This window comes from Aegilops tauschii, chromosome 1 (genome assembly GCF_002575655.3).
Source record: "Aegilops tauschii subsp. strangulata cultivar AL8/78 chromosome 1, Aet v6.0, whole genome shotgun sequence".
Lineage (NCBI taxonomy): Eukaryota > Viridiplantae > Streptophyta > Magnoliopsida > Poales > Poaceae > Aegilops > Aegilops tauschii.
The window spans coordinates 147,559,147-147,631,235 of record NC_053035.3 but is presented as its reverse complement, the minus strand read 5'-3'; positions in this window follow the sequence as shown (position 1 = coordinate 147,631,235).

The window sequence follows — 72,089 nt, the reverse complement described above, 5'->3', positions numbered from 1 at the left end:
TAGAGTTAGTTCAGGGCTAGTTCAGGGTTAGAATCTAACTCTAACCTCTAACTGAGTTAGAGTTCTCCTCGTCTTGGTTCATCGCCATCATACTTTCCCCATTCCTGTGTTTTCAGTACACTGCGAATCAAAGGGGCCCTTACACTGGTTTAGGTCCGGTCGTTTTTTATAAACGTGTTATGTCCAAAATTTAATGAACGTGCTTCGGTTTCTACGAAAATAATCCGGTTTCATGTAGTAATTCATTTATTTATTCTTCTGTGGGGGGTTTGCATGTATTTCGCGAGGTCTGAAATGTAAAGTACCCCGTCATATGCTCCGAGTCGTGCATGCACTACGACCCAGATGCTCTATGTCCCACATGTCGGCGAAAGGGACCACGTGGAAATAGCCTAGGAGTACATATAGGAGGATAAATGCGTGAAAAATATGTACTGTGAAGTGTAGCTGCGGTTCGAAAAGGAGACCTAAAGTGATGACAGGTATAGGTCGCACGCACCCAACTAGTGGTACTAGATATACGCCTACTTTTTCCCTAAAAAAAGAGGTACGAGTGCTCAGTAATCCTATTATATCAACACGAGTCCCATCTTACAACAGCGTCCGTGCTACAGCTAGGTCTTCTCCCTCGTTTCTCTCTTCTAATTTTAAACTCAGCCGACGCCAGGTGGGCGGGGTGGGGATTTGCCGATGGTCGGTTTGCTCAACTGCGGCCCCACTTCACAGTGAAAATGTTACTACTAGAATAAAAATGACATATACTCCCTCCGTTCCTAAATATAAGCCTTTTTAGATATTTCAAATGCAATACAACATACGGATGTATGTAGACATATTTTAGAGTGTAGATTCACTCATTTTGCTCCGTATGTAGTCACTTGGTGGAATCTCTAGAAAGACTTATATTTGGGAACGAAGGGAGTACTATACTAATAAAACATTAAGGCCACGAGGCGATGCAGTGCTGGTTACAGGAGGCAAGAAGAAGAGATGCATCCATCAACGACGTCCACCTCCTCGACTCAGGGCGCCGGCCCACTGAACGGCGGCTAAGTAGCAGCGGCTTTCGTTGCCAGGTCGATGTGCTTATGAACAATGGCGTCCAAATATTCCAGCCGCTGGAAGAAGGCCAACGTCTTCCTGACCTCGCTGGCCTTGTAGTGGCCTATGTAGATGATTTCCTCGTAGACGTAGATGTGTAGGTCGACGGTTTCTTGCATGGCGAGGTGCTGTGCGGCGAGCGCGGCCTTGACGTGCACATTCTTCGTCGCGACCTCCGCCACCTACAGGGCCACCAGGGCTTGAAAGAGTTCGTCACCATGGAGGACGATGAGGGTGGCAGGCAATGAGGAGCCTAGGCGCGCGGGCTGGAGTAGTACGCCAAGGTCGTCCGCGCGCTTCTTGACAGCGGTGAACTTGCGGATGGATTGGACCATCATGTTGTCCATGCGAGAGGCGAAGCCGACGTCGGTGAGGGCTATGACGCTGGGGGTCGCCAGCACTGTCTGGAAATGCTGCGCGGTGCGGGGCCGCAAGCCGGCGTCTTGGATGATTTGGCACAGCCGACTGCCGCTCACGTCCATCGCCTCCATAGGTGCTTGTGGCTTCTGGTCACTTGGTCTTGGATTGGAGTGAGCAGTGTTGTGCAGAGACTAGGAGTAGATGGATTGGAGTGGTGGGGCGCCTTTATATGAGAGTCCAAACTCTGTTGCATTCACATCGTGCTGACTCTATTCTGCTTCTCCTATTAATTCCCTCTGCATGCTAATTGAGGATGCATCATTGACTGTTCAACATCTCGGGAACCTCTACCCTCTCCCGCCTTGGCATTCAAGCACCTATGGTGGCGACTACCGCTCGCGTCTATCGTGTGTCAGGCTGGACATAAGTAGTATCATGCACTTGGGACTCACAAACATGCTTATGTGGCAATCAATTAAAGAAGAGAGAGATGGTTATAGTAACATAGGTAGATACCGTAACATAATAAATGTTATGCTACTATGTGTCATGCATGGCAATAAATGAGACCACCTATGATACTAATATACTATGATACTCCTACTCCCCACTATGACTAGCCTCAGGAGACGTTCCCGTCGACGACGAGGTGCCTATGGTGACTTCGTAAATTTCAAGATGATATGCCGGCTCAGTCTTTCGGAGGTGCTCATAGGGGTAGGGTGTGCATGTGTGCGTTCATAGGGGTGAGTGTATGTGCGTGTATATGAGCGCTTGCGTCTGAACTGTGTTAAAAAAACGTAAATGCATGTAGAATAGAGACTAGTCAGTATGAGTATACTCAATATTGTGCACCACGACCAAGGCGGAGAGGAAAACGAGAGAACTATGTATTTATTTACGGTGTAGATTCACTCATTTTGCTCCATATGTACTACTCCTTTAGGGTGTAGTCCAGTCACTTGTTGAAATCTCTAGAAAGGCAAATACTCATTTCCGGTTTACAGGGCTATACTAGCAGGTAGTACTACAATAGTGGGCTCAAATAGCAATTTTGTCTCATGCAAGAGCCTGGCTATATGCGTGCTCCAAGGTTCACAACTACCATGTTCAGGATGCGCTTGGCTCTTCGCCTCTTCGAGAAGATGAACAATGCTGTTACTATTTACTACATCTACAGTATCGAATCCACTGTTGCATGTCCATCCACCGCGTGCGGGAGGGATAGCGTGTTGTGGTATAAGCAGAAGCCTGTTCTCGTCTGCGAGCCGGACCACCACGCGCATGGGCGAGGGAGAAGGCGTGTAGTAGTTAAATCAAGCTTCTCCTCGTTGTATGAGTTGACACGACACATCGTAGCACTGGCCCCACATGGTTGCCTCTAAACTTGGCTGAAAGACCAGGGTAAAATCACTGTTTTGACCTTTTCTGGATACTTTAGCACGATTTGACCCTGTTATAAAAAAAATATTCAAATCTGACCTTTTTCATAGCGCCTGCACCCGGGGCGCTATGCACCTGTATATAGCGCCCCTACTCATGGCGCTATGACCCCTACAGCTCAGACTGCTAACTATAGCGCCACCACACATGGCGCTATGTTTAATAACATAGCGCTCCTTGGCGCTATACCTGTAGGAAATTTTAGGCTTCATTGTGTGTACCATAGCGCCAGGTATAGTGGCGCTATACATCCAGGAGAGTTCGTACACCTCAAAAATTTTCCATTAAGTGTCTAGTTCATAGTGCCCCATTGGAAGGCACTATGCTTGCCAGAAAACATTGGCAGGTATTTGGTAAGTTTACAACAATGACAAAGAATAATTACAAGAATTTCACATTACAAAAAGTTCACAACAAGTCTACAATTACGAGAAGTTCAGAGCTAGCTAACTAAAGTGACAAGTTCATTTCAGATTACAGAAACTTCACAGCCAAAAAGACAACAAGTCTACAATTACGAGAAGTTCACAGCTAGAAGCTAACTAAAGTGACAAGTTCAATTAGTTCACAAGTTCACAAATACATCTACTTCTTCCCCCTCGCCCACTTCACATCCTTCTTCATCCCCGGCTCTTCCCTGGCCCTCTCCAACCTCCTCAGAACCTTCTTCGGCGCCAGCTCCTCCTAGTCCTCAAACTCGTACTCGGACTCGACAACAAAGGTGACACGTTCAGTCTCAGAACCACGAGCCTTCTTGAGAGAAGCTCCGGTTTGCAAGAAGCTTATACCAAAACTTGTTCCTATTCGACCAATTTTTTTAGCACGGCATGGTAGTATTATGACATGACACCATGCCAAGTTTCATGATTTTCAGGCGTGTTTTGGATTTACAAGAATTTTAAAACCAAGTTTCTCAATGTTCCCGGTCGAGTCACGATGCCTAGATGTTTGAATTTCATTCCCATTTCTTGCATGGGACCTAGAAATTCACCCGAGGATACACATGTGATTTTTGAACCAAATTTGGTGCACGGGAGCATGTGCTTGTAGTTAAAATTTGAATTATGCACATTAAATGACCAAAAACTCAATTAATGTATAAAAAGGCCAAATGAACCCGGAATAATTCCAAAATTTAATAGGGCACTCATGTAGTTCTATGTTGCCTCTGTAAATAAACTCAAGGGGGGCAGCGTATATCGTTTCGCACTCAAAGGTGACACGTTCCCTCTCAGAACCACGAGCCTTCTTGAGAGAAGCTCGGGTTTGCAAGAAGCTTATACCAAAATTTGTTCCAAATCGGCCCAATTTTTTACCACAGCATGTTAGTGCCATGACATGACACCATGCCAGGTTTCATGATTTCCAGGCGAGTTTTGGATTTACATGAATTTAAAAACCAAGTTTCTCGATGTTCTCGTCTGAGTCACGACGCCCAGATGTTTGAAATTCATTCCCATTTCTTGCATGGGACCTAGAAATTCACCCAAGGACACACATGTGATTTTTCAACCAACTTCGGTGCACCGGAGCATGTGCTTGCAGTTCAAATTTGGATTATGCACATTAAATGTCCAGAAACTCAATTAATATATAAAAAAGGCCAAACGAACACGGAATAATTCCAAAATTTAACACGACACTCATATAGATCTATGTTGCCTCTGTAAAGAAAATCAGGGGGGAGGCAGCGTATATCATTTCGCACACAAAGGTGACACGTTCCCTCTCGGAACCACGAGGCTTGTTGAGAGAATCTCTGGTATTGCAAGAAGCTTATACGAAAACTTGTCCCAATTCAGCCAAAATTTATACATATGAAAACTGGGTTTAGGTTATCCCGAACATCTCGCTACCTAGACTAATGTACTCTGATTTGAATTCAACATAAAATGGATACAAATATTTGAATTGGAGATCGTATGGTACATGTAGTTCATAGTGAAATATGATTACTGCTATATGCATGTTTTTTGTTATCAAGATAATATTTAAATGATTGTATAACTTGACAACAATCGTATTCAAATAAGGAAAATTGATTCTAATTTAGTCCATATGGTAGACGACAATATATGTGTTCATAGGGTGGAGTAAAATGTTCATATATGATGGAAGATCAAAATGTAGGACTATATCCATTATAAACCGCAAGGTCACCTAACGATATATTCGAATTCAACATAACGTGGATTCAAAAATTGAAATTCGAGATCCTGGCATTTGTAATCATATAAAAAGGGACATGGCTCTTTCTTTTGGTGGGAATTGATTTGTTTTTTGTTTTTGTTGAGGGAAGTGCGAATCGATTTGGTACTATACAGGGTAATCTTGTTCTCCCGATTTTTTTTACATTTTTCTTGTAGTTTTTTCAATGACATTTATAGCAATATAGTAAAAGGGGACACGACTCTCTTGTGTCTTGTTTTTTACTTCACAGAAAATCAATACCAAACGGAATCCAAATGTAGCGAAACTTTTTGGAGTTTTTTTGGACCAGAAGACACAAGTTGGGTCAAGGAAGTGCCAGAGGGGGGCTCCGAGGGGAGCACAACCCACCTCGGCATGCCTGGGGGCCCAGGCATGCCCAGGTGGGTTGTGCCCACCTCGGCCGCCTCCCGCACCGCCTCTTTGCTCCATAAATACCCCAATATTCCAGAAACCCTAGGGGAGACGATGAAAATCAATTCCAGCCGCCGCAAGTTCCAGAAACCACAGATCCAATCTAGACACCATCATGGAGGGGTTCATCATCCCCATTGGTGCCTCTTCGATGATGTGTGAGTAGTTCATTGTAGACCTACGGGTCTGTAGTTAGTAGCTAGATGACTTCCTCTCTCTCTCTCTCTCTCTCTCTCTCTTGATTCTCAATACAATGGTCTCTTGGAGATCTATTTGATGTAACTCTTTTTGCGGTGTGTTTGTTGGGATCCGATGAACTTTGAGTTTATGATCAGATCTATGTTTTTATCCATGAAAGTTATTTGAGTCTTTTGATCTCTTATATGCATGATTACTTATAGCCTTGTATTTCTTCTTCAAATCTATGGTTTAGTTAGGCCAACTAGATCGATTTTTCTTGCCATGGAAGAGGTGCTTTGTGATGGGTTCGATCTTACGGTGCTCAATCCCAGTGACAGAAGGGGAAATGACATGTATGTATCGTTGCTATTAAGGATAACAAGATGGGGTCTATTCCTACATGAATAGATCTGGTCTACATCATGTCATGGTTCTTATTGCATTACTCCATTTCTCCATGAACTTAATACACTAGATGCATGCTGGATAGCGGTCGATGTGTGGAGTAATAGTAGTAGATGTAGGTAGGAGTCGGTCTACTAATCTTGGACGTGATGCCTATGTAATGATCATTTCCTGGATATCGTCATGATTATTTGAAGTTCTATCAATTTCCCAACAGTAATTTGTTTACCCGGCGTATGCTATTTTTCTCTAGAGAAGCCACTAGTAAAGTCTACAGCCCCCGGGTCTCTTCATATCATATTTGCCTTCGAGATATATTTTTATTTGCTTTTATTTTCAGATCTATTAATCCCAAAAAGCCAAAAATACCTTGCTGCAATTTATTGTTATTTATTTTATCTCGCATTCCCGCGAGATCTATTTATCCAATCTACTACAATTTTACCTATCTTCTTACCCGTGAGGGATTGACAACCCCTCTTTTCTGTCGGGTTACAACTATTTGTTCTTTGTGTGCAGGTGATACGTCTCCAACATATCTATAATTTTTTTATTGTTCCATGCTATTATATTATCAATCTTGGATGTTTTAGATGCATTTATATGCTATATTATATGATTTTTGGGACTAACCTAATAACCTAGAGTCCCAAGCCAACCACAAGATTGGAGGGCGCGCCCTCCGTCCTTGTCGTTGACTCGTGGACCCCCCTGACTTGTTCTCGACACCAAAAATTCCTACAAATACAGAAACCCCTAGAAATAAACCTAGATCGGGAGTTCCGCAGCTGCAATCCTCTGTAGCCACAAAAAACCAATCGGGACCCTGTTTTGGCACCCTGCCGGAGGGGAAAGTCATCACCGGTGGCCATCTTCATCATCCCGGCGCTCTCCATGATGAGGAGGGAGTAGTTCACCCTCGGGCCTAAGGGTATGTACCAGTAGCTATGTGTTTGATCTCTCTCTCTCTCTCGTGTTCTTGATTTGGCACGATCTTGATGTACCGCAAGCTTTGCTATTATAGTTGGATCTTATGATGTTTATCCCCCCTCTACCTTCTTTTAATGGATTGAGTTTTCCCTGTTAAGTTATCTTATCGGATTGAGTCTTTAAGGATTTGAGAACACTTGATGTATGTCTTGCATGTGCTTATCTATGGTGACAATGGGATATTCACGTGATCTACTTGATGTATGTTTTGGTGATCAACTTGCGGGTTCTGTGACCTTGTGAACTTATGCATAGGGGTTGGCACACATTTTCGTCTTGACTCTCTGGTAGAAACTTTAGGGCACTCTTTGAAGTTCTTTGTCTTGGTTTGAATAGATGAATATGAGATTGTGTGATGCATATTGTACAATCAAACCCGTGGATACTTGTGGCGACATTGGAGTATCTAGGTGACATTAGGGTTTTGGTTGATGTCTCTCTTAAGGTGCTATTTTAGTACGAACTCTAGGGCTGTTTGTGACACTTATAGGAATAGCCCAATAGATCGATCAGAAAGAATAACTTTGAGGTGGTTTCGTACCCTACAATAATTTCTTCGTTTGTTCTCCGAGTGACTTTGGAGTAACTCTTTGTTGCAGTTGAGGGATTGTTATATGATCTAATTATGTTATGATTGTTGAGAGAACTTGCACTAGTGATATTATGAACCCTAGGCCTTATTTTCAAGCATTGCAATACCATTTTCGCTCACTTTTGTTACTAGTTACCTTGCTGTTTTTATATTTTCAGATTACAAAAACCTATATCTACTATCCATATTGCACTTATATCACCATCTCTTCGCCGAACTAGTGCACCTATACAATTTGCTATTGTATTAGGTGTGTTGGGGACACAAGAGACTCTTTGTTATTTGGTTACAGGTTTGTTTGAGAGAGACCATCTTCATCCTACGCCTCCCACGGATTGATAAACCTTAGGTCATCCACTTGAGAGAAAATTGCGACAGTCCTACAAAGCTCTACACTTGGAGGCCCAACAACTTCTACAAGAAGAAGGTTGCGTAGTACACATCAAGCACTTTCTGGCGCCGTTGCCGGGGAGGCTAGGTAAGCGGCACTAACACCCTGTCAACTAAGCACTTTTATGGCGCTGTTGTCGGGGAGGTTAGTGCTTGAAGGTATATCTTTAGATCTTGCAAGCGAATCTTTTAGTTTCTTGTTTGATCACTTTTTAAGTTTATAAAAGAAAATTACAAAAAATGGAATTGAGGTTGTCTGATATGCTTCATCTTTATCATGTCTTTCGTGAAAATAAGGATTCCGATAATTGTGCCAAAGTGCTAGAAGAAGAATGCATTAAAATGTTTGGCAATAAATCTTTGAATGATGAGCATGATTGCAATGTTGTTAGTATGAATTCTTTGAATATCCATGATGCTAATGATATGCAAGGCCACAAGCTTGGGGATGCTATGTTTGATGAAGATGATATTTTTTGTCCCCCAAGTTTTGATGAGAAAATTTATTTTGATGATAGCATGCCTCCTATTTATGATGATTATGTTGATGAAAGTGGGTTTGGAAGAGTGTCAACTCTAGGTAATGATCCCATTATTTTGGAGAGTGTTGAATCTTATAATATTTATGAAGGTGGATTTGGAGAGGTCATGACTTTATTTAATGATGATTCCACTATTTCGGAAGAGGTTCCAATTGATTATGAGAACAAAGTTGCTATCTTTGATGATTATTGTGATGACATGTATGCTATAAAGAATAATGATAACCATGAAACTTGTCATCATGATTTTAATTTTCAATTGGATTATGCCTCACATGATAGTTATTTTGTTGAGTGTGCTCCCACTAATATTGATGAAAATAAATTTGCTTACGTGGGGAGTAGTAAAATTTCTATGCTTGTGCATCATGAGAATAATGCTTTGTGTAATGGTTATATTGTTGAATTCATATATGATGCTACTGAAAATTATTATGAGGGAGGAACATATGCTTCTACATATTGCAATAATATCAAGTTTCCTCTCTATATGTTGAAAATCTTGAAGTTATGCTTGTTTTGCCTTCCTATGCTAGTTGATTCTTGTTCCCATAAATTGTTTCCTCACAAAATCCCTATGCATAGGAAGAGGGTTATACTTAAATGTGCTTGTCATATGCTTCATGATGCTCTCTTTGTGTTTCAATTCTTATCTTTTATGTGAGCATCATTGAAATCATCATGCCTAGCTAGAAAGGCATTAAAGAAAAACGCTTGTTGGGAGACAACCCGACATTTATACCTACTGTTTTGGTGTGTTCACATGATTAAGATATTGTAGTAATCATGTTTTATAGCTTTTGTTTCAATAAAGTGCCACGTAAAGCCTTTGGGATATTGTGGATGATAGTTGATTCAATTCAGTCCAAATAACAGAAACTTTTGCGCCCAGTCACAGAATTTTTAAAAATCACTGGAGCATCGAAAAACTCTGAATTTTCTACGGTATATTGATATACAAATTGCCTAGGGTTTCCTAATTCTTCAGAAATTTTGGAGTAACAGAAGTATGGTTGTTGTTCAGATCATTACAGACTGTTCTATTTTTGACATATTCTGTTTTCAATGCATAGTTTGCTTGGTTTCTAGTTTCTATGGCTTGTATTCGTCATTATAAATTGTAGAAATGATACGGTATAGTAGGCATCATGTGAGAAAAATTATGAATCTTGTCTTGATAGTACCAAAGTGAATGATTTGTTTTCTTATACTAGCGGAGCTTACGAATTTTCTGTTGAGTTTTGTGTTGTGAAGCTTTCAAGTTTTGGGTAAAGTTTTGATGTACTACGGAATAAGGAGTGGCAAGAGCCTAAGCTTGGGGATGCCCAAGGCACCCCAAGGTAATATTCAATGACAACAAAGAGCCTAAGCTTGGGGATGCCCCGGAAGGCATCCCCTCTTTCGTCTTCATTCATCGGTAACCTTACTTGGATCTATATTTTTACTCACCACATGATATGTGTTTTGCTTGGAGCGTCATTTTATGTTATTAGGATTTGCTTGCTGTTTGAATAAGGTACTTAAGATCTGCAATTTTATTTATGAGAGAGAGTCTTCATATAGTTACATAATTATTCGACTACTCATTGATCTTCACTTATATCTTTTGGAGTAGTTTGTCATTTGCTCTAGTGCTTCACTTATATCTTTTTAGAGCACGACGTTAGTTTTATTTTGAAGAAATTTTTGAACTCTCATACTTCACTTATATTATTTTGAGAGTCTCTCTAAACAACGTTGTAATTTTTCTTTGGTTATGAATTTAGTCCTAATATGACGGGCATCCAAGAGGGATATAATAAAAACTTTCATATAAAGTGCACTGAATACTATGAGAAGTTTGATTCCTTATGAATGTTTTGAGATATGAAGATGGCGATATTAGAGTCATTCTAGTGAGTAGTTGTGAATTTGAGAAATACTTGTGTTGAGGTTTGTGAGTCCCGTAGCATGCACGTATGGTGAACCGTTATGTAACGAAGTTGGAGCCTGAGATATTTTTTGATTTTCTTCCTTATGAGTGGTGGTCGGGGACGAGCGATGGTCTTTTCCTACCAATCTATCCCCCTAGGAGCATCCACATAGTACTTTGTTTTGATGACTAATAGATTTTTGCAATAAGTATGTGAGTTCTTTATGACTAATGTTGAGTCCATGGATTATACGCACTCTCACCTTTCCGCCATTGCTAGCCTCTCTAGTACCGCGCAACTTTCGCCGGTGCCATAAACCCACCACATACGTTCCTCAAAACATCCACCATACCTACCTATTATGGCATTTCCGTAGCCATTCCGAGATATATTGCCATGCAACTTTTCACCGTTCCGTTTAATATGACACGCTCCATCATTGCCATATTGCTATGCATGATCATGTAGTTGACATCGTATTTGTGGCAAAGCCACCATTCATAATTCTTTCATACATGTCGCTCTTGATTCATTGCACATCCTAGTACACCACCGGAGGCATTCATATATAGTCATATTTTGTTCTAAGTATCGAATTGTAAAGTAAGTAAAAGTGTGATGACCGTCATTAATAGAGTATTGTCCCATGTGAGGAAATAAAAAAATAAAAAAAGATGAAAGGGCAAAAAAAAGAGAAGGCCCAAAAAAACAAAAAAAAAGAGAGAAAAAGGGAGAAGGGGCAATGCTACTATCCTTTTACCACACTTGTGCTTCAAAGTAGCACCATGATCTTCATGATAGAGAATCTCCTATGTTGTCACTTTCATATACATGTGGGAATTTTTCATTATAGAACTTGGCTTGTATATTCCAACGATGGGCTTCCTCAAATTTCCCTAGGTCTTTGTGAGCAAGAGAGTTGGATACACACCCACTTAGTTTCTTTTTGGGCCTTCATACACTTATAGCTCTAGTGCATCCGTTGCATGGCAATCCCTACTCACTCACATTGATATCTATTGATGGGCATCTCCATAGCCTGTTGATATGCCTAGTTGATGTGAGACTATCTCCTTCTTTTTGTCTTCTCCAACCACCGTCTATTCCACCTATAGTGCTATGTCCATGGTTCACGCTCATGTATTGCGTTAAAGTTGAAAAATTTTGAGAACATCAAAAGTATGAAACAATTGCTTGGCTTGTCATCAGGGTTGTGCATGATTTTAATATTTTGTGTGATGAAGATGGAGCATAGCCAGACTATATGATTTTGTAGGGATAACTTTCTTTGGCCATGTTATTTTGAGAAGACATAACTGCCTTGTTAGTATGCTTGAAGTATTATTGTTTTTATGTCAATATTAAAATTTTGTTTCGAATCTTATGGATCGGAATATTCTTGCCACAATAAAGAAGATTACATTGACGAATATGTTAGGTAGCATTCCACATCAAAAATTCTGTTTTTATCATTTACCTACTCGACGACGAGCAGGAATTAAGCTTGGGGATGCTTGATACGTCTCCAACGTATCTATAATTTTTGATTGTTCCATGCTATTATATCAATCTTGGATGTTTTATATGCTATTTTATATGGTTTTTGGGACTAACCTATTAACCTAGATCCCAGTGCCAGTTTCTGTTTTTTCCTTCTTTTTGAGTTTCGCAGAAAAGGAATATCAAACGGAGTCCAATTGAGCTGAAAATTTATGGTGATCTTTATGGACCAGAAGAAGCCCCCGAAGCAAAAGAGTTTGGCCAGAAGAGTCCCAAGCCAACCACAAGGTTGGAGGGCGTGCCCTACCCCCCCCAGGCGCGCCCTCCGTCCTTGTGGTTGACTCGTGGACCCCCCTGACTTGTTCTTGATGCCCAAAATTCCAATAAATACAGAAACCCCTGAAATAAACCTAGATCGGGAGTTCCGCCGCCGCAAGCCTGTGTAGCCACCAAAAACCAATCAAGACCCTGTTCTGGCACCCTGCTGGAGGGGGAAATCATCACCAGTGCCCATCCATCCCGGCCCTCTCTATTACGAGGAGGGAGTAGTTCACCCTCGGGGTTGAGGGTATGTACTAGTAGCTATGTGTTCTTGATTTGGCACGATCTTGATGTACCGCGAGCTTTGCTATTATAGTTGGATCTTATGATGTTTCTCCCCCTCTACCTTCTTGTAATGGATTGAGTTTTCCCTTTGAAGTTATCTTATCGGATTGCGTCTTTAAGGATTTGAGAACACTTGATGTATGTCTTGCATGTGCTTAACTGTGGTGACAATGGGATATTCACATGATCTATTTGATATATGTTTTGGTGATCAACTTGCGGGTTCTGTGACCTTGTGAACTTATGCACAGGGGTTGGCACACGTTTTCGTCTTGACTCTCCGGTAGAAACTTTAGGGCACTGTTTGAAGTTCATTGTGTTTGTTTGAATAGATGAATCTAAGATTGTGTGATGCATATCATATAATCAAACCCGCAGATACTTGTGGTGACATTGGAGTATCTAGGTGACATTAGGGTTTTGGTTGATGTGTGTCTTAAGGTGTTATTTTAGTACGAACTCTAGGGCTGTTTGTGACACTTCTAGGAATAGCCCAATAGATTGATCAGAAAGAATAACTTTGATATGGTTTCGTACCCTTCGTTTGTTTTCCGCTATTAGTGACTTTGGAGTAACTCTTTGTTGCATGTTGAGGGATTGTTATATGATCTAATTATGTTATCATTGTTGGGAGAACTTGCACTAGTGAAATTATGAACCCTAGGCCTTATTTTCAAGCATTGCAATACCGTTTTCGCTCACTTTTGTTACTAGTTACATTGCTGTTTTTATATTTACAGATTACAAAAACCTATATCTACTATCCATATTGCACTTGTATCACCATCTCTTCGCCGAACTAGTGCATCTATACAATTTACCATTGTATTGGGTGTGTGTGACGCCCCCGATTTGACCGTACACTAATCATGCACGCAAATGTGTACAATCAAGATCAGGGACTCACGGGAAGATATCACAACACCACTCTACAACATAAATAAGTCATACAAGCATCATAATACAAGCCAGGGGCCTCGAGGGCTCGAATACAAGTGCTCGATCATAGACGAGTCAGCAGAAGCAACAATATCTGAGTACAGACATAAGTTAAACAAGTTTGCCTTAAGAAGGCTAGCACAAAAGTAGCAACCATCGAAAAGGCAAGGCCTCCTGCCTGGGGCCTCCTAACTACTCCTCGAAGCCGAACTCCACGTAGAATCATCCTCGAGGTCTCTAGCTCCTGGACTCCAGCATCTGGTTGCGGCAACCAGGTAGAAAGGAAAGGGGGGAAAGAGGAAGGAAAGCAACCGTGAGTACTCATCCAAAGTACTCGCAAGCAAGGAGCTACACTACATATGCATGGGTATATGTGTAAAGGGGCATATCAGTGGACTGAACTGCAGAATGCCAGAATAAGAGGGGGATAGCTAGTCCTGTCGAAGACTACGCTTCTGGCCATCTCCATCTTGCAGCATGTAGAAGAGAGTAGATTGAAGTCCCCCAAGTAGCGTCGCATAGCATAATCCTACCCGGCGATCCCCTCCTCGTCACCCTGTTAGAGAGCGATCACCGGGTTATATCTGGCACTTGGAAGGGTGTGTTTTATTAAGTATCCAGTTCTAGTTGTCATAAGGTCAAGGTACAACTCCGGGTCGTCCTTTTACCGAGGGACACGGCTATTCGAATAGATAAACTTCCCTGCAGGGGTGCACCACATAACCCAACACGCTCGATCCCATTTGGCCGGATACACTTTCCTGGGTCATGCCCGGCCTCGTAAGATCAACACGTCGCAGCCCCACCTAGGCTCAACAGAGAGGTCAACACGCCGGTCTAAATCCTATGCGCGCAGGGGTCTAGGCCCATCGCCCATTGCACACCTGCATGTTGCGTACGCGGCCGGAAGCAGACCTAGCCTAGCAGGCGTTCCAGTCCAATCCGGCGCGCGCCGCTCCATTGCTGACGTCAAGAAGAGCTTCAGCTGATACCACGACGCCGGGATACCCATAACTACTCCCGCGTAGATGGTTAGTGCGTATAGACCAAATGGCCAGACTCAGATCAAATACCCAGAACTCATTAAGCGTGTTATTCGAAGTAACCGCGGACGCCGACCAGGGCCAGGCCCACCTCTCTCCTGGGTGGTCTCAACCTGCCCTGTCGCTCCGCCACAAAGTAACAGTCGGGGGCCGTCAGGAACCCAGGCCCACCTCTACCGGGAAGGAGCCACCTGTCCTTTCAGCCCCCTCATCAAAATCACTTGCGGGTACTCAACGAGCCGACCCGACTTTAATCACCACATGTGTCATGTATATAAAGTATATAGTATATACCCGTGATCACCTCCGAAAGTGATCACGGCCCAGTAGTATAGCATGGCAGACGGACAAGAGTGTAGGGCCACTGATGGAACACTAGCATCCTATACTAAGCAGTAGGATAGCAGGTAAGGGTAACAACTGTAGCAACAATGACAGGCTATGCATCAGGATAGGATTAACGGAAAGCAGTAACATGCTACACTACTCTAATGCAAGCAGTATAGAGAAGAATAGGCGATATCTGGTGATCAAGGGGGGGGCTTGCCTGATTGCTCTGACAAGTAGGAGGGATTGTTAACTCCGTAGTCGAACTGGGCAGCAGCAGCGTCAGTCTCGTAGTCTACCGGAGAGAAGAGGGGGAAGAAACAGTAAATACAATGCAAACATAAGCATGACGATGCGTGACATGACAATGAGCGGTGCTAGGTGTGCCCTAACGCGGAAGTAGGTGGTACCGGCGAAGGGGGGAACATCCGGGAAAGTATTCCCGATGTTTCACGTTTTCGGACAGTCGGACCGGAGGGGGAAAGTTCCATGTTCGCTATGCTAGGAACGTGTGGCTGACAAACGGACTACGTATTCGGATTCGTCTCGTCGTCCTGAGCAACTTTCATGTACAAAGTTTTTCCATCCGGGCTACGGTTTATTTTATATTAAATTTTAAAGATTTAAATCATTTTTAGAATTTAATAAATTAATTTAATTCAAAATTTAATTAATGCATCAGCATGACGTCAGCAGTCAACGTTGACCGTTGACCTGGTCAACCTGACAGGTGGGTCCCACCTGTCAGGGGCTGTTAGCTAATTAACAGTAGTTAATTAGGTTAATTAATTATTAGGTTAATAAATCTCAATTAGTTAATATTAACAGGATTAATTAAGTTAATTAATTATCTTAATTAATTAATTAATTAATTTTATTATTTATTTATTTATTTTAAATCATTATTTATTTATTTATTTTATTTTTATTCCTTTTTTTCTGGGGGTGGGCCCCATATGTCATAGGCAAGGGGGCCATAGCGGGTGTGGGCTACGGGCACAGCTCGAACAGGCGAGGGGGATACGGGCGACGGGCGCCAGCCCGCCCGACAGGGCGCTGCGGCCAGTGGTTGAAGGGGGCCGGCGCAGGGCCCGGCGCCGGCAACAGTGGCTGGAGCAGGGCGTCGGGCGACCAGGACTCGCGTCGGCGCGGGCGAGCGCGAGGGGAGGTCGTGGGCGCGACGAGTGGAGGCGTCGCGGTTGGGCGAGGCAAGCGGCCAGGCAGAGTGGGGCACGCGCGGGCAGCATCGGCACTAGCAGCGGCGGCGCAGCAAGCAGGCTGCAGCACGGGGAGTGGGGTGGGGGCCGGCGTGAGGCAGTAAGCCAGCGCGCGGGCGTGGCCAGTGTGGGGCACACGAGGAAGCAGGAGGCACGGGCGCGTGGCGCGCGAACGCGCGCGCTTCGGCGCGGCCAGGAGCAGGGGTGCGGCGATGCGGTTGTGCACGGGCCGGCGGGAGAGCGTGCTCGGCCACAGGGGCTAACGGAGGAGAAGGGGGAGCTCACGGGGTGTTGTAGGGAACGGGGCAGTGGGGCTCGAGGAGGAGGTCGGAGACGTCGTTCCGGCGGGGAGGCAGACCATCATGGTAGCTCCGGGCGGCGGGGGGGTCCGGTGGGCGTCGGGGTCGACGCGGTTGTCGGGGGCGAGCGCCGTCCGGTGGGGAGGAGGATGGTGATATCGGCGCAGGAGGTTGGGAGCCGCGAGGAGGAGGCCGGGGGTGGCGGTGCTCGGCGCCGGCGGGCGGCGGCCTCTAGGGAGCGGCGGCTCGGCTGTCGGTCGCCCGCTCCACTGAGCGTGCGCGCGTGTGGCGGCGCGGGTGAGGGGAACGATGGGGGAATCAAGTGGAGTGGGGGGTAGGTGGAGTTAGGATTCGGGGGGGATAGGCCATATAGGCCGTGACTGGGCCAGCCGGTTGGTTAACTAGCTGGGCCGGTTGGCCCAGCGTGGGGGGGGGCTCTTACATTTTATTTTTGTTTTATTATTTTATTTATTTCACCTTTTCTGTTTTAGTTTTGTTTCCTATTACTTCTTTTTTTTGTTTTAGTAAAATATACACTTATCATCTCAATTAGTATCTCAACTTAGTCCATAGCCATAAAAAGTGTAGTCCTCCAATAAATTAGTTTGACCTTTTATTAATTAAAAAAAGGTATTAAAATAATTGGTTTTGCTGTTGTTTTAATCATCTTAAGGTATTTAAACATTTTATAAAGGTGTGGTTTCTCCACCATAATTACCTATGTAATATTTGATTCACTCCGAACATTTTAGTTTTAATATTTGAAAACTTTTATGTTTGCCTGATTTTGAATTTGAATTTTGAACCGGTTTTTTGAACTAACGAGAGATTAGTAACAGTAACCGAGGTGATGTGGCATCATTAGCGTGGGATTACTGTAGCCTAATTATCCGGGCGTTACAATTCTCCTCCACTACAAGAAATGTCGTCCCGAGATTTAGGAGGTAGAGTAAGGGGAAAAGTTCTGGTTACGGAATTCTAACGAATCTTCTCGGTCTTGGTTGCTCTTCTCGAAGAAGTTGATCCATTACGTTGATGTCTTCATTTTTCATGCTTAAGGTAATCATGATGAAGTTGGCATCCTTTCTTCGGGAACTCCATCGTACTTACGAAGGACAAGGGGTAACTTCAGAATAACAGACCTCTGAACGGTTGACTATCTGGTTGATAACATCGGGGAAGGTGGCAGAAAGTAACTCTCGAATGGAAATTTAGGACAATATCGAGAGCAAAGTAGGGAGGTATCGTGGGGAAGTTTTGAGCGGGCAGGCAATCGCTCGATGCCTGTAGGGTTCAGAGCAATGGGAATAAGTATTGTGTCTGATACCAAAATTGATGATCTCACGAAAGGTGGCACGTGAATTACATACGAAGCCAAACGTGAGAAATAACCTTGGGAACAGGGGGTGTACAAGAGAGTCAGGTTTCGATCCTGTGGAACTGTGGGTTATGGGCCCACCATGTGGTTTTTTTTGTAGGAGCAGTGACATCTTGCACGGTCATGATAGCAAGGCATGTGGAGAGTACCCTGTCAGTTATGTCGGCAACACGTTCGTACCAAGGGCGAGGGACGAAGAGAACTATTTTCCTGCTCGTTGAAACGAGGCGGACCAATAGGCAAGTTCTCATCCATCGGTGGCTACCAAAATGTCCCCAACAAAAGTAACATGGTCTACTGAGAGAGTGGTACAACGAGGTGCTCAACTAAGCAGGGAATTATCTCTGCTCAGCTAAGTCAGATTGCAAGAAAGGTTAAACAAAACAATGGAAAGGAAAATATGATTATCAGATTAAACAGAACAATGGAAAGGAAAATGTGTTTAAATACATATTTCAAGGGTATAACCTTCCCAAGGTCAAGCAGAGCATGATATCCATGACAGGACATAATGTAGAAAACCCTTTAGGTAAGGGGAGAGAAATTTCATGTCATTACCCATACAACGGTGTCTGGTTAATTGAGCAGGAAACAATTAGCTTTGGGCTTCAAATGTTTTTATTGAAGATCGGAGTACCATAGACATTCTTCGAGATAGCATTGACATGGTCAACAGGTGAAGATCAGACTTTGGAAACAAAAAGGATCCATCAGGAACAACTTATAGAATAAGTCTTACAATTCCCTCATGGAAGAATGGCTAACCTTGCTAAAAGGAAATGGTAACAATAGGTCCTCCGGCCAGGTGTGCTAGGCACGACATCGCCCTACCGGGTCATATAAAGACCAATGTATAACTCTTGGAAATATGTTCCAACCATCATATCTGACCGAGGTTCAGATCTGATTGGTGTCAGGATACCTCAGACTCAGGATGTCTGAGAAGAAAGGTGCAACACAAATTGATGGGATGACATTGTAAGATTCTCAGGAAATGAACTATGAAAACAAGTTCGGAAACAAGAGTTCATCATTAAACCAAGGATAGGATGAGGGGGTGGCTGATGGACTCAGCGACAATTCCTCGAGATTTCCAAAAAGAGGGATTTCCACACTTATGTGAACAAGGAGATAACATTTGTCAGATCAAATGATATAATGAGGTATGCTCGAGGAAAACATACACAATTAAACATTGGTTGAATGGTGCACCCGAAATATGGGCTTAGGTAGAATGATCTATGTTAGAACGGTGATTCGATAACCAATGGTCTAAGAATGAAATATCGACCATTAACTTCAAAGCAATAGGGTTGCTAGGAGTTTTGAAGTCGCACATCATAGTTCAATTGTCGGTTTTCCGGTTAGAAACAACACGGGGATCAGAAAACAAATGGAGATGGTGAGAAGTATTACTATATCAAGAATTCTCAAGAGGTGGAGAAATTCTCACAATATCCTTGACATAAAAGATGGTAATACTCCAAGGTAGAACATAACATAAGCTGGTTAGCAAGGAGCTCCATAACACGATCAAGTTTGTGATGAAAGGAATGTAAGGATGTTGTCGATGGTAACTGAAATTACCAAGGAACGAGGATGGCACATATCATCAAGAATTCCATTGATATCCTGGAAGGAGTCAAAATGTTGATGATGATCACGACATTTTGTTGTCGAGGGGATCCACGAAGAAGCAATTGATCAGCGACTGCATCAAGCAAAAGGACTGATGCAACAAAAGATTATTGGAGCCACAGATACTACACAAACTCGGGGTCAAGTTTGTTGTTCGAGGTGAAACGATATGACGAGGAAAATCGACGTAAGCTTAGCTCATCGTCGAAAGTGGTGCTCCGGGAATAAGGACCAGGTAGCACAGTTAAAATCATCAAGATAATGGTATAGCCAAACAGGCTAGGAATGGCGTGATTGGGTACAAACTCGTACTTAAAGAAGATTACTAAGAGTTGTTGAACCGTAGTGCGGACTTGGTTCAGTTATCGGTGTCTTTGCGCGATTAATAACCCAGAGCCCGTGGAAAATTGGAATCAGTGAGAATGTAGCACTTGATGAAGAAGTCATAAGAAGTTATGCAGTTCCATGATAATCTCGAGATACCAGGGGGTAATACTCGACGACAGATCAAGGTAGAGGTTGGACTAGGGTATTGATTTGCAGAAGACAAGTGCTCAAACTTGCACGAGAAACGGAATCAAGGAGAAACATGGTCGGAACCACGATTGCAAAGGATCAATTCACCGATACCAGATGATATTATACCAGGGAAATAGTTATTATTATAAGAAGCTTCCCTGATAGGATCTACATCGTGTCCATGGGCATGAACACAAAGGTTCAAGGTCGACTCCCACTTCTTCAATGCATAACCTTCCATTCGCCTCTCGTATTTTGATAATGACGTTAGTTGTCAAAAGTTTTTACCTGATGCAATACCAGATAAGTATGACCCGTGAAATCTTTCGGGTTCACACGGATTAGGGAAGGTGTAGGTTCAACCCATCAGGGCATCTTAGGAACATATACCACAAACTTCGGAGTAAATAATACAGGATCAAAAGTAGAGCATGGTTCACAAAGCAGAGGATACAATTTACCAAAGGCATCATGTATCTGAGGAAAAGCTCACAAGCTTATTTAATATGGAGGACATTGTCGGATAAAATCCGACAAAAGGGTCTGGTGGTCCACAAGGGATCTGATGTGAGCATCAGTACTCAACCAGAGGAAGAAAGAATGCAAGGAGATCAGATTATAGAAACAACTGACTAACTCAAAAGCTCAAATGCAAAGGAATTATGAATTCCAAGACAAGGGATCAAAAGCAATGCTCTGATTAGGGATGGATAAGTCGAGTAAACTTACGGGTACAATCGATGGCAAATTTGATTGGTCGAGATCCAGCTTACGTTTAAAATGACGTCTATGCTGGAAGGATGAATTCTAGGATCTGATTGAGGATTGCGAGCTTTCGCAACAAATTGAATCAACGGACTCAAAATGATAATGACAAGAGATGCCAATAAGATTTAGACTTATGGGATTAACCATAATGCAAGCAAGTAAGAATTTCAAGAGCAATAGGCTACTCAGGATTTCGGAAGTTCAAATAGTATTTTGAAGACTTTTGTGAAATACATGAATCAACTGGGGATGAGCAAATATCCGGTGAGTGCTAGAAATTATCCTTAATGGTATTCATGTGGCAAAGAACAGCAAGGCAGTAAGCTCAAAGGATTCTCGGAGCAGCAAAGAGAATTTCGGGGTATCTTGTAATAACAAGATCAACTGGGAAACATTGTATGAGTGGCGAGTATACGTGGCTATCCATAGGAGTTTATCGTTGAAAGGGAATTGCAAAAGCGATGAACACAAGTTCTCGGGTTATCAGCGGAGAGTATCTTCAGGGTCTTCACATGCAGCAGACGATCATCAGTAATAAGGGGCTCTCTGGGTGAAAGTGATAATGAGATCCTAATGTCAGATTTAGCAAAATTCAATTAACCCGAATAGAAGAGAGATCAGAGTCCCAGAGTATAGACAAGGAGTAAAAGATCCTAGTACCACCCAATGGCGACGTGGGCCCGTAAGACACACAGCCATGTTAGTAAAAGTTTTGCAATGACTAGACTCAACTTCGGCCAAGGAGTTGGAAACGGGACTCCTACAGGCAGTCGGCTCTGATACCAACTTGTGACGCCCCTGATTTGACCGTACACTAATCATGCACGCAAATGTGTACGATCAAGATCAGGGACTCACGGGAAGATATCACAACACAACTCTACAACATAAATAAGTCATACAAGCATCATAATACAAGCCAGGAGCCTCGAGGGCTCGAATACAAGTGCTCGATCATAGACGAGTCAGCGGAAGCAACAATATGTGAGTACAGACATAAGTTAAACAAGTTTGCCTTAAGAAGGCTAGCACAAAAGTAGCAACCATCGAAAAGGCAAGGCCTCCTGCCTGGGACCTCCTAACTACTCCTCGAAGCCGAACTCCACGTAGAATCATCCTCGGGGTCTCTAGCTCCTGGACTCCAGCATCTGGTTGCGGCAACCAGGTAGAAAGGAAAGGGGGAAAAGAGGAAGGAAAGCAACTGTGAGTACTCATCCAAAGTACTCGCAAGCAAGGAGCTACACTACATATGCATGGGTATATGTGTAAAGGGGCATATCAGTGGACTGAACTGCAGAATGCCAGAATAAGAGGGGGATAGCTAGTCCTGTCGAAGACTACGTTTCTGGCCATCTCCATCTTGCATCATGTAGAAGAGAGTAGATTGAAGTCCTCCAAGTAGCGTCGCATAGCATAATCCTACCCGGCGATCCCCTCCTCGTCACCCTGTTAGAGAGCGATCACCGGGTTATATCTGGCACTTGGAAGGGTGTGTTTTATTAAGTATCTAGTTCTAGTTGTCATAAGGTCAAGGTACAACTCCGGGTCGTCCTTTTACCGAGGGACACGGCTATTCGAATAGATAAACTTCCCTGCAGGGGTGCACCACATAACCCAACACGCTCGATCCCATTTGGCCGGACACACTTTCCTGGGTCATGCCCGGCCTCGTAAGATCAACACGTCGCAGCCCCACCTAGGTTCAACAGAGAGGTCAACACGCCGGTCTAAATCCTATGCGCGCAGGGGTCTAGGCCCATCGCCCATTGCACACCTGCACGTTGCGTACGCGGCCGGAAGCAGACCTAGCCTAGCAGGCGTTCCAGTCAAATCCGGCGCGCGCCGCTCCGTTGCTGACGTCAAGAAGAGCTTCGGCTGATACCACGGCGCGGGGATACCCATAACTACTCCCGCGTAGATGGTTAGTGCGTATAGACCAAATGGCCAGACTCAGATCAAATACCCAGAACTCGTTAAGCGTGTTATTTGAAGTAACCGCGGATGCCGACCAGGGCCAGGCCCACCTCTCTCCTGGGTGGTCTCAACCTGCCCTGTCGCTCCGCCACAAAGTAATAGTCGGGGGCCGTCAGGAACCCAGGCCCACCTCTACCGGGAAGGAGCCACCTGTCCTTTCAGCCCCCTCATCAAAATCACTTGCGGGTACTCAACGAGCTGACCCGACTTTAGTCACCACATGTGTCATGTATATAAAGTATATAGTATATACCGGTGATCACCTCCCAAAGTGATCACGACCTAGTAGCATAGCATGGCAGATGGACAAGAGTGTAGGGCCACTGATGGAACACTAGCATCCTATACTAAGCAGTAGGATAGCAGGTAAGGGTAACAACTGTAGCAACAATGACAGGCTATGCATCAGGATAGGATTAACGGAAAGTAGTAACATGCTACACTACTCTAATGCAAGCAGTATAGAGAAGAATAGGGGATATCTGGTGATCACGGGGGGGGGGGGGGGCTTGCCTGATTGCTCTGGCAAGTAGGAGGGATCGTCAACTCCGTAGTCGAACTTGGCAGCAGCAGCGTCAGTCTCGTAGTCTACCGGAGAGAAGAGGGGGAAGAAACAGTAAATACAATGCAAACATAAGCATGATGATGCGTGACATGACAATGAGCGGTGCTAGGTGTGCCCTAACGCGGCAGTAGGTGGTACCGGCGAAGGGGGGAACATCCGGGAAAGTATTCCCGATGTTTCGCGTTTTCGGACAGTCGGACCGGAGGGGGAAAGTTCCATGTTCGCTATGCTAGGAACGTGTGGCTGACAAACGGACTACGTATTCGGATTCGCCTCGTCGTTCTGAGCAACTTTCATGTACAAAGTTTTTTCATCCGAGCTACGGTTTATTTTATATTAAATTTTAAAGATTTAAATCATTTTTAGAATTTAATAAATTAATTTAATTCGAAATTTAATTAATGCATCAGCATGACGTCAGCAGTCAACGTTGACCGTTGACCTGGTCAACCTGACAGGTGGGTCCCACCTGTCAGGGGCTGTTAGCTAATTAACAGTAGTTAATTAGGTTAATTAATTATTAGGTTAATAAATCTTAATTAGTTAATATTAACAGGATTAATTAAGTTAATTAATTATCTTAATTAATTAATTAATTAATTATTTTAAATCATTATTTTTTTATTTTTTTATTTTTTTATTTTTATTCCTTTTTTTTCTGGGGGTGGGCCCCATATGTCATAGGCAAGGGGGCCATAGCGGGTGTGGGCTACTGGCACGACCCGAACGGGCGAGGGGGATACGGGCGACGGGCGCCAGCCTGCCCGACAGGGCGCTGCGGCCAGCGGGTGAAGGGGGCCGGCGCAGGGCCCGTCGCCGGCGACAGTGGCCGGAGCGGGGCGTCGGGCGACCAGGACTCGCGTCGGCGCGGGCGAGCGCGAGGGGAGGTCATGGGCGCGACGACTGGAGGCGTCGCGGTTGGGCGAGGCAAGCGGCCAGGCAGAGTGGGGCGCGCGCGGGCAGCATCGGCACTAACAGCGGCGGCGCAGCAAGCAGGCTGCAGCGCGGGGAGCGGGGTGGGGGCCGGCGTGAGGCAGTAAGCCAGTGCGCGGGCGTGGCCAGTGTGGGGCGCACGAGGAAGCAGGAGGCACGGGCGCGTGGCGCGCGAACGCACGCGCTTCGGCGCGGCCAGGAGCAGGGGTGCGGCGATGCGGTTGTGCACGGGCCGGCGGGAGAGCGTGCTCGGCCACAGGGGCTAACAGAGGAGAAGGGGGAGCTCACGGGGTGCTGTAGGGAACGGGGCAGTGGGGCTCGAGGAGGAGGTCGGAGATGTCGTTCCGGCGGGGAGGCAAACCATCATGGTAGCTCCGGGCGGCGGCGGGGTCCGGTGGGCGTCGGGGTCGACGCGGTTGTCGGGGCGAGCACCGTCCGGTGGGGAGGAGGATGGGGATGCGGCGCAGGAGGTTGGGAGCCGTGAGGAGGAGGCCGGGGGTGGCGGTGCTCGGCACCGGCGGGCGGCGGCCTCTAGGGAGCGGCGGCTCGGGTGTCGGTCGCCCGCTCCACTGAGCGTGCGCGCCTGTGGCGGCGCGGGTGAGCGGAATAATGGGGGAATCAAGTGGAGTGGGGGGGGTAGGTGGAGTTAGGGTTCGGGGGGGATAGGCCATATAGGCCGTGACTGGGCCAGCCGGTTGGTTAACCAGCTGGGCCGGTTGGCCCAGCGTGGGGGGGGGTCTTTCATTTTATTTTTGTTTTATTATTTTATTTATTTCACCTTTTCTGTTTTAGTTTTGTTTCCTATTACTTCTTTTTTTGTTTTAGTAAAATATACACTTATCATCTCAATTAGTATCTCAACTTAGTCCATAGCCACAAAAAGTGTAGTCCTCAAATAAATTAGTTTGACATTTTATTAATTAAAAAAAGGTATTTAAATAATTGTTTTTGCTGTTGTTTTAATCATCTTAAGGTCTTTAAACATTTTATAAAGGTGTGGTTTCTCCACCATAATTACCTATGTAATATTTGATTCACTCCGAACATTTTAGTTTTAATATTTGAAAACTTTTATGTTTGCCTGATTTTGAATTTGAATTTTGAACCGGTTTTTTGAACTAACGAGAGATTAGTAACAATAACCGAGGTGATGTGGCATCATTAGCGTGGGATTACTGTAGCCTAATTATCCGGGCGTTACAGTGTGTTGGGGACACAAGAGACTCTTTGTTATTTGGTTGCAGGGTTGTTTGAGAGAGACCATCTTCATCCTACGCATCCCACGGATTGATAAACCTTAGGTCATCCACTTGAGGGAAAATTGCTACTGTCATACAAACCTATGCACTTGGAAGCCCAACAACGTCTACAAGAAGAAGGTTGCATAGTGTTTTGTGGTTCTCCTACTGGTTTGATAACCTTGTTCTGATCACTGAGGGAAATACTTACCGTAGCCGTGCTTCATCATCCCTTCCTCTTTGGGCAAATACCGATGTAGTTCAAGTCGCATCAAAAGGAATTCCTGGCACTATTGTCGGGGAGACATCATCAACATCTACCAGGTTCCTAATCACAAATCTCATCTCCTTGTAATTTACATTATTTGCCATTTGCCTCTCATTTTTATCTACCCCACTTCACAAAAAATTGCCATTTTATTCGCCCTTTTTTTCGTTCGTCGTTTTCTCGTCAGATCTGTTTTTTGAGTGTAATCTTGTTGCGTAGTCATGATGCCTCAAGATAACACCAAGTTGTGTGATTTCTCCAATACCAACAATAGCGATTTTATTAGCACTCCGATTGCTCCACCCGCCACTAGTGCGGAGTCTTGTGATATTAACCCCGCTTTGTTGAATCTCGTTATAAAAGATCAATTTTCTGGTACTCCTAGTGAGGATGCCGCGTCCCATCTTAACACATTCGTGTAATTATGCGATATGCAAAAGAAAAAAGATGTGGACAATGATATTGTGAAGTTGAAATTATTCCTGTTTTCTTTGCGAGATCGTGCAAAAATTTGGTTTTCTTCTTTGCCTCGCAATAGTATCGATTCTTGGGATAAGTGCAAAGATGCTTTTATTACTAAGTATTTTCCTCCCGCAAAAATTATTTCCCTTAGGACACAAATCATGAATTTTAAGCAACTTGGGCATGAACATGTTGCGCAATCTTGGGAAAGAATAAAGTTGTTGTTAAGAAATTGTCCTACTCATGGTGTAAATCTTTGAATGATCATACAAAATTTTTATGCGGGATTGAACTTTGTTTCTAGAAATCTTTTAGATTCTGCCGCGGGTGTGTGACGCCCAGATAATTAGACTACAGTATTCCCACGTTACTGATGCCACGTCACCACGATTACTGTTGCTAATCTCGCGTTAGTTCAAAACGATTCAAATTCAAATTTGAGTTAATGGCAAACATCAAAAGTTTTCAAACGTTAAAACTGAAATGTTCGGTTTGCGGAATATAATCCATACATTATTTTGGTGAAGTAACCACACTTTTACAAAATGTTTAAATATTTTGAAATAAGTAAAACAGTAGCAGAAACAGATAATTAAATGCCTTTTTCAATTAATAAAATATTAAGCTAATTTATTAATTGCCCGAACTAATGGGGCAGTGACATATTTATAAGTCCTAATTTAGGTGCTAGTGGTAATTTTTATAAAACCTAAAATAAAAAGGAACTAAAAATAAAACAGAAAAGAAATACAAAACAAAAGGAAAAAGACAAAAGAAAAATAAAAACAAAACTAATCTACGGGGCCATGTGGCCCATTAGCCCAAGAAAACGGCCCAGCCCACCCCTGCCATCCCCTTCCCCTTGCTACAGGAGACGGAGGGGGCCGTGGAAGCCATCCACGGCGCCTTGGCCGCGGTGGCAGCCATCGGCGACCCCTGCCTCGCCTACAAGGCCCCATCGACGCCACTGAAACCCTAGCCCCTTCGCAGTCATTCCCCCCTCGCGCCCCTCGCTCTCTCTCCCGCGCCCACCCGAGCTCCTTGTCGCTGCCGCCCCGTCACCGCCGCGGCCATCGAGCTCCGCGCCCCCGGCGAACACGCCCACTGGCTCTGCTGCGTTCCTCCCCGTCGTCTCCGTCGACCACATCACCGAATCGAAGCCGGGGAGCACCTGCGACGGCGCCTGCGTCCTTTCCTTTCATCGTCGTTTGCCTCGGCCACCGCATCGATCTACTCGCTCCGACCGTCCCCGGCACCCTCGAGCCTTTCCCGGGCACCAAAGTGAGCTCCGCATCGATCCCCTTTTCATCTAGGCATTGCTCCCGTCCTCTGGCCGCCGTTCCACGAGCACCGTGCTCCGGCCGCCGCCATGGCCGAAGAGCTCCACGCTCCCGAGCTTCTCTGCTCATTTGCATCGCGGCAATGTGCTCCTGGTGACCCATAGATGTCGCCTGCATGTTTTGTTGGCTCGAACCCGTCGCGAGGCGAGGAATTCATCGAGCTCTTCTCTGACCGCCACCGCGCTCGATCTTGCGGCCGCACCCGTGCTGCACCCCGCCGTGCGAGCCTGTTGTGGCTTGTGCGCGTGCCCGTCCGCCCGCTGATGCTCGCGCACGCCTGCGCCGCGCCTTAGCTGCTGTCGCTGCTTGCTGCGGCTGCTCGCAGCTGCTGCCTGCTACGGCTTCTTCAGCTGCTTCTTCCCTCGCACGCGCGCCCGGAGCCGCTTGCTGCCGTCGCTGCTTACTGCTCCCTGGCCGCGTCCCTGCCTCGTTTGGCTTTGCGTCGTGGCCCTGCCGCTGTTTATTGCTGCTTCTACTTCTATGCTGCTCGCCACATGCTGCTCATTGCTATATGTTGATGTTGGCCATGGCCATGCCCGTGATGAGTTGCCAGCAACAAAGTTCACACATATGCACAATCAGCGAATGGCCGTGTGTGCTGTCAGTGCGTAGGGCTGGCCCCTTTAGCTTAGTAAGTAGGATTACTTTAGTGCTAGGTTAAGTTAATAGCAGATGACAAGTGGGTGCCATCTAAATAGATTAGATAATCTTTTTGGAATTTATTAAAACATTGACATGTGGGACCCCTGTACTGTTCACCTTAACCAGTCAATGTTGACCGGGTCAACTCTACACACCGCCCCCACTTGACATACACACTGGGTAGGAATTCCTTTGTGCACTTAGCATTTGTTTAGTTAAATTCGAAATTAATATTAATTCCAGTATATTAATAAAACTTTGAAAAATAATGGAAAATAATCCGTAGCTCGGATGAAAATACTTTGTACATGAAAGTTGCTCAGAACGACGAGACGAATCCGAATATGTAGCCCGTTTGTCCGCCACACATCCCTAGCACAGTGAACACACAACTTTCCCCGTCCGGTTCATTTGTCCGAAAACGCGAAACACCGGGGATACTTTCCCGGATGTTTCCCCCCTTCGTCGGTATCACCTCCTACCGCGTTAGGGCACACCTAGCACCGCGTATTGCCATCTTACGCTTTGTGATGCTTTGATTGCTTTGTTATTTATTGTGTTCCCCCTCCGTTATTTCTTTCCGTAGACCCCGAGACTGCCGGCGACCCCCAGTTCAACTACGGTGTTGACGACCGCTCCTTGCCAGAGCAACCAGGCAAGCCCCCCCTTTGATCACCAGATATCGCCTATTCCTTCTCTCTACTGCTTGCATTAGAGTAGTGTAGCATGTTATTGCTTTCGGTTAATCCTATTCCGCTGGATAGCCTGTCATTGTTGCTACAGTTGTTACCCTTACCTGTAATCCTAATGCTTAGTATAGGATGCTAGTGTTCCATCAGTGGCCCTACACTCTTGTCCGTCTGCCATGCTATACTACTGGGCCGTGATCACTTCGGGAGGTGATCACGGGCATATGCTATATACTTGATACTGTTGCATTACTTATGATACTGTTCGGAGATGGGGGCTGAAGGGGCAGGTGGCTCCATCCCGGTAGAAGTGGGCCTGGGTTCCAGACGGCCCCCGACTGTTACTTTGTGGCGAAGCGACAGGGCAGGTTGAGACCACATAGGAGATAGGTGGGCCTGGCCCTGGTCGACGTTCACGGATACTTCAATTAACACGCTTAACGAGATCTTGGTATTTGATCTGAGTCTGGCCACTGGCCCATACGCACTAACCAACTACGCGGGAACAGTTATGGGCACTCGACGTTGTGGTATCAGCCGAAGCCTTCGTGATGTCAGCGACTGAGCGGCGCGCCGAATTGGACTGGAACGCCTGCTAGGCTAGGTCTACTTCCGGCCGCCCTCGCAACATGCAGGTGTGCAATGGGCGATGGGCCCAGACCCCTGCGCCATAGGATTTAGACCAGCGTGCTGACCTCTCTGTTGTGCCTAGGTAGGGCTGCGACGTGTTGATCTTCCGAGGCCGGGCATAACCCAAGAAAGTGTGTCCGGGCAAATGGGATCAAGCGTGTTGGGTTATGTGGTGCACCCCTGCAGGGAAGTTTATCTATTCGAATAGCCGTGTCCCTCGGTAAAAGGACGACCCGGAGTTGTACATTGACCTTATGACAACTAGAACCGGATACTTAATAAAACACACCCTTCCAAGTGCCAGATATAACCTGGGGATCGCTCTCACACAGGGCGACGAGGGGAGGATCGCCAGGTAGGATTATGCTATGCGATGATACTTGGTGAACTTACCATCTACTCTCTTCTACATGTTGCAAGATGGAGGCTGCTAGAAGCGTAGTCTTCCACAGGACTGGCTATCCCCCTCTTATTCTCGCATTTTGCAGTACAGTCCACCGATATCGGCCCCTTTACACAGATACCCATGCATATGTAGTGTAGATCCTTGCTTGCGAGTACTTTGGATGAGTACTCACGGTTGCTTTTCTCCCTCTTTCCCCCCTTTCCATTTCTTCCTGGTTGTCGCAACCAGATGCTGGAGCCCAGGAGCTTGACGCCACCGTCGACGACGACTACTACTGCACCGCGGGTGCCTACTACTACGTGCAGGCCGCTGACGACGGCCAGGAGTAGTTTAGGAGGATCCCAGGCAGGAGGCATGCGCCTCTTTCGATCTGTATCCCAGATTTTGCTAGCCTTCTTAAGGCAAACTTGTTTAACTTATGTCTGTATTCAGATATTGTTGCTTCCGCTGACTCGTCTATGATCGAGCACTTGTATTCGAGCCCTCGAGGCCCCTGGCTTGTATTATGATGCTTGTATGACTTATTTTATTTTTAGAGTTGTGTTGGGATATCTTCCCGTGAGTCCCTGATCTTGATCGTACACGTTTGCGTGTATGATTAGTGTACGATTGAATCGGGGGCGTCACAAGTTGGTATCAGAGCCGACTGCCTGTAGGAATCCCCCTTTCCAACTCTTTGGCCGAAGTTGAGTCTAGTCATTGCTTAACTTTTACTAATATGGATGTGTGGCTTACGGGCCCACGTCGCCATTGGGTGGTATTAGGATCTTTTATTCCTCGTCTATACTCTGGGACTCTTATCTCTCTTCTACTCGGGTTAAATGGTTTAGTAACTCTAACTCTAGGTTCTCGTAACTACTTCCTCCCGGAAGAGCTACTCGATACAGATGATCGCTTGATGCACTAGAAGATTCCGAAGTTACTCTTCGATGTTCCCTCGATACTTTGTGCCATCGCTTTTGCAATTCCGTTCCATCGATAAACCCCAATGGATAATCAAGTACACTTGCCATTCATACAATCATTTGCCGTTGATCTTGTTATTACAAGATACCTCGAAATTCTCTCTAATGTTTCGAGAATACTTTGTGCGTACTGCCTTTCAGTTCTTGCCACATGAATACCCCTACGGATAATTTCTCGCACTTACCGAGTATCCACTCATCCCCTGTTGATTCATGTATGTCACCAATCCTCGAAATACCATTCGATCTTCCGAAAATCCTCAGCAGCCTATTGGTCTAGAAATTCTTCCTTGCTTGCATCATGGTTAATCCCAGAAGTCTAGTAATCATTATTGGCATCCCTTGTCATTATCATTTTGAGTCCATTGATTCAATAAGTTGCGAATGCTCACAATCCTCAATCATATCCTATAATTTATCCTTTCGGCTCAGACGTCAGTTTGAACATGAGCTAGTTCTGGACCAATTAAATTGCTGTCGATTGTACCCCTAAGTCTATTCAACTTATCCATCCTTAATCAGAGCGTTTGCTTCTGATCCCCCAATTTGGAAATCATAATTCCTTGTATTTAAGCTCTCGAATTATCAAGATATTTCTATAATCCGATGCCTTTGCATTATTTCTTCTTCTGGTTGAACATATATGCTCACATCAGATTCTTGGCGGTCCGCTAGATCGTTTGGTAGATTATTATCCTACTGTTCCCGCATAATCTCAAAACCTTGAGTTCTTCTCCTGATACATAATGCCTTTGGTAAATTGTATCATTTGCCTTGTCAACTATTCTCTACTTTTGAGCTTGTATTATTTACTCCTGAAGATATGTTTCTACGATGCCCTGATGGGTTGAACCTATGCCTTCCTTAATCTGTGTGAACCCAAAAGATTTCGTGGGTCATACTTATCTGGTATTGCACCAGGTAAAACTTTCAACAACTAATGACATTTTCAAAAAGTGAGAGGTGAATGGAAGGTTATACATTGAAGAAGTGGGAGTCGACCTTGAACTTGTGTTCATGCCCATGGACACGATGTAGATCCTATCATGGAAACTTCTTGTAATAATAACTATTTCCATGATATAGGTTCATCTAGTATCCATGTTTGGTCCTTTGCAACCGTGGTTCCGACCATGATTGTTCTCCTTTGATTCCATTTCTCAGACAAGATGAAGTACTTGTCTTCTGCAGATAATTTCACGTGTCCACCGTCTACTCTGCTCTACCGTCGAGTATTACACTCTGGTATCTTGAGAATATCACCGAACTACATAGCTTCTTGTGAGTTCTTCATCAACTATTATTTCTCGATGATTCCAATTTTCTCCGGGTATTGAGTTGTTTGTCACTCGAAACACCGATAACTGAATTGAGTCTGTTCTACGGTTCAACTACTCTTTGTAATCCTTCTTACCTGCAAGTTGTACTTGATGATGTCATTCCCAACCGATTGGCTACATCATCATCGTCATGTTAAAACTTAAACTGTGCTACCTGGTCCTTATTCCCGGAGCACAACCTTTGACGATGAGCCAAGCTTACGTCGATATTTCTCGTCATATCATTTCGCCTTGAACAACAAGCTTGATTTCGAGTTTGTGTCGTACCCATGGTTCCAATAACCTTTCGCTTCATCATTCCTTTAACTTGATGTCATCGCCTATCGATTACATCTTCTTGAAATCTCTCGACAAATGTGTCATGAACCTCATCCGCATTCTGAGCTCTTCCAGAATATCAGTTGAATTCTTGATGAGAAATACCATCCTTGCCCTCGATGATTTGTATTATCACCGACCACTTTATTGCCTTCCGTTCAACACAAACTTGTTCGTGTTTTGTGTTATACCTTGAGATCCTTGCTATCCAGCATTTGTTCGTCTTTACCTTGGAGTATTACCATCTTTTATGTCAAGAATGTCATGAGAATTTCACCACCTCTTAAGAATTCCTGATACAGGTGATACATTTTGCCATATCCGTTCATTCCTTGGTCCCCGTGTTATTTCTAACCGGAAAACCGACAATCGAACTATGATGTGCGACTTCAAAACTTCTAGCAACCCTATTGCTTCGACGTTAATGGTCGATATTTCATTCTTAGACCATTGGTTATCGAACCACCATTCTAACATTGATCATGCTACTTAAGCCCATATTTCGGGTGCACCTTTCAACCAATGTTTAACTGTGTATGTTTTCCTCGAGCATACATCATTATATCATTGATCTGACTAATGTTATCTCCTTGTTCACATAATTGTGGGAACCCATCTTTTGGAAGTCTCGATGAATTGTCGCTGAGTTCATCAGCTACCACCTTTTCCCTTCATTGGTTTAATGATGAGCTCTTATTTCGTAACTCGCTTCCGTAGTAAATTTCCTGAGAATCTTACAATGTCGTCTCGTCAATTTGTTTTGCACCTTTTCTTCTCAGGCATCCCGAGTCTGAGGTATCCTAACACCGATCAGATCTGAATCTCGGTCAGATATTATAGTTGGAACATTTTTCCAAGAGTTATAACAATGGTCTTTATGTGACCCGGTAAGGTGATGTCATGCCTAGCACATCTGACCGGAGGACCTATTGTTATAGTTTCCTTTTTAACAAGGTTAACCATTCTTCCATGAGGAAATTGAATGACTTGTTTAATAAGTTTTTCCTGATGGATCCTTTGTGTATCCAAGGTCTGACCTTTGCTTGAAGACCTTGTCAATGCTATCTCGAAGCATGTCTGTGTTACCCCGATCTTCAATAAGAACATTTGAAGCAAAATGCTATCTTTTCTTTATCAATGATCTAAAACACCATTGTATGGGTATGGCCATCAAATTCCTCTCCCCATACCTAAAGGGTTTTCTACAATTATATCCTGTCATGGATATCATGCTCTGCTTGTCCTTGGGAAGGATATACCCCTGAATAATGTGTTTAAATACATTTTCATTTCCACTGTTCTATTTAATCTGATAATCATATTTGTCCTTTCCATTGTTTGGTTTAACCTTTCTTGTGACCTATATGATATAAGAAGTAATATTCTCCACTTACGTAAACCCCTCGGTGTACAATTCTGTCAGCAAGACCCTGTTACTATTGTTGATGACATTCCGGTAGCCACCGATGGACGAGAACTTTGCCTATTGGTCCGCCTCATTCAACGAGCAGGAAAATGGTTCTCTTCGTCCCTCTCCCTTGGTACAGATGTTGTTGCTGGCACAACTGACAGGCTATACTCTGACATGCCTTGCTTACATGATCGTGCAAGATGTCACCGCCCTTCCTAATTTTAACCCACATAGTGGGCCCTTAACCCACAGTTCCACATGATCAAAACCTGACTCTTCTTTATATCCCTATCTCCAAAGTTATTCCTCACGCTTGACTTCGTATGTAATTCACGGGGTCACCTCCCTAGTAATCTATTCTGGTATCAGACACAATACTTATTCTTGTTGCTCTAGAACCCTTTCACCTTCTGATTAGGCATCAAACGATTGCCTATCCGTTTGAAACTTCTCATGGTACATTCTTACTTTGCTCCCGATATCTTCTTAAGTTACAATTCGAGAGATACTTATGCTTCTTCCCCTGAGTTAACCGTCTGATGCTCGATCTTGTTAGAATCCGTCCTTATAGGGTTTTCCCTTCTTACCCTTTCGTAAGTACGATGAAGAACCTGAAGAAAGGATGCCTACTTCATCATGATGACCAGAAGCAGAGAAATGAAGACATCAACGTAATGGATCGACCGCTTCGAAAAGAACAACCAAGATCGAGAAGACTCGTTAGAATTTCATAACCAATTTCTTTCTTTTAACTCTACCTCTTAAATCTCGGGACGAGATTTCTTGTAGTGGAGGAGAATTGTGACGCCCGGATAATTAGACTACAGTATTCCCACGTTAATGATGCCACGTCACCACGATTACTGTTGCTAATCTTGCATTAGTTCAAAACGATTCAAATTCAAATTTGAGTTAATAGCAAACATCAAAAGTTTTCAAACATTAAAACTCAAATGTTCGGTTTGCGGAATATAATCCATACATTATTTTGGTGAAGTAACCACACTTTTACAAAATGTTTAAATATTCTGAAATAAGTAAAACAGTAGCAGAAACAGATAATTAAATGCCTTTTTCAATTAATAAAATATTAAGCTAATTTATTAATTGCCTGAACTAATGGGGCAGTGACATATTTATAAGTACTAATTTAGGTGCTAGTGGTAATTTTTATAAAACCTAAAATAAAAAGGAACTAAAAATAAAACAGAAAAGAAATACAAAACAAAAGGAAAAAGACAAAAGAAAAATAAAAACAAAACTAATCTACTGGGCCATGTGGCCCATTAGCCCAAGAAAACAGCCCAGCCCACCCCTGCCATCCCCTTCCCGTCGCTACAGGAGACGGAGGGGGCCGTGGCAGCCATCCACGGCGCCTTGGCCGCGGTGGCGGCCATCGGCGACCCCTGCCCCGCCTACAAGGCCCCGTCGACGCCACTGAAACCCTAGCCCCCTCGCAGTCCTTCCCCCCTCGCGCCCCTCACTCTCTCTCCCGCGCCCACTCGAGCTCCTCGTCGCTGCCGCCCCGTCACCGCCGCGGCCACCGAGCTCCGCGCCCCCGGCGAACACGCCCACTGGCTCCGCTGCGTTCCTCCCCGTCGTCTCCGTCGACCACATCACCGGATCGAAGCTGGGGAGCACCTGCGACGGCGCCCGCGTCCTTTCCCTTCGTCGTCATTTGCCTCGGCCACCGTGTCGATCTACTCGCTCCGACCGTCCCCGGCACCCTCGAACCTTCCCCAGGCATCAAAGTGAGCTCCACATCGATCCCCTTTTCATCTAGGCGTTGCTCCCGTCCTCTGGCCGCCGTTCCACGAGCACCGTGCTTCGGCCGCCGCCATGGCCGAAGAGCTCCACGCTCCCGAGCTTCTCTGCTCATTTGCATCACGGCAATGAGCTCCTGGTGACCCGTAGATGTCGCCTGCATGTTTTGTTGGCTCGAACCCGTCGCGAGGCGAGGAATTCATCGAGCTCTTCTCTGACCGCCACCGCGCTCGACCTTGCGGCCGCGCCCGTGCTGCACCCCGCCGTGCGCGCCTGTTGTGGCTTGTGCGCGTGCCCGTCCGCCCGCTGATGCTCGCGCACGCCTGCGCCACGCCTTAGCTGCTGTCGCTGATTGCTGCGGCTGCTCGCAGCTGCTGCCTGCTACGGCTTCTTCAGCTGCTTCTTCCCTCGCACGCGCGCCCGGAGCCGCTTGCTGCCGTCGCTGCTTACTGCTCCCTGGCCGCGTCCCTGCCTCGTTTGGCTTTGCGTCGTGGCCCTGCCGCTATTTATTGCTGCTTCTACTTCTATGCTACTCGCCACATGCTGCTCGTTGCTATATGTTGATGTTGGCCATGGCCATGCCCGTGATGAGTTGCCAGCAACAAAGTTCACACATATGCACAATCAGCGAATGGCCGTGTGTGCTGTGAGTGCGTAGGGCTGGCCCCTTTAGCTTAGTAATTAGGATTACTTTAGTGCTAGGTTAAGTTAATAGCAGGTAACAAGTGGGTCCCATCTAAATAGATTAGATAATCTTTTTGGAATTTATTAAAACATTGACACGTGGGACCCCTGTACTGTTCACCTTAACCAGTCAATGTTGACTGGGTCAACTCTGCACACCGCCCCACTTGACATACACACCGGGTAGGAATTCCTTTGTGCACTTAGCATTTGTTTAGTTAAATTCGAAATTAATATTAATTCAAGTATGTTAATAAAACTTTGAAAAATAATAGAAAATAATCCGTAGCTCGGATGAAAATACTTTGTACATGAAAGTTGCTCAGAACGACGAGACGAATCCGAATATGTAGCCCGTTTGTCCGCCACACATCCCTAGCATAGCGAACACACAACTTTCCCCGTCCGGTTCATTTGTCCGAAAACGCGAAACACCGGGGATACTTTCCCGGATGTTTCCCCCTTCGTCGGTATCACCTCCTACCGCATTAGGGCACACCTAGCACCGCGTATTGCCATGTTATGCTTTGTGAGCTTTGATTGCTTTGTTATTTATTGTGTTCCCCCTCCGTTATTTCTTTCCGTAGACCCCGAGACTGCCGGCGACCCCCAGTTCGACTACGGTGTTGACGACCCCTCCTTGCCAGAGCAACCAGGCAAGCCTCCCCTTTGATCACCAGATATCGCCTATTCCTTCTCTCTACTGCATGCATTAGTGTAGTGTAGCATGTTACTGCTTTCGGTTAATCCTATTCTGCTGCATAGCCTGTCATTGTTGCTACAGTTGTTACCCTTACCTGTAATCCTAATGCTTAGTATAGGATGCTAGTGTTCCATCAGTGGCCCTACACTCTTGTCCGTCTGCCATGCTATACTACTGGGCCGTGATCACTTCGGGAGTTGATCACGGGCATATGCTATATACTTGATACTGTTAAATTACTTATGATATTGTTCGGATATGGGGGCAGAAGGGGCAGGTGGCTCCATCCGCGTAGAGGTGGGCCTGGGTTCCCGACGGCCCCCGACTGTTACTTTGTGGCGGAGCGACAGGGCAGGTGGGCCTGGCCCTGGTCCACGTTCGCGGATACTTCAATTAACACGCTTAACAAGATCACTGTATTTGATATTAGTTTGGCCACTGGCCTATACGCACTAACCAACTACGCGGGAAAAGTTATGGGCACTCACGTCGTGGTATCAGCCGAAGCCTTCGTGACGTCAGCGACTGAGCGGCGCGCGCCGGATTGGACTGGAACGCCTGCTAGGCTAGGTATGCTTCCGGCCGCCCTCGCAACATGCAGGTGTGCAATGGGCGATGGGCCCAGACCCCTGCGCCATAGGATTTAGACCGGCGTGCTGACCTCTCTGTTGTGCCTAGGTAGGGCTGCGACGTGTTGATCTTCCGAGGCCGGGCATGACCCAGGAAAGTGTGTCCGGCCAAATGGGATCGAGCGTGTCGGGTTATGTGGTGCACCCCTGCAGGGAAGTTTATCTATTCGAATAGCCGTGTCCCTCGGTAAAAGGACGACCCGGAGTTGTACCTTGACCTTATGACAACTAGAACCGGATACTTAATAAAACACACCCTTCCAAGTGTCAGATATAACCCGGTGATCGCTCTCACACAGGGCGACGAGGGGAGGATCGCCAGGTAGGATTATGCTATGCAATGCTACTTGGTGAACTTACCATCTACTCTCTTCTACATGCTGCAAGATGGAGGCTGCTAGAAGCGTAGTCTTCGACAGGACTAGCTATCCCCCTCTTATTCTCGCATTCTGCAGTATAGTCCACCGATATCGGCCCCTTTACACAGATACCCATGCATATGTAGTGTAGATCCTTGCTTGCGAGTACTTTGGATGAGTACTCACGGTTGCTTTCTCCCTCTTTCCCCCCTTTCCATTTCTTCCTGGTTGTCGCAACCAGATGCTGGAGTCCAGGAGCATGACGCCACCGTCGACGACGACTACTACTGCACCGCGGGTGCCTACTACTACGTGCAGGCCGCTGACGACGGCCAGGAGTAGTTTAGGAGGATCCTAGGCAGGAGGCCTGCGCCTCTTTCGATCTGTATCCCAGTTTGTGCTAGCCTTCTTAAGGCAAACTTGTTTAACTTATGTCTGTACTCAGATATTGTTGCTTCCACTGACTCGTCTATGATCAAGCACTTGTATTCAAGCCCTCGAGGCCCCTGGCTTGTATTATGATGCTTGTATGACTTATTTTATTTTTAGAGTTGTGTTGGGATATCTTCCCGTGAGTCCCTGATCTTGATCGTACACGTTTGCGTGTATGATTAGTGTACGATTGAATCGGGGGCGTCACAGGGTGGTACTTTTATGGAAATTACTTTGGGAGAAGCTACTAAATTGCTTGATAATATTATGGCTAATTATTCACAATGGCATACCGGAAGAGCTCCTACTAGTAAAAAGGTTAATTCGGTACAAAAAATAAATTCCTTGAGTGAAAATGTTGATGCTCTTATGAAGTTGGTTGCGAATAAAAATGATCCTATTGATCTTAATGATGTGCCTTTGTCTACTTTGATTGAGCTAAATAGTGATGCCATATATGTGAATTTTTTTTGCGAAACAATTTTAATAACAATGCTCATAGAGGTAATTTTAATCCTAGACCTTTTCTGGGAAATTCCTCTAATAAGTATGGTAATTCCTATGGTAATCCTTTTTATAATAATAATAGGAACACATCTGATCCTTAGAATAATATTAAAGAATTTATCAATGCTCAAAAGAATATTAATACTACGATAGAAGAAAAATTGAGTAAGATTGATGATATGTCTAGAAGCATTGATAGAATTTCTCTTGATGTAGAAAATCTCTAGATGAAAATTTTTGTGCCTAAGGTTGAGGAATCAATTAAAGCTTTCACTACAAAAAAAAGACACATCCGTGACATTTTGGGCCGAACAAATATTTTTCTTTCATGCTTATGACACTTCTATGACGATAATTGTGACAAAACCCGGTATCATCGTAGATGTGGTGGGCTCCTACTTCTATGACAAAAAATCATGACAGGAACTGGGCTTTTCGTCCTGGGCGGGCCGGAGACGCAGCTGCATGACATTCTTTGGGCCGTCCATGACGAAAAAAACCATGGTAGAAGCGAGGGCAAGGAAAATATCGGGGAGTTCCTGGCTACGGTGGGTGGTCGGGGCCGAGCGATGCGCGTTTCTCTCGTACACTTACGCGCGTGGGTGCGAGGCGTTGGGCTCTAAATGAACCCGAGCAAGGCGTTCGCCTACTAAACCCGAGCGATTGCACTGCAGGCTACGCGTTATTGAACTCGAGCGATCGATCGATCTGGCTGTTAACTAAACCCGATTGAGCGATTCGTTCGCTGCTACTGCTAATAGAAGCCGATCGAACCTACTGCCTCTTGATGAACACTGAGCGTTGTTGGGGGTTGGATGAACAGTTCCCGGTGGGGTTGGATGAACAGGACCCCGTGGTAGTAGAGACCCTTGTCGGCTTACGGGTTCCGGCAAACCCTTGAGAGGTTCGAACTCTGGGTTGCGCACGAAGAACACTCTCTCCCCAACTCGTTCGCTCAACGATCCCACGGCCTAACTCGACGAACCAAAAGAACAAGAGACCCAGGGGTTTATACTGGTTTGGGCCACCTTGCGGTGTAATTCCCTACTCCAGTTTGTGGTTGATTGCCTCAAGGGGTTGAGGATGAACTAGTACAGTGGATGAATAGCCTCAGGAGGTGAGGTGTTCTTGAGCTCGATGAGCTAGTTGGTGTGAGGATGGTATGAATGATCTGCCCTTGCTACGGTGGCGGCTAGGTCCTATTTATAATGCCCTTGGTCCTATTGCCAAATGCTAGGCGGGAAGGGATCCCACAACAGCCAAGTTTGAAGGGGGACAACTAGTACAAGCTATCCTGACAAAAGGTGGTCTTCGCCTGCCAAAGGCTCTGGTAGTGATGCTGCTGTGGGCTCTGTGATGACCTCCGTCCCGCCGTCCTGCTGGTCTTGCATTGGTCTTGTTGCACCGATATTGAAACCTTTGCTTGATGCCTCGAGACCCCGCGCCTGCGCTTGCCTCCTTAGCATCAAAGAGGAAACCAGTACACTGCCCCGCTGGCGCCCGCCTGGCCTTGGTCGTCATGGCTCGCGTCATGCGAGCCTTGCAAGGTGCGCCTTGCATAGATATCTCCGCTCCTCGGGAGCCAGCCTAGTGAGACTGCCCCCAAGGAGGTCTTGGTGTCGTCCGCCTCGCGAGGCTTGGCCCCTCGCAAGGGTCTTGAGTTCTTGCTGCTGAAGCTGGGTCGTACCGGGCCATTGATTGAGCCATGCCACGGGCCGCAGGCAGGCAAGTCTAGGCACCCCCGGTCCCAGAACGCCGACAGTAGACCCCGGGCCCAAGGCTCGCTCGAGCTTGGCTTCGAGGCGAAGCCAAAGGACAAGTGCGGAGCACCACAGGACCCAACCGCCTACGGCCTAGATTGACGCGTGGCGATTGATGGGATGTGGGCGCCTCCGCTTCCCCATGCTACCTCGGCAACCGTTCGATTTGACGAGACCTTGCTGCATACAGGAGAAAACCATCATTACATGCGATCGTGGTGGCCGGCGGTTGGTATCCTTCTTGTTGGGGAACGTAGTGATTTCAAAAAAAAATCCTACGCACACGCAAGATCATGGTGATGCATAGCAACGAGAGGGGAGAGTGTTGTCCATGTACCCTCGTAGACCGAAAGCGGAAGCGTTATGACAACGCGGTTGATGTAGTTGTACGTCTTCATGATCGACCGATCCTAGTACCGAACATACGACACCTCCGCAATCTGCACACGTTCAGCTCGGTAACGTCCCATGAACTCACGATCCAGTAGAGCTTCGAGGGAGAGCTTTGTCAGGATGACGACGTGATGACGGTGATGATGAAGCTACCGGCGCAGGGCTTCGCCTAAGCACTACGATGATATGACCGAGGTGGATTATGGTGGAGGGGGCACCGCACACGGCTAAGAGATCAATGATCAAATTGTGTGTCTATGGGGTGCCCCCTCCCCCGTATATAAAGGAGTGGAGGAGGAGGAGGGCCAGCCCTCCTATGGCGCGCCCCATGGGGAGTCCTACTCCCACCGGGGATAGGATTCCCCCCCCTTCCATGTAGTAGGAGTAGGAGAGAAGGAAGGAGGAGAGAGGGAGAAGGAAAGGGAGGGCGCCGCACCCCCCTTCCTAGTCCAATTCGGACTAGAGGGGGAGGGGGCGCGCGGCCTACACTGGCCGCCCCTCTCTCTCTCCACTAAGGCCCATAAGGCCCATTACACTCCCCGGGGGGGGGGGGGGTTCTGGTAACCCCCCGGTACTCCGTTATATGTCCGAACTCACTCGGAACACTTCCGATGTCCAAACATAGTCATCCAATATATCGATCTTTAAGTCTCGACCATTTAGAGTCTCCTCATCATGTCTAAGATCATATCCGGGACTCTGAACTACCTTAGGTACATCAAAACACATAAACTCATAATACCGATCATCACCGAACGTTAAGCGTGCGGACCCTACAGGTTCGAGAACTATGTAGAATGACCAAGACACGTCTCCAGTCAATAACCAATAGCGGAACCTGGATGCTCATATTGGTTCCTACATATTCTACGAAGATCTTTACCTGGAGGCTCATATTGGTTCCTACATGTTCAATCTCGTTACCGACAAGTCTCTTTACTTGTTTCGTAATGCATCATCCTGCAACTAACTTATTAGTTGCATTGCTTGCAAGGCTTATAGTGATGTGCATTACCGAGAGGGCCCAGAGATACCTTTCCGACAATCGGAGTGACAAATCCTAATCTCGATCTATGCCAACTCAACAAGTACCAGCGGAGACACCTGTAGAGCACCTTTATAATCACCCAGTTACGTTGTGACGTTTGGTAGCACACAAAGTGTTCCTCCGGTATTCGGGAGTTGCATAATCTTATAGTCATACGAACATGTATAATTCATGAAGAAAGTGGTAGCAACATACTAAACGATCAAGTGCTAAGCTAACGGAATGGGTCAAGTCAATCACATCATTCTCTAATGATGTGATCCCGTTAATCAAATGACAACTCATGTCAATGGCTAGGAAACTTAACCATCTTTGATTCAATGAGCTAGTCAAGTAGAGGCATACTAGTGACACTCTGTTTGTCTATGTATTCACACATGTACTAAGTTTCCGGTTAATACAATTATAGCATGAAAAATAAACATTTATCATGATATAAGGAAATATAAATAACAACTTTATTATTGCCTGTAGGGCATATTTCGTTCACTTCTGGCTATAAATGAGGGGAGAGGCAGAGCCCCCGTTGCTCATCTCCTTCCTCACGCCGCCTGCTTCTCCTTCTCCCTCCTCGCCTCATCGTCTTGCTGCAGTCCCATGGCGCCAATGAAGAGGTTCTCAGCCGCGGAGCAGGGGAAGGCCCGCCAGGAGGGCCCCGGCTCGCCATTGCGCAAGAGGGGGCGAGGCCGTCCCCGCAAGCATGCTACGACCCCTGCTATGGCTTCTCGGGGGCGAAGTCGTACTCCGTCGGGGACCGGCGTCGTCCTCGGGGGCCGCAGCGGTGTCTCCTCCCGTGGCAGGGGCCGCTCTAGGCGGAGCAGCCCTTGCGTCGAGGGGAGGCGTGCCGGGGTCGCCCGGCCTCCTCTGTCGTGCTTCCATTCGGCGGAGATGCTCCCGGAGTTCGTCGTGTGGTCGGAGAGCCCGGCAGGCACCTCGCTATAGCTCCTGCGCTCCTTTGCTTGCGAGTTGCCGCCCGGGGGTCTTGACGGCCTCTGGCCGCAAGCCGACGGTTGTTGCAGGAAGGCCTCGCGGGTCGCGGTGGAGGTCTCCGTTGCGGGCAACGTGGTCCTGGCTCGCGGCTGGCAGACGTTTGCCCATGCGCGCGTCCTGAGCGGGTGGTGCACCCTCCACTTCAAGTATGATGGCGCCGCGACCCTCTTTGTGAGGGTGTTTGGGGAAGATGGTCGCCGCGCAGGGTGCTTCCCCGAAGATAGCGGCGGCGACGGCCATGACGAAGTTGAGGGCGAACTCGCCCTTGGCGACGGCCGCGGCTTGCCCAGCGGCGGCAGCTTCTCCTCCAGCGAGAGCACCAGCAGCGGCGGCTACGACCAGGGCTCGCTTTGAGGATGGCGGCGGGTCATCTCGCTGCCACGTGGCAGTGAAGCGCGAGAGGGGCTCAGACTGAGCTGAGTCCAGGAGGCCCTCGGGGCCGGGCCTCGTGAGATGCCACGGTCGTGCGGGCCGCTTTTGTTTGAGTTTTCCTTTCTTCCTGCATTTTGAAAAAAGGTAGATGGCCCTGCTGGGGCGTGTAATGAATTGTGGTCTTTATGCTATTATGTTATGCTTATTGCTCCGATGTTGTTCGTGCTCCACGTAGATGTAAAAGGGGTAACTTAGCTTGATAAGCTTAGGGTTCGTTCCTGTCTCGTGAGGGCGCGCCTTCTGGCATCTAGTGAGGCCTCCTTGTTGCCGACTCGGGAGCTGCTGGCCTCAGGAGGAATCGCAAAGCTACAGAATTTGTTAGGACATCTATCGGGTGCCTTGTTCCTCCTCGCGCGAGCCCTCAGGCATGGGCTAATCATGGCTGAGTGCACCACGTCGCGGTACCCGTGGGGCATGGACTTAGGAGGGTGCACCAATCACGAGCTCATTCGAGGGCACCTCCCGAAGATCAACGGAGCCAAAGCTCTGGGGCGACAGGGCTTTGGCGAGGTGTGTCCATGGTTTATACTAGCCCAGTACGCGCACACACCTGCCCTGCCCCCGCGCAAGGCGCACAAGGGAGAGTGTCGGGCAACTGCTGTCCTCCCTGACACAAGACAAAGAAGCGAGCGAAGAAGTAAAAGAAAAGGGGAACTCAGCCAGGCAATCGAGAAACGCCAGAACTCCAAATTTCACCAAAAGGTTGCAATCAGCTACAGAAAGCAAATGAACAGCTGCGTCCAGCACCTAGTCTAGTTTTCTCACCAGCGCGGAGCTAAGTGCTGCCACTAGGACGTGGGAGGAAGCCCCGGAGGCCCTAGGGCGGCACTCTGGAGACTCCGGGGCGTGTACAGCCCCACTCATTATTATGTGAGAGTGTCACGAGCGGAGGCCTTCACAGCCACTCGGCCTTGCTTCATGGGTAGAACTTCCGGAGGTGCTAGATGTTCCAGGCATTCTGGATGGGGATCCCGTCCTGCGTCTCTAGGCGCGCGGTGCCTGGCCTGGAGACACGGGCAATCCTAAACGGGCCCTCCCACATGGGTGAGATCTTATGCAGCCCTTTCCTGGAGAGCACCCGCCTCAGGACGAGATCGCCCACCTCAAGCGTCCTGGAGCGGACGCTGCTGCAGTGGTACCGTCGCAGCGCCTGCTCGTACCTTGTCGCTCGGAGCAGGGCTTGGCGGCGGCGTTCCTCCCCCAGCACGAGGTCCATCCCCCGAGTGGCGTCCTGACATGCCTCGTCAAACGCCAAGACCCGCGCAGAGCGATGCTTGACCTCGTGAGGGAGAACCGCTTCGGCTCCATAGACGAGGAAGAACGGATTCTCACCCGTTGGCTTGGTGGCGGTGGTGTGGATGGACCACAACACGGTATGGAGCTCGTCGTGTCAGCCCCTGCCGCAAGCCTCGAGCTTCTTCTTGAAGGTCCTCATCTTGAGGCCTCCTACCTCTTGAGCACTGCGTTGGTTTTCCCTTGAAGAGGAAAGGGTGATGCTGCAAAGTAGCGTAAGTATTTCCCTCAGTTTTTGAGAACCAAGGTATCAATCCAGTAGGAGACCACGCTCAAGTCCCACGCACCTACACAAACAAATAAGAACCTTGCAACCAACGCGATAAAGGGGTTGTCAATCCCTTCATAGCCACTTGCAAAAGTGAGATCTGATAGAGATGATAAGACAATAATTTTGGTAATTTTTATGATAAAGAGTAAAAGTAAAGATTGCAAAATAAACAGCGACAGAAATAGCTTGTTGACGGGAGATTAATATAATGGAAAATAGACCCGGGGGCCATAGGTTTCACTAGTGGCTTCTCTCAAGATAGCATAAGTATTACGGTGGGTAAACGAATTACTGTCGAGCAATTGATAGAACTGAACATAGTTATGAGAATATCTAGGTATGATCATGTATATAGGCATCACGTCCGTGACAAGTAGACCGACTCCTGCCTGCATCTACTACTATTACTCCACACATCGACCGCTATCCAGCATGCACCTAGAGTATTAAGTTCATAAGAATGGAGTAACGCTTTAAGCAAGATGACATGATGTAGAGGGATAAACTCATGCAATATGATATAAACCCCATCTTTTTATCCTCGATGGAAACAATACAATACGTGTCGTTTCCCCTACTATCACTGGGATCGAGCACCGCAAGATTGAACCCAAAGCTAAGCACTTCTCCCATTGCAAGAAAGATCAATCTAGTAGGCCAAACCAAACTGATAATTCGAAGAGACTTGCAAAGATAACCAATCATACATAATAGAATTCAGAGGAGATTCAAATATTGTTCATAGATAATCTTGATCATAAACCAACAATTCATCGGATCCCAACAAACACACCGCAAAAAGAAGAGTTACATCGAATAGATCTCCAAGAGAATCGAGGAGAACATTGTATTGAGATCCAAAGAGAGAGAAGAAGCCATCTAGCTAATAACTATGGAACGAAGGTCTGAGGTAAACTACTCACACATCATCGGAGAGGCTATGGTGTTGATGTAGAAGCCCTCCGTGATCAATGCCTCCTCCAGCGGAGCGCCGGAAAAGGCCCCAAGATGGGATCTCACTGGTACAGAAGGTTGCGGCGGTGGAAATAGGGCTTTCGCTCCGTATATGATGTTTCCAGGGTATATGAGTATATATAGGCGAAAGAGTCGACCAGGAGAGCTACGAGGGGCCCACGAGGGTGGGGGCGCGCCTCCCTGCCTCGTGGCCTCCTCGTTGATTGCTTCACGTCCACTCCAAGTCCTCTGGATCACGTTTGTTCCGAAAATCACGTTCCGGAAGGTTTCATTCCATTTGGACTCCGTTTGATATCCTTTCCCTTCGAAACACTGAAATAGGCAAAAAACAGCAATTTGGGCTGGGCCTCCGGTTAATAGGTTAGTCCCAAAAATAATATAAAGTGTATAAAGCCCATTAAACATCCAAAACAGAGTATATAATAGCGTGGAACAATAAAAAATTATAGATACGTTGGAGACGTATCAAGGCCTCTCAAGACCTCCGCGTTGGCGTGCTTAGCTTGGCCGTTGCTTATGGGGTGTGCCACATAGGCGTAGCATATCTGCGTTCCAAGATTAGCACAATATGTTTTGAAGAGATTCCTAGTGTACTGTGAGCCGTTGGTAGTGATGATGTGATTAGGGACTCCGAACCGGCTTACAAGGCCCTTGATGACTTTGACTGTAGAGCCGGCTGGGATGGTGCGGACGGCTTCCACCTCCGCCCACTCGATGAACTTGTCGACGACATAGAGGTAGTGGTAGCCCCTAGGCGCTAGAGGGAATGGACCCAGGATATCCAGCCCCCAGACCGCATGGCCAAGAGAGTGGGATAGTCTGCAGGCCCTGACCGGGCTGGTGGCTTTGCTTGGCATCGAACTGGAAGGCCTCGGAGGATCTCACCAGCTCGGTTGCGTCGTTGAGTGTTGTGGGCCGGTAGAATCCGCTGCGGAACGCCTTGCCCACCAAGGTGCACAACGATGAATGATGCCCGCAGTCTCCGTCGTGTATGTCGGCTAGCAGCTCACACCCCTGCTCCCTGGAGATGCATCGCAAGGAAACATCATTTGGTCGTTTCCGGTATAGCTCACCGTCCCGGAGGCAATAGGCTGTAGCTTGGCGAGCCACGCGCTCCGCGTCCTCCTCCTTCTCCAGTAGGGTTCCTTGCAGTAGATACGCCTTGAATTCTTAAGTCCAGCACCCCTCCTAGGGTTCAAGCGCGAGGAGCAGGCACGCTCCTGAGGTCGAGCCGCAGGCGAGGGCTCCCGAGGTTGGTGGCGGGGGGAGATCCTCCTGAGGCAGCGTAGGCTCTGCAGCCGGAGGGGCCGCTGAAGGCTTGAAGAGTCGCTCCTCGAAGACGCTGGGCTCCTGGGGCTGACGCCTCAGCGCCCTTTTGGCAATGTCGTTGGCTTCCTTGTTTGTGCCGCGGGGCACAGGCTGCAGTTCCAGGCCCAAGAATTGCTTCTCCATTTTGCATACCTCCGCGAGGTATGCCTCCATGTGCTTGTCCTTCGGCTCGTACACCTTGTTGGAGAAGTTGACGAGGAGCTGAGTGTCTCCCTTCATGGTGAGGAGCTTCACTCCCAAGGCTGCCGCGGCCTTGAGGCCGGTGATCAATCCTTCGTATTCTGCAATGTTGTTGGAGACCTTCTCGCTCCTACTGGAAGCAGAGCTTCATGGCGTAGTAGAGCTTGTCCTGGGAGGGTGAGATGAGCATGGCCCCAACCCCTACGCCCTGGCGCGCGAAGGCGCCATCGAAGTAAATGACCCAGCCGTGTGGTGCTTCGCTCCCTGGCGAGAGAGGTCGGTCCTCGCCCACTTCGGGCCCTGGAGCATCAGTCCACTGCGCCATGAAGTCGGCGAGAGCGGCTCCCTTGATGACCCTGGTGGTGCTAAACTCCAGCTGGAATGCTTCTAGCTCGATGTTCCACTCGGCGACCATCCCCGCAGCATTGGGTCTCCGGAGTACCCTCTCTAGTGGGTAAGCTGAGACAACCTTGATGGGGTGGCCTTGGACGTAGTGGCGTAACTTGCGCGAGGCCACGAGGGGCGCAAGTAGAAGCTTCTACGACATGGGGTAGCGCGCCCGTGCATCTTGTAATACCGTGCTGATGAAGTACACCGGGTGTTCGACGAGGGTGGAAGTGTTGGTGGAGTCCGAGATCTCCGGAGGCTGGGGTGCCTCCTGAGGCTGGGGGACCTCTGGAGTTCGGTCGCCTATCGGGGCTACCGCAGCCTCAGGAGCGCCGTCTTGTGGAGCCCTGTCATTTGCTGGCGCTGCTGTGGCTTCAGGGGCGCCGTCTTGGTGCTGCATCATCCCGACCAAATGCGCAATGTCGGGTGGCAGGCTCTTGGCCTGGCGCTCCTCCCGGATGGCCACCAGCGCTGCGCTAGCAGAATGAGGCGTGGCGACCAGGTAAAGCACCAGGGGCTCGAGGGGACGAGGCGCCACCATCACTGGTGGGCTGGTTAAGTATCTCTTGAGGTCTTGAAATGCCATGTCAGCCTCCGGGGTCCACTCGAACGGGCCCTTCTTCTTCATCAGCTTGAAGAACGGGAGGGCGCGCTCCCCCAGCTTGGAAATGAAGCGCCCCAGCGAGGTCAGGCAGCCCGTGAGTTTTTGCATTTCCTTGAGAGTCCGTGGCAGGCTCATGTCTTCTATTTCTTTGACCTTCTCCGGTTTTGCCTCGACCCCCCTGCGCGACATGAGGAAACCCAGCAGCTTGCCGGAGGGGACGCCGAACACGCATTTCTCCGGGTTGAGCCGCAGGTTTACCTTGCACAGGCTGGCGAAAGTCTCCTCCAGATCCTCAATGAGGGTCCTTGCCTCCCGAGATTTCACCACAATGTCGTCGACGTAGGCCTCAGCGTTCCTCCCGAGCTGTTGGCCTAGAGCGATGCGCATCAGCTGCTGGAAGGTCGCCCCAGCGTTACGTAGCCCGAACGGCATGCAGGTGTAGCAGTACACCCCGCACGGGGTTAAGAAAGCCGTCTTCTCTACGTCCTCCTCCACCATCTTGATCTGGTGGTAACCTGAGAAAGCATCTAGGAAACATAACAGGTCGCACTCAGCGGTGAAGTCGACGATCTGATCAATGCGCGGAAGCGGGAACGGGTCCTAATGGCAGGTGATACGTCTCCAACGTATCTATAATTTTTGATTGTTCCATGCTATTATATTATCTGTTTTGGATGTTTATGGGCTTTATTAAACACTTTTATATTATTTTTGGGACTAACCTATTAACCTAGAGCCCAGTGCCAGTTTCTATTTTTCCCTTGTTTCAGTGTTTCACAGAAAAGGAATATCAAACATAGTCCAAACGGAATGAAACTTTCGGGAGAGTTATTTTTGGAACGAAAACAATCCAGGAGACTTGGAGTGCACGTCAGGGAATCAACAAGGAGAGCATGAGGCAGGGGGGCGCGCCTACCCCCCCGGGCGCGCCCTCCACCCTCGTGGGCCCCTCGTGGCTCCCCTGACCGAGTTCTTTCGCCTAAATATATCCATATACCCTAAAAACATCGGGGAGCAGAATAGATTGGGAGTTCCACCGCAGCAAGCCTTTGTAGCCACCAAAAACCAATCGGGACCCTGTTCCGGCACCCTGCCGGAGGGGGGGTCCCTCACCGGTGTCCGTCTTCATCATCTCGGTGCTCTCCGTGATGAGGAGGGAGTAGTTCACCCTCGGGGCTGACGGTATGTACCAGTAGCTATGTGTTTGATCTCTCTCTCTCGTGTTCTTGAGGTGATACGATCTTGATGTATCACGAGCTTTGCTATTATAGTTGGATCTTATGATGTTTCTCCCCCTCTACTCTCTTGTAATGGATTGAGTTTTCCCTTTGAAGTATCTTATCGGATTGAGTCTTTAAGGATTTGAGAACACTTGATGTATGTCTTGCATGTGCTTATCTGTGGTGACATTGGGATATTCACGTGATCCACTTGAAGTATGTTTTGGTGATCAACTTGCGGGTTCCGTGACCTTGGGAATCTATGCATAGGGGTTGGCACACATTTTCGTCTTGACTCTTCGGTAGAAACTTTGGGGCACTCTTTGAAGTTCTTTGTGTTAGTTGAATAGATGAATCTGAGATTGTGTGATGCATATCGTATAATCATACCCGCGGATACTTGAGGTGACATTGGAGTATCTAGGTGACATTAGGGTTTTGGTTGATTTCTGTCTTAAGGTGTTATTCTAGTACGAACTCTTGAATAAATCGATCCGAAAGAATAACTTTGAGGTGTTTTCGTACCCTACAATAATCTCTTCATTTGTTCTCCGCTATTAGTGACTTTGGAGTGACTCTTTGCTGCATGTTGAGGGATAGTAATATGATCCAATTACGTTATTATTGTTGAGAGAACTTGCACTAGTGAAAGTATGAACTCTAGGCCTTGTTTCCTAGTGTTGCAATACCGTTTACACTCACTTTTATCACTTGCTACCTTGCTATTTTTATATTTTCAGATTACAAAAACCTATATCTACCATCCATATTGCACTTGTATCACCATCTCTTCGCCGAACTAATGCACCTATTCAATTTACCATTGTATTGGGTGTGTTGGGGACACAAGAGACTCTTTGTTATTTGGTTGCAGGGTTGTTTGAGAGTGACCATCTTTATCCTACGCCTCCCACGGATTGATTAACCTTAGGTCATCGACTTGAGGGAAATTTGCTATTGTCCTACAAACCTCTACACTTGGAGGCCCAACAACGTCTACAAGAAGAAGGTTGCGTAGTAGACATCAGTCGGCCTTGTTGAGGTTGGTGAAGTCGACACACATGTGTTCCTTCCCTCCCTTCTTGGGCACGACGACGGGGTTCGCCAGCCACTCCGGGTACCGGACTTCTCGGATGAGACCCGCTGCCTGCAGCTTGCGGGTCTCCTGGACAATGAAGGACTGCTTCTCTGTGGACTGTCGTCGCGCCTTCTGCTTCACCGGGCGCACATTAGGGCACACCCTCAAGTGGTGCTCGATTACCCCCTTGGGACCCCACCAGCTGCTTGGGCTCCTAGGCGAATACCTCCTTCTTGGCGGCAGGAATTTCACCAGTGCCTCCTCTTGGTCAGGGGCGAGGTCGGTGCCTATGGTGAAGGTGGATCTTGAGGCCCCATCCTCATCGACCAACACTTGCTTCGTCTTGGCCTGATCTTGTGAGAACAACTGCTTCTTCTTCGTCGGTGCAGCCCCCTGGGCCCCAGACGCTGCTTCGTCAGTGGGGCGTGCTGCCGCTACGGCATTGAAGGTGAGCCTGAGGGCCGTCAGGGCCTCCTTGGTGTCTCCGGCCATGGTGAGGACACCGCTGCTCGCCGGCATCTTCATGATGTTATAAGCAGGATGGGTTGCCGCCATGAACTTGGCCAGGGCTGGGTATCCGAGGATGGCATTATACATGAGGCCGATGCGGGCAATGTCGAAGTCAATAAGCTCGGTGTTGTAGTTGTCACGGGTACCAAAGGTGACAGGGAGGCGGCTCTGCCGTAGGGGACTGGTGGAACCATCTCCAACTTCGGAGAAGGGCTTGGTGTGACGAAGCCCGCCGAGCGGCACATGGAGCAAGTTGAAAGCTTCCACAGAGAGCACGTTGAGGCCAGCTCTGCTGTCGATGAGGGTCTTGGTAACCGCCACATTGCAGATGGTGGGCATGCAGAGCATTGGGAGTGCGCCCGAGCCTGCGGTGGTTGCCGGATGGTCACCCCGAGTCGAAGGTGAGGTCGGCCATGGGTGCCACCCATCCCGGAGGGGCCCCCTACTACACACGGACGGTGCCCATCTGGAGGACGAACTGCTTGACATGGCAATCCAAGGGCGGCGCCTCCGAAACACAAAGAAGGGCCGCGACGGCGAGGGGCGCCAGTGCCGTGAAGCACGCGATGAAGAGACCGCGCAACTCCACCTAGGAGGCCACAGAGGACTCCGGCAGGTTGAGCAGCCAAGCGCGCGGCACGCCAGTGAGGGCCATGGGGAACTAGCTGGCCATTACCTGGTTGTCGCCTCCGGCCATCCGAACGGCCTCCTCATACGCCTGGAGGAAGGTCGCTTGATCCGCGGCGCCGAAGTAGCGAGGTGGCATCTCCTGCTTGAACTTGGGCGGCTACCACACCTGCCGCAAGGCGGGGGCAAAGGCCCGGAGCCCCACAACGCCCCCGCTCGGGCCCGTCTCTCCGGCCGGAGGAGCGGCGCTCGCCATGGGAGCCGAATGAGGCGAAGTGGGCCAAGAAGCAGAGCGGACAGAGAGGCGAGGCTTCGACGCACCCTTACCTGGTGCGCCAAATGTCGGATTACGGGTTCCGACAAACCCTTGAGAGGTTCGAACTCTGGGGTGCGCACGACGAACACTCTCTCCCCAACTCGCTCGCTCAAGGATTCCACGGCCCAGCTCGACGAACCCGAAGAACAAGAGACACAGGGGTTTATACTGGTTCGGGCCACATTGCGGTGTAATACCCTACTCCGGTTTGTGGTGGATTGCCTCGAGGGGCTGAGGATGAACTAGTACAGTGGATGGACGACCTCAGTAGGTGAGGTGTTCTTGAGCTCGAGGAGCTGGTGGGTGTGAGGATGGTCTGAATGATCTGCCCTTGCTATGGTCGCGGCTAGGTCCTATTTATAATGGCCTTGGTCCTCTTCCCAAATGTTAGGCGGGAAGGGTTCCCACAACGGCTAAGTTTGAATGGGGACAACTAATACAAGCTATCCTGACAAAAGGTGGTCTTCACCGGCCGAAGGGTCTGGTAGTGACGCTGCTATGGGCTCCACGATGACCTCCGTCATGCCGTCCTGCTGGTCTTGGTCTTGTTGCACCGATATGTAAACCTTTGCTTGATGCCTCGGGCCCCCGCGCTTGCCTCCTTAGCACCAAAGAGGAAACCAGTACATTGCACCCGTTGATATGTCTCCAACGTATCTACTTTTCCAAACACTTTTGCCCTTGTTTTGGACTCTCACTTGCATGATTTAAATGGAACTAACCCGGACTGACGCTGTTTTCAGCAGAATTGCCATGGTGTTATTTTTGTGCAGAAATAGAAGTTCTCGGAATGACCTGAAACTTCACGGAGAATATTTTTGGAATTAATAAAAAATACTAGCGAAAGAATCAACACCAGGGGGCCCACACCCTGTTCATGAGGGTGGAGGGCGCACCCTCTGCCTCGTGGGCCCCCTGAGGTTCCACCGACCTCAACTCAACTCTATATATTCACGTTTGGGGAGAAAAAAATCAGAGAGAAGGATTCATCACGTTTTACGATACGGAGCCGCCGCCAAGCCCTAATCTCTCCCGGGAGGGCTGATCTGGAGTCCGTTCAGGGCTCCGGAGAGGGGAATCCGTCGCCGTCGTCATCATCAACCATCCTCCATCACCAATTTCATGATGCTCACCGCCGTGCATGAGTAATTCCATCGTAGGCTTGCTGGACGGTATTGGGTTGGATGAGATTTATCATGTAATCGAGTTAGTTTTGTTAGTGTTTGATCCCTAGTATCCACTATGTTCTGAGATTGATGTTGCTATGACTTTGCTATGCTTAATGCTTGTCACTAGGGCCCGAGTGCCATGATTTCAAATCTGAACCTATTATGCTTTCATGAATATATGTGAGTTCTTGATCCTATCTTGCAAGTCAATTGTCACCTACTATGTGTTTTGATCCGGTAACCCCGAAGTGACAATAATCGGGGCCACTCCCGATGATTGCTGTAGTTTGAGGAGTTCATGTATTCACTAAGTGTTAATGCTTTGGTCCGGTACTCTATTAAAAGGAGGCCTTAATATGCGTTAGTTTCCAATAGGACCCCGCTGCCACGGGAAGGTAGGACAAAAGATGTCATGCAAGTTGTTTTCCATAAGCACGTGTGACTATATTCGGAATACATGCCTACATTACATTGATGAACTGAAGCTAGTTCTGTGTCACCCTAGGTTATAACTATTGCATGAGGAATCGCATCCGACATAATTATCCATCACTGATCCAATGCCTACGAGCTTTTCACATATTGATCTTTGCTTAGTTAATTTGCCATTGTCACTATTACAATTACTACAAAACTGCTACTGTTACTTTTACCTTCGTTACCGTTACTTCCATACTACTTTGCTACTAAATATTTTGCTGCAGATATTAAGTCTTACAGGTGTGATTGAATTGACAACTCAACTACTAATACTTGAGAATATTCTTTGGCTCCCCTTGTGTCGAATCAATAAATTTGGGTTGAATACTCTACCCTCGAAAACTGTTGCGATCCCATATACTTGTGGGTTATCAAGACTATTTTATGGCGCCGTTGTCGGGGAGCATAGATTTTTTCTTTGAGTCACTTGGGATTTATATCTGCTGATCACTATGAGGAACTTGAATGACGAAAAAATCAAGATTTTTCCCTCAACTACGAGGGGAGGTAAGGAACTGCCATCTAGATATGCACTTGATTCACCTTCTGTTATGAGTAAATTTGCGACACCTATACCTACTATTGATTCTGATAGGTCGCATGTTATTGATGATGCCACTTCTGCTATGCATGATACTTATGATGAAACTACTTCTATGCTTGATAATACTGTGCCATTAGGTGAATTTCTTGATGAACAACTTGCTAGGGTTAGAGAGAATGAAATTACTGAAACTGATAATATTGATGAAAGTGATGATGAAGATTCTCCCCCTAGATATGAATTGCCTGATGTGCCTGAGGGTTATGTTATGGATGAAGAAATTGCTAGAGACTTTTTTGCTTGCAAAGATAGATATGATCTTAAGAAACTGTTAGCTAAGCTGAATGAAAAATCTTTGAATGCTAGAATGAAATATGACCCTGCTTTTGCTACTTCACCCATCTGTATTTCTGATAAGGATTATGATTTCTCTATCGACCCTGAGTTAATTACTTTGGTTGAATCTGATCCTTTTTATGGCTATGAATCTGAAACTGTTGTGGCACATCTTACTAAATTAAATGATATAGGCACCCTATTCACTCATGAGGAAAAATTCGTTACTACTATATCCTTAAGTTATTTCCGTTCTCGTTAAAGGGTGATGCTAAAACATGGTTTAATTCCCTTGATCCTGGTTGTGTGCGTAGTCCCCAAGATATGATTTATTACTTCTCTGCTAAATATTTCCCCGCTCATAAGAAACAAGCTGCCTTAAAGGAAATATATAATTTTGTGCAAACTGAAGAAGAGAGTCTCCCACAAGCTTGGGGGAGGCTTCTCCGATTACTTAATGCTTTGCCTGATCATCCTCTCAAGAAAAATGAAATACTTGATATCTTTTATAATGGACTAACTGATGCATCCAGTGACCACCTGGATAGTTGTGCTGGTTGTGTTTTCAGGGAAAGAACTGTTGATCAAGATGAATTGCTAATGAATAATATGTTGAGTAATGATAATAATTGGACACTTCATGAACCAACTCCTAAACCAACTTCGAAGAAAAGGGGTATTCTATTTCTCAGTCCTGAAGATATGCAAGAGGCAAAGAAATCTATGAAAGAAAAGGGTATTAAAGCTGAAGATGTTAAGAATTTACCACCTATTGAAGAAATACATGGTCTTGATAACCCGACACAGGTAGTAAAGGTAAATTCTCTCTATAGATTTGATGAACGTGATATTCCTCGTTATAAGTCTGCTAGCCAATGCTTAGATGAGTTTGATAATTTTATTGTTAAACAAGAAAACTTCAATGCTTATGTTGGTAGACAATTGAAACATAATGCTTATATGATTGAACACTTGAGTGATTATATGTCTAGAGTTAAAGGTGAACTTACACTTATTAGTAGACATGCTTCTATGGTCACCACTCAAGTAGAACAAGTGCTTAAAGCTCAGAATGATTTGCTCAGTGAATTAAATAATAAGGAAAATGATAATGTTGTTAGAGTTGTGACTAGAGGGGGTAGAATGGCTTAGGAACCTTTGTATCCTGAGGGCCACCCTAAGAGAATTGAGCAAGATTCTCAAGGAACTAATGTTGATGCACCTAGTCCTTCTAAGAAGAAGAAAAAGAAAAATGATAGAACTTTGCATGCTTCTAGTGAACCTGTTCTTGCCACAGCTGAGAATCCCAATGATATTTCTATTTCTGATGCTGAAACACAATCTGGTAACGAACATGAACCTAGTGATAACATTAATGATGATGTTCATGTTGATGCTCAACCTAGCAATAACAATGATGTAGAGATTGAACCTGTTGTTGATCTTGATAACCTACAACCAAAGAATCAACGATATGATAAGTGAGACTTTGTTGCTAGGATGCACGGTAAAGAAAGAGAACCATGGGTTTAGAAACCCATGCCTTTTCCTCCAAAACCATCCAAGAAAAAGGATGATGAGGATTTTGAGCGCTTTGCTGAAATGATTAGACCTATCTTTTTGCGTATGCGTTTGACTGATATGCTTAAAATGAATCCTTATGCTAAGTATATGAAAGATAATGTTACAAATAAAAGAAAGATACCGTAAGCTGAAATTTCCACCAGGCTTGTTAATTATACTTTTAAAGGTGGAATACCTAAGAAACTAGGAGATCCAGGAGTACCAACTATAACATGCTCCATTAAAAGAAATTATGTTAAAACTGCTTTATGTGATCTTGGAGCCGGTGTTAGTGTTATGCCTCTCTCTTTATATCGTAGACTTGATTTGAAAAAGTTGACACCTACTGAAATATCTTTGCAAATGGCTGATAAATCAACTGCTATACCTGTCGGTATTTGTGAGGATGTGCCTGTTGTGGTTGCAAACGTTACTATTTTAACGGACTTTGTTATTGTTGCTATTCCCGAGGATGATAGTATGTCTATTATTCTTGGTAGACCCTTTTTGAATACTGCAGGGGATGTTATTGATTGCAACAAAGGCAATGTCACTTTTCATGTTAATGGTAATGAGCATACGGTACATTTTCTGAGGAAACAACCTCAAGTCCACAGTATCAATTCTATGAGACAAATTCCAACGATTATTATTGGAGGTTTTGAATTTCCTCTTCCTACTGTCAACAAGAAATATGATATTCTTATTGTTGGGGATGTGCATATCCCCGTTGAGGTAACCTAGTGGTATTCGAAAATTCTCCGGTTTCATGCGATTCGGAACGAGTTTGTTAACAAGACTTGATCAACCTTGTTAGTGGATTCCTTTTGATGAGCAATAGATGGATGAAGTTAGAAAGCACAACTCTCTGTACCCTCCTTTTACTTTCTGATATTTAGATTAAATAAAGCCAAAATAGGAGTTTCTGTCTGTTTTCTGAATTATCCTTGCAATAAAAAATACCCCGAAAATAAAAGTTCTCCAAATGTCCCGAAAATGAAATATGATTTTTTGTAGAATATTTAAGAATATATCGCACTGAGAACACACCAGGGGGAGCCACCACCTGGCCACGGGGGCACAGGGCACGCCCACCCCCCTTGGGCGCGCCCCCTACCTCGTGGGCCCCATGTGGACCCCCTCCACTTATTTCAGCACCCACACACTTCTTCTTCCTCCAGAAAAAAATCCTCCCCTAACTCAAACCTGTGTTCTAGCTCATCTTGCTGCAATTTTCGATCTCCTTGCTCAAAGCTCCACTCACAAAACTTCTTTGGGGGATTGTTCTTCGGTATGTGACTCCTCCAATGGTCCAATTAGTTTTTGTTCTAGTACTTTATTTATTGCAAATTTTTGCTGCTTAGGTGACCCTGTTCTTGAGCTTGCATGCTAAATTTATGTGGTCCCAAGTAGTTCTAATGCATGATATAGCCTCTAGGCACTTGTGGGAGTAGTTGCTATTAATCTTGTTGAATTTGTTCACTTTTATTTTGAGTCACTAAAAATTTCAGAAATTTTTCAGAGGGAGAAAATGTTGAAGAGATTGTTGAGAGGCTCTTCGAGCCGAAGCTCGAAGGATAAGCAAAGTGAAGAGAATAAGAAGCCCAAATATAATCTTCCTCGCACTGCGGAGGTTCGGCCGTGCGAATGGCCTTGTGATGAGTTCTTGCGAGCCGCCGGAATCTATGATGATTTTTATTACCTGGCTGAGAATGCAGGCCTCACCGACTTCCTCCACGACTAGCTCGAATAGTATCTCGTACTCACTAATATTTTTGCGCAAAATTTTCATTTCCATGCTAGGAGATCACTACCTTCGATAGATTTTTATTTATATGATGACTTTAAGGAGATGTTACTCTATGATTTTTCTGTGGCTTGCAAGTTGCCTTTCGAGGGCAGTGTCGAGGAACCACATCCTAGTGATGTGGCAGAATTTATTGATGAAATTGCTGTAGGGGAAAAGAGAAAAGTGTCAGATGCAAGAACTACTAGTATACATTTTCCTGTTCTATATTACTATGCAATATTTGCTAGTAGATGTTTAATTGGTCGCGGGAACAGTGGGGGCCTCAATGCTCCTGACCTCGCCATTTTGCGCCATGCTTTACTCCATGACAGAACTTTCAGTTTAGGCGCTATGGTTGCTAAACGGTTGAGTCTAAACCGTACAAAGGGCCCCATTTTTGGAGGTATCTTTGCTTCGCGTCTTGCTAAATATTTTGAGATACCTATTAGACACTATGAGAAAGAAGAAAAGGTGCTGCCCCCTATTTTCTTAGACTATAATAGTATGGTAGCACATGATTTTATTTGCGATGATAAGGAGAAGGCACTCATTTATAACCTTGTATTCAGTGAAAATACTTGTCAGATTATTACCCTGCATGCACCTTCTTTTTTTGACATTCATTCAGGCACATACATCATCCTGCCCGATGACATTATGCATATCGGGAGCGAACACGATCCCCAGAGCCAGAGCCAGAGCCATCTCCTGATCCATATCAGGAGTCTATTTATCAGTGGGATCCGCAAGAGCTCGCTAACCAGTGGCACCCCGAGGATCCTCCTCAGTACACTCGAGAGGACCACATTAATCCATGGGCATAGACCAACTTAGGCCAAAAGCCTAAGCTTGGGGGAGTACGTATTTCTCACCGACATTACATTCATGTTCACACACTCATTCTAGTTGTCGGTGCTGATACTTTTTCATTGTATTATCCTTGCCAGTTTATTTTCTAAGCCTTCTTCTTGTGTGTTTGAAAAACCTTAAGAAAAACCAAAAAAATTAGTTGTAGCTTTTAGCTAATTTACTTTCCATGCCTGTAGTAGTAGTAATTAAAAGAAAACCCAAAAAGATTTCTCGTTCTTCTTTTGTTTGTTGGGAGCTTTCCCGTGTAAATAGTTTTATTTCCTTTCTTTTCTTTGGGGGTCGAGAGGAGAAGACCATGATGAAAATGTTGAGCGGCTCTTATATGCATTATTGTTGATTTAACAAAGAGCCCATATTACCTTGTCTTCTCCTATGTATTAATTGCTTGCAGATTCCAGGTTAGTCCAATGCACGTGCACTATTATTATTATCCACACCGTTTGGTCGCGCGAGAGAAAGGCAATAATGACGATATATGATGGACTAATTGAGATGAGAAAAGCTGGTATGAACTCGGCCTATCTTGTTTTTGTAAATATGATTAGTTCACCGTTCCTGATTCAGCCTATTATGAATGAAACATGTTTGCAATGACAATTAGAGATTATAGTTGCTCGTGCCATGCTTAATTAGCTAGGAGTTTATAATGGTTTACCTTGCGTGCCAACATGCTATTAAAATGGTTATGATGTGGTATGATAGGGTGGTATCCTCCTTTGAACGATTCGAGTGGCTTGACTTGGCACATGTTCACGCATGTAGTTGAAACAAAATCAACATAGCCTCCAGGATATTTATGTTCATGGTAAATTATATCCTACTCATGCTTGCACTCAGTGTTGATTAATTTTAATGCATGTTCATGACTGTTGTCGCTCTCTAGTTGGTCGCTTCCCAATCTCTTTCTAGCCTTCACTTGTACTAAGCGGGAATACTGCTTGTGCATCCACTTCCATAAACCCCAAAGTTATCCTTCCTATATGCGGTATCTTCCTGTCGTTCCAAGTAAACTTGTATGTGCCAAACTCTAAACCTTCAAATGAAATTCTGTTTTGTATGCTCGAATAGCTCATGTATCAACTAGGGCTGTCCATATCTTCCATGCTAGGTGGGTTATTCTCACGAGGAGTGGACTCCGCTCCTCATTCAGAAGAAAATGGCCGGTCACCGGGATGCCCAGTCCCATGCTCAAATCAAAATAGTTACAAACAAAACTCCCCCAGGACTGTTGTTAGTTGGAGGCACCCATTGTTTCCGGCAAGCCATGGATTGATGCTTGTTGGTAGTGGGGGAGTATAAACTTACCATTCTGTTTGGGAACCGCCTATAATGTGTGTAGCATGGAAGATATCGAGATCTCTTGGTTGTTATGTTGACAATGAAAGTATGCCACTCAAAATATTATTTATCTCTATTTCAAAACTCGAGCTCTGGCACCTCTACAAACCCTTGCTCCCCTCTGCGAAGGGCTTATCTATTTAGTTTTATATTGAGTCATCACCCTCTTATTAAAAAGCACCAGTTGGAGAGCACCGCTGTCATTTGCATGCATTACTATTAATTTACATTGAGTATGACTATGACTGGATCTCTTTTACCATGAATTACAATGTCTAGTCAGTCCTTGATCTTCAGAGGTGCTCTGCATTTATGTTTTGCGTTCTTAGAAAGGGCTAGCGACATACCATCTTGTTATATCATATTATGATTGTTTTGAGGTAGTGTTGTCATCCGAGATTTACTACTATTGCTCACTAGTTAATTATGCCATTTATATGAGTAAACATGAGACCTAAGTGTTATTGTGAATATGGTTAGTTCATAATCTTTGCTGAAAACTTGAATGCAGGCTTTACATATTTACAACAACAAGAGCAAACAGAGCTTGTAAAAGTTTTTCTTTATCACTTTCAGTTTGTCACCTGAATTGCTTGAGGACAAGCAAAGGTTTAAGCTTCGAGGAGTTGATACGTCTCCAACGTATCTACTTTTCCAAACACTTTTACCCTTGTTTTGGACTCTAACTTGCATGATTTGAATGGAACTAACCTGGACTGACGCTGTTTTCAGCAGAATTGCCATGGTGTTATTTTTGTGCAGAAATAAAATTTCTCAGAATGACCTAAAACTTCACGGAGAATATTTTTGGAATTAATAAAAAATACTAGCCAAAGAATCAACACCAGGGGGCCCACACCCTGTCCACGAGGGTGGAGGGCGCGCCCCCTGCCTCATGGGCCCCCTGAGGCTCCACCGACCTCAATTCCAACTATATATTCACGTTCGGGGACAAAAAAATCAAAGAGAAGGATTCATCGCGTTTTACGATATGGAGCCGCCGCCAAGCCCTAATCTCTCTCGGGAGGGCTGATCTGGAGTCCGTTCGGGGCTCCGGAGAGGGGAATCCGTCGCCGTCGTCATCATCAACCTTCCTCCATCACCAATTTCATGATGCTCACCGCCATGCGTGAGTAATTCCATTGTAGGCTTGATGGACGGTGATGGGTTGGATGAGATTTATCATGTAATCGAGTTAGTTTTGTCAGGGTTTGATCCCTAGTATCCACTATGTTCTGAGATTGATGTTGCTATGACTTTGCTATGCTTAATGCTTGTCACTAGGGCCCGAGTGCCATGATTTCAGATCTGAACCTATTATGTTTTCATGAATATATGTGAGTTATTGATCCTATCTTGCAAGTCAATAGTCACCTACTATGTTTTATTATCCGGTAACCCCGAAGGGACAGTAATCGGGACCACTCCCGGTGATGACCGTAGTTTGAGGAGTTCATGTATTCACTAAGTGTTAATGCTTTGTTCCGGTACTCTACTAAAAGGAGGCCTTAATATCCCTTAGTTTCCAATAGGACCCCGCTGCCACGGGAGGGTAGGACAAAAGATGTCCATCAAGTTCTTTTCTATAAGCACGTATGACTATATTTGGAATACATGCCTACATCACATTGATGAACTAGAGCTAGTTCGGTGTCACCCTATGTTATAACTGTTGCATGAGGAATCGCATCTGACATAATTATCCATCACTGATCCAATGCCTACGAGCTTTTCACATATTGATCTTTGCTTAGTTACTTTGTCGTTGCCACTGTTACAATTACTACAAAACTGCTTCTGTTACTTTTACCACAATTACCGTTACTTCCATACTACTTTACTTCTAAATATTTTACTGCAGATATTAAGTCTTATAGGTGTGGTTGAATTGACAACTCAACTGCTAATACTTGAGAATATTCTTTGGCTCCCGTTGTGTCGAATCAATAAATTTGGGTTGAATACTCTACCCTCGAAAACTTTTGCGATCCCCTATACTTGTGGGTTATCACCCGCTGGCGCCCGCCTGGCCTTGGTCGTCCTGGCTCATGTCATGCAAGCGTCGCGAGGTGCGCCTTGCATAGATATCTCCGCTCCTTGGGAGCAAGCCTAGTGACATTGCCCCCAAGGAGTTCTTGGTGTCGTCCGCTTCGCGAGGCTTGGCCCCTCGCGAGGGTCTTGAGTTCTTGCTGCTGAAGCTGGGCCATACCGGGCCGTTGATGGAGCCACGCCACGGGCCGCAGGCAGGCAAGTTTGGGCACCCCGGTCCCAGAACACCGACAACCGTTGTCGATGGATGAACATGACCCCGATCAAGCCGGTTGGGGGTTGATGAACAGGACCCCGTGGAGGGCTGGATGAACAGCAGCCGGTGGAGGGCTGGTTGAAAACAGTAGCCGGTGGAGGGCTAGATGAACAGTAGCCCATGGAGGGGTGATTGAACAGGACCCCGTGGAGAGGGCGGGTTGAACAGTAGCCGGTGGAGGCTGGATGAACAGGAGTCCGTGGATGAAACAGTAGCTGGTGGAGGCAGGAGGGAGACACCATGGATGAACAGTCGCAGGTGGAGGCTGGAGGAGGTCGACGGTGGATGAACAGTAGCCCATGGAGGCTCTAGCGAGGCAGTAGACGGTGGATGAATAGTTGCCCATGGAGTCCTGTTTTTCGGTATGCCACACCCCTCCCGATGAACAGGACCCCCGTTTCGACCATAGGAGGTCGAAGAGAAGTCCGTTTCCTCCGTTTTGCGGTACGCCACACCCCTCCTGATCAACATGACCCCATTTCGACCGAGATCAAATAGAAGTCTGTTTCCTCTGTTTTGCGGTACGCCACACCCCTCCTGATCAACATGATCCTGTTTCGACCGTAGGCGGTCGAACACAAGGCCGTTTCCTCTGTTCTACGGTACGCCAGGCCTCGTTTCGGCTGTTCCGTCCAAGTCGGTTGGCTCCCGATGAACACGATGCATTCTGTTGCCTCCCGATGAACATGATGACGCAGTTTCTCTGTTCCGACCCAGCCGGTTGGCTGCCGATGAACAGGACGCCGTCGCTGCCTCTTCATGTACATGAGCTCTGGCCGTACGTATGTGCGAGTAGGCGTTCGAGACCCCACCCGTATGTACGTACGTGGCTGTATTTTCTTTCTTGCACCCTGGCTGTACGTATGTGTACACAATATTGACGGGACCGTGTGACATGCTACGTGCGCGCCTCTACTATGACACGTGCCCCTTCCTTACTCGGCCACGGTTCATCGCTGTAGCCTGCAGACAGACCGACCGACCAGTATGTACATACATGTTCGCGAGCAGAATGACAACGCTACGTATGCTTCGACCAGGTGGGTCCTGACTGTCAGGGAGGATAAGGAGGCACTTCCTTGCGTGCGAAGATGTAGCTGGTGGGTCCCAGCAGTCAGGGGGAAACGTTTTTTCATGAAATATGGTGGCCCGTCCAGTGGGTCCCTGCTGTCAGGTGGAGGAATCATTATTTTATGCGTAATAAGGTTGCACTTCCTTGCTGCGGCCGTGGACCTAGCTGTCAGCCTCTCCACGTACAGCTCTTCTGATGGAAGTCGTTCCTTGACCACATTGACCACGCCGCGCCGAGAGCACCAAGGCGGTGGACGACGGCGAGGCCTAGGAACGGGACGACACGGAGCCGGGGAAGACGCGGCAGTGGATGCCCACGCGGAGAGGAGTACGAGGGTTGACTGGTTCGGCTGCGGTGTGAGGCTGTCGTCGCCGCAGAATAATAGGGGTTGTGGGTGAGTAGAGGGATGGCCTGGCCAGAGGATGGAGTAGGGTGGGGCGGTCAGGCCTGCGCGGCAGCACAGCCGGCCACGGGAGGCAGGAGTAGGCAGACCGGCGCTGGTTTGGGCGGTTGGAGCAAGAAGACCAGAGGTTGAAGAAGCACTACAGCCGTTGGATGGACATCGTACGGTCACTGGAGCTAGAATCATTCATATTGACTAAGTTAACAAAGCCCTCCGTCCATGTTAGTAGGCCCACAAGTCAGCCTCCCGCTATGGTGGGTCCCAGCTATAGCAGGGGGAGTATTCATTTTTTTGTGCGTAAATAAGGAGGCACTTTCTTGCGTGTGAAGATATAGCTGGTGGGTTCGAGCTGTCAGCGGGAGGAACGTTTGTTTCGCGAAATACAGAGGCCCTTCTGGTGAGTCCCAGCTGTCAGGTGGAGGAATCATTATTTTGCGCGTAATAAGGAGGCACTAGCTTGTGTGAGTCCCTACTGTAAGCCTCTCCACTTACATCGCTCTTCTGATGGCTGTTGTTTGTTGACCATGTTGACCACGCCGAGCCGAGAGCACAAACGCGATGGACGAGGGCGAGGCCCAGGAAGGGAACAACCCGGAGCCGGCGAAGCCACTACAGCAGATGCCCACCCTAAGGGGAGTACAAGTGCTGACTGGTCGGCTGCGGGGTGAGGCTGACGTCACCGAAAAATAACAGGATGTGCGGGTGGGTAGAGGGATGGCCTGGCAGCAGCATAACCGGGCACAGGAGGAGGGAGCAGGTAGTCTCGCCGGTGCTGGTTTGGGCAGCTGGAGCAGGAAGATCAGAGATTGAAGAAGCACGGCGGCCGTTGGATGGACATCCAACAGTCACTCCTCTGTGTTGACTAAGTTGACAAAGCCTTGCATATGCATCAAATTTTTTTTAGGACAGCATCATCGTCAACCTAGTAGGCCCAGAAGTCAGCCTCCAAATCTGTGGAAAACAACATACAACCCACTAGCCATTATTTTCACTAATTTACAACCCATTTGCTAATTCTTAAGGATATTTTGAAGCACATGTTCTTTTTATTAGCATTACAGACCATATTCTGGGCACGTCTAAAAAATACAACGAAATTCCGCATATTTCGGTGGGGTTCGAACTCTTTTAATCACAAAAATTCGAGTCAAGTTAAAAATAATTTTTTAAAAATTATATCAAAATAAAATTGAAAAAATTCTCTGCAAAAAATGAATGAAATTTAAAAAGCAAGATGCCCGTGTGTTGCATGGAACATCAAGATGCATTCGTATGAGTAGTTTATCTTGTGGGAGAAAAGGATGAACGAGGGAAGGCCATATCTGCAAATGTGGAGAGGAGTGCGGGTAAATTGTCATAGTTTCCTTCCTATCCGTTAGATATAGATCGGACAGCCTATATTGCAGGATGGCAAGCACACCATCATCACCAACTCTGCTTTTTATAAGAGTAGAGAAATCCAAAAAAAACGATATTTGAATGTAATTGCCGGTTGGCTTTGGTTTAAAAATTTACAACCCATTTATTACAATTTATAGCCCATTTTTGGGGAAGCCATTTCTTACTACTTACATCCCTCCTCGTCTTGAAAGATTTGCAGCCCAGGAGGGCTGAGAAAAGCAAGTAGGCCTCGGTTGGGTATTCTCCAAAAAAAGAACTGGGGTATGCATTTTCAGAAAGAAAAAATATATCAACTAGGCTCGTCATGTGCTTAAATAAAAGCATAAGCGTGGGCTAGACGGGCCACAGCCCCCGCATAGTGCGCAGTTGAGCTCCGTCTCTAAAACTAAAAAACAACTCGGCGAGCTGCTGGGTCCCTAGTGTTATCCGCTCGTTGTGTAATTTTCTCGTTTATTGACTACATTGACAATGGCGTGGGACCTAGTTGTCAAACAATTAGGAGGAAGTATTTTTTTGGCTTGTAATAATGAGGCACCTGCTTGCGTAATTCAATGACCCTGGTGGGTCACTACTGTCAGCCTCTGCACGCACAGTCATCTCCTGATTCCTCTCGGTTGTTGACCATGTTGACAACGCCAGATGGCGGCGGGCGCAGCGAGTGAACCAAGGCGGAGAACGACGGTGAGGCCTCGGATGGGAATGAACAGGAGCCGTGGAAGATGCGGCAGTGTAGTGGCAGGCGGAGGGGAATACGAGCGCAACAACATGCAACTCAAGCTTACAAACGGTACAAAAAGCCCAAGGATTAATTGTTCATCAAATTTAGACAAAACCCAGATTGAACATGGCAATAACATCTAACCCAACCACTCTTTTTCACAGTCACAAACAAATGGATTGGTCTGATCCATAAAATCAACATCCTGTGCAAAAAAATTATTGGAGGATGACTACAATTTGATGTAAATAGAAGCCGAGCATGTTTAGAAGCCCATTTGTCCACCTGAAACTTCTTTTGTTGCTGTTCAATGTGTCCGTCCATGAGAAATCTCTTGTTGTAAAACTTAAGCCTCATGGAGAATAGTAACCTCGCATTCAACAGGAAGAATGTGACAAAGCTTCTGTATGCTTGGTTGGATGTATATCCTTCCATGGTTATTGTCCTTAAACGAATGTCATGTGAACTGAGAAAATCCTGGTGCTTATTACGCCACCGATTGGTTATACGTTTTTCTCAATGTGGTAGCAGTGCCTAAGTAGACATGAAGATTTGAAAATAGTTAAGGTCTGAAAAAATAGTATGTCGAAAGAGTGACAGATGAACGGTTAATCCTAGTACAATATATACGGGCTTTCAATGTGCATGAAATCATCACCTTTATATATAAATTCTCCAGAGATCGAAAGCATCGCATCAAGCCAATAATTATGTTCAGATCAAAACTAAACATTCCGATATATAAGATCTTGACAGAATCTAGCAGCATTGATAGGCTATCCATGGATGAACTCTTCATTGAGCATATAACATAATATTACTACCCAAAGTGTACTCCAAGATGATATAAAACTTATGTGTACAAATGAAAAATGCAGCTTATGATTACAAATGTGTAGATGATAATATACGGTACTGTCAGTGGGAAACGACACCTATGAGATCACAAGAATCCCTACTACGGTTGCCGGGGCGCAGGGTTGTGAGAAGAGCAGGAATAATAGTCAACACAAGGATCGTTTACGCAGGTTCGGGCCGCGAGGATGCGTAATACCCTAGTCCTGCTTTGGTGCATGTATTGAGAGAGTTCGTGAGCTCTCAAGCTAGCTATGGTGGTTGCATAGTTCAAAAGAGCCGAATCCCTCTCCAGTATGCCAAGGGCCTCCTTTTTTAGTCAAAAGGGGCTGCCACAGTGGCACACAGGAGGTGGAAAGGCCTACAGTGTTGCGAGCTTATCGCTCGTGTTACAGGACAAGATGCATTTAATGCGTAGCTTAGGTGTCCCTTAGCTTTATTGGGGACGGGAACGAGGCCCGTCCCATCCGTTCCCGCCTCGCCTTGCTTCAACACGCGCCCAGGCCAGCGGTGCATGCGGCGCCATGTAGGCAAGCAGGCAGCTGAGGTGGCGCGGTGGTAGGGTCTTCACGAAGATCTGCATGCCACCACGCAGGTGCTTGCTGAGTTGGTGTAGAGGCCGCCCATCGCCACGAAGGTGCCTGCCCAGCTGGTTGAGCTAGCAGCTACTTGGGGACGGTAGTGGAGTCTTGGTCCACGCGGGCCTGGCTGTGGCCCCGCTGACCCCTCGGCAAGGGCCTTGCCGGGGGGCCCGACAAGGGTCTTGCTGTGGCATTGGAGTCGTCCCCGGCAAGGCGCTTGCCGGGGGTCTTGTGGATCCCGCCGAGGGTCGCTGTCTTCTGGTTCTCATATGATCTCATATCTCTATGGTCTTCACAAAGATTTGCATGCTACCATGAAGTTGCCTCCCGAGCCCTAGCTCTAATGTGGTTGGTTGAGTTGGAACCCGTGGGCTTAAGGGTGACTCGCTCTGTTAGCATCGGGCAAGTTGCCCCGGCAAGGCTCTTACCGGGGCCGCGGAAGCTGCCCCGGCAAGGGCCTTGCCGGGGGAGTCCACCTTGCCCTCTCGCTCTTTGGTATCTTTGGTCTTGGCGTTTCCTTGGCCATCTTGTGCTTCAGCCTCTCTCCGGCTCCCCTCCTCTGCCCTCCTTAGTGTGGCCGTGGCACGCGGCTCCGACTGCTCGTGCACAAGTAAAGGGGTACAAAGGTGTGCCCCTACTTTTGTACACCGACAGGAGCCCCCGGGCCTAGGCCACACATAAGCGTGACACGTTGTTGGGCCAGGCCCAGAACGGTGCGCGGGCAGGCGGGGTAGATTTTCACCGCAGTAACTCTTCATCCGCTGCGCTTCCCCATGACCCGCATTGAACACGCGTCGTGGAGGATCATGCGTGATGTGGGGGGCATGCGTGGGGCAGTTTCCGCATGCATGCGTCACATCGTGATAAAGAGGCGGCTCGCGCCTTCCCCATAAAAAAGAGGGAGGCGTGGAGGCGCGGCTCATTTACTGGATGGACTCAGGTCACAGTTTTCAAGGCGCACTTGCCCCCCCGATCACGGGGCGGGGAACGGTTGCTTCACCCGTCCTTTCGACCCTGCATGTTCGCCACACCTCCTTCAAGCAAGTGGCGAGCCGTGGAGGCGGGAAACCAGGCTGTCGCTGATTGGGGCAGCGGGTCGGTCCTGATTCCCTGCGCCTCCGCCGGCTGGATTGGCTGAGTGGGGCGGCCGAGTCTCGACCCCACCCCTTTAGAAAGAGGGGAAGGGAGGGCGCCATCCCACATTCTTCAGTATCCATCCTCCTTCATCTTTGCTTCTTTCTTCCACCTATCGTGGCGAGAGGAGGCGCTGGGCCTTCGATGGTGGCGGCGAGGGTCGCTGCTCGTCAGCGCGTCCCTCCTTCCCACGAGCCCGTGGCGGTGGAGCTAGCCACAAGAGGAAGGGGGAGGGGGCGTGCCCGAGGTCGCTGCGGTGGTCGGGGGAGAGGGGGACGAGGTGGCGCGGCGGCCGTGCTTCTGCCAGCGGTGCCTCCCGCGATGGAGGGTCACGTCGGGGACCGGCCCCGCGAGTTCTTCATCAGGCTACGCCGGCCACCGCGTCGTCGTCTCCGTCTCCCCACCCCCTTCGCAGAGGAGATGGAGCTTGATCCGCCCCAGACCCTCAGGTTGCACATGAGGGGCAGCGGGACCGGCGGCACGCGGGTCGACGTTGACTTCCCCGCTCCTCATGACATGTATCTCCGTCGCGGATGGAAGACATTTGCCCGCATCCATAGCCTGACGGTGGGGCTCATCCTCTACTTCAAGTTAATGGAGGGCGGCTGGCGTAGGAGGGCCGGAGAAGGCCAAGAAGGCGGGTGGCGGCCGTCAACTCGGAGTACGCGGGCACCGACGCCTTCGTCGCGTATTGCCGGCCTGCTGCCTCGTCTTCCAGCTCCTTTCCCGGCACCAAGATGTTCTCTTGGTGCCTTTTGCTCCTCGCACCTCGCCTAGGCGCCCCTTTTGCCCTCTGCTGTGTTGCTCCATCTTCTGAGGAGAGGGACAAGAAAGGGATTACGGGCATTTTATCTCTTTTTAGTTTGTAAGCCTGCGGGCACTTGTTAATTTTTAGACATGTAATCCCCTTGCTCATGTTTTTTATTCCGTACGAACTGTACCTGTATGGGACGTTTTTAATGAAAAAGGGTGTTTGCCGGGTTCTTTGTGCATGAGCGAGGCCCATGCCTAGGACAAATCCTTGTTATTTCTAAGGTAAACATTGTCGCCCGGCAACAGGCCTTGCCGTCCCCCCGCTTTGGTCGACCATTCTCACGCTCTTGGCGGAGGCAGGGGCGAAGCAGAGTTAGGCCCCTCGTTCATTTCTCTTGCCACCGTGACTACGATCATGTTCCGACCCAGGGTATAGCTCTTGGGTACGGGAAAAGGGGAGCACAGTGGTTTTAAGAATATAAACGAGGTTTCATATGTACCAGTTCTATACGGAAGTGCATAACAGGGGATAAAAGACATATCCGAATCCGCAGCCCCCGGCAACCTTGGCTTGCCGTGGTTGGATCCTTGTGTCTTCAGCCGCCGGCGATCCTAGCTTGCTGGGGCCGGAGCGCCGGTCCATCCTCTTTCTCCCAAGCGGCCCAGGAGATATGTCCACCTGCCCTGCGAATCAAAGAGGACAGAAAGACGCGCACTCGACCTCTAGGCTAGGGGTTAGTCGCCGCTAAGCACTATCAACCCTAACCGAGGAAGAGACTTAACCTAGCATGCATGCTATAACTTAGGGCGCCAGCGCTTCATTTATTTATGCTTAGGGTCTGCGCTTGGCTTTGTACAGAGCGTTACATGCCTTGCCGGCAAAGCTTGTACAAAAGGTGGCTTGCCGGGGGGCCCGGTAAGCCGCGCCTTATGGGTAAAACTTGCGAAGATGCTCGATGTTCCAGGAGTTGCTCACTGGGACAGCATCTTCGGTCTCCAGGCGGACTGCGCCGGGCCTGGTGACTCGTATTACCCGATAAGGGCCTTCCCACTTTGGCGTCAACTTGTTGGTATTCTTGGCCGACTGAACGCGCCGAAGAACAAGGTCGCCTTCCTCAAAGCTTCGGGCATGAACCTTGCGGCTATGGTAGCGGCGCAAAGCTTGCTGGTAGCGTGCTGCTCTCACAGCTACCTGAAGACGATCTTCCTCAAGGAGTGTTGCGTCATCTTGCCGCAACTGCTATTGCTCAAGCTCATCTTAAGCGAGCACTCGAGGTGACCCGTATATGAGTTACGTGGGGAGAACTGCCTCTGCCCCATATACTAGCGCAAAGGGTGTCTGGCCGGTGGCTTGATTTGGTGTCGTCCTGATTGACCAAAGAACCGCTGGCAACTCATCAATCCAGCACCTTCCGCTCTTGTGCAGCCTGTCAAAGGTCTTCGTTCTCAGGACTAGCAACACTTCAGCATTCGCCCTCTCCGCTTGGCTGTTGCTCCGGGGGTGTGCCACGGAAGCGAAACAGACCTTGCTGCCGAGGTCTTGAATGTACTGCATGAAGGTGTGGCTTGTCAACTGCGTGCCGTTGTCGGTGATGACCATGTTTGGTAGACCAAAATGGCAGACTAGTCCCTTGAAGAATTTGACGGCTGACTGCGCTGTCACCTTCCTTACTGCTTCCTTACTGCTTCCACCTCCGGCCACTTTGTGAACTTGTCGATTGCAACGTACAAGTATTCAAAGCCCCCGACAGCACGGGGGAAGGGGCCTAGTATGTCGAGCCCCCAGACCGAAAATGGCCAGGAGAGGGGGATTGTTTGAAGGGCTTGAGCTGGTTGATGAAGCTTCTTTGAATGGAACTGACACGCTTCAAACTTGGTTACTAGTGCCATTGCATCCTGGAGGGCAGTGGGCCAGAAGAAACCCTGTCGGAACGCCTTGCCGGCAAGGGCCCTCGACCCTATGTGGGAGCCACATATGCCTCCGTGTATCTCTGCCAACAGCTCCAGTCCTTCCTCCCAGGGAATACACTTCAATTTAACACCGTTCGGTCTCTTTCTGTACAGGACGTCATCGATGAATTGATACATAGCAGACCGACGGGCTACTTTCTCCGCTTCTTCCTGCTCCTCAGGAAGCTCCCCTGTTTCGAGGAATCGGACGGTATGCTGCGCCTATGCCGGAGCCTGGGGCTCGACGGCAAGGAACAAACGCATTTCTTCTGCCGTGGGGGCAGCCATCTCTATGGCCAGGGCTTGACGGCCTGCCGGAGTCGGTCAATCCTCGGCTAGTTCAGGGCCCTCGGAAATACCCTTGCCGGCGGCCCCTAGGGGCTC